Source organism: Pelophylax lessonae (assembly GCF_965119305.1).
Source record: "Pelophylax lessonae genome assembly, chromosome: 10".
Classification (NCBI taxonomy): domain Eukaryota; kingdom Metazoa; phylum Chordata; class Amphibia; order Anura; family Ranidae; genus Pelophylax; species Pelophylax lessonae.
In genome coordinates, this window is record NC_138777.1 from 71,486,315 (window position 1) to 71,558,403 (window position 72,089).

The 72,089-nt window shown below is 44.6% G+C and overlaps 2 protein-coding genes across 2 annotated transcripts; one reads left to right on the forward strand and one right to left on the reverse strand.

The window, feature by feature from the left end:
• The first annotated feature begins 13,179 nt into the window (after positions 1–13,179).
• Positions 13,180–36,584, forward strand: LOC309564880 (4-galactosyl-N-acetylglucosaminide 3-alpha-L-fucosyltransferase FUT6-like). Its single transcript, XM_082269566.1, has 2 exons — positions 13,180–13,282; positions 35,365–36,584. Exon 2 carries the CDS (start codon positions 35,372–35,374, stop codon positions 36,434–36,436), a length of 1,065 nt encoding a protein of 354 aa, XP_082125692.1. The 5' UTR covers positions 13,180–13,282; positions 35,365–35,371; the 3' UTR covers positions 36,437–36,584.
• Positions 36,585–59,526: 22,942 nt separating this feature from the next.
• LOC309565941 (small nuclear ribonucleoprotein F-like) lies at positions 59,527–59,790 on the reverse strand (the record flags this gene model as incomplete). Its single annotated transcript, XM_082270970.1, has 1 exon — positions 59,527–59,790. The coding sequence occupies one exon, from the start codon at positions 59,788–59,790 to the stop codon at positions 59,527–59,529; it is 264 nt and encodes an 87-aa protein (XP_082127096.1).
• Between the last annotated feature and the right edge of the window lie 12,299 nt (positions 59,791–72,089).

The following is a 72,089-nucleotide window of genomic DNA, read 5'->3' on the forward strand; positions in this document are numbered from 1 at the left end:
ATTTTGACTTTTTTACATAATGACTCTTTAGAAATTTTTGAGAGGCACATTTAAATCCCCTTCTTCCAGATATGCCTTTTTTCCCCTTCCTTGCTGTCTATCTCCCCTTTCCTACATGTCTTTGGCATATCTGGATCCACTGTTCCTAAAATCAATGTAGATCGCTGTGATTAAAGAAGATTCTTCCTATTCTTTCCCTGAAAGCAATCTCCAGCCTGCCCCTACAATAATCTCCTATCTCTCCCTCAGCAGCAGCAGGAACCTGTCCCTAGTATAGTTAGAGCAGAGTGACGTGCGGCGCTATGTGATTCCAGCTTATATAGACTCTGGGTCACATGCTGCACTGGCCAACCAGTCATGCCATTAGTAGGCATGGCTGTGATGGCTTCTAAGGGCACACTAGTTAAACACTTGCTGATTGGCTGCCTTGCATTAAAACCGCGCCAAAACATGAAATAACATTACCGAACAACGGACTGTATCCCGAACATACAGTGAAATGTTCGGGTCCATGTCCGGGTACCGAATACCCAAAAGTCTGGCACGATCCTGAACAATACAGTCCGTGTTCGCTCAACCCTAGTTATAATTCCGGTCAGATTTTGTTCCCCTCATCTGTGTCCCATTGTGGAGCTTTCCCTTTACTTCCTGTCTCATAACCAAACAGGAAGGGAACGGAAATCCCTGCATATAAAAAGGAATTCCTTGGGGACCCCCAGGTCACCAGAAAAAGTGTTCAAAACATTGGTGTGATCAGATGCATTGAGACCAGAAAAGTCCCAAAATATGTGTGTTCTCTTAGATGGGAATGCTACCCATTGCGTGTCTTTAATTTAAATCTAACTTGTTATTATGCAAATGTATCTTGATACTGAATTTCAAGTTCCTGTTTATGATGATCACTTTCTCCATGATTTGTTTTACTCCATTGTGTTGCCTGCCTGATAAAGAACAGACTTTGATCACATAATAAACACTGTTCAGCTATTTGTGTTTACTAAACACATTTTAATAGTGCTTACACTTTGGACTATATGTTTGAGTTGTTAGGTCATCCTTGGTGCATTGCACCAATCGTTGGAAGTGCTTTTTATTTCTACCAGTGGCTCTTATAAAAACTCACATGATTCTGCACCAGTGTTTTCCCTCTCAGATGGGGATACTACATGTATTTTCACAAAAGTGACTGGATCCTGGGACATTTTAGTATATATATGTAGCACCCTACAGGTAGGTGCTAGGTAAATATATAGTGGGCTTTGTCTACCTAACAGCATGGTCATGATTTCTTTTTGGTAGGGTGTCATGGTTTCCAGGTGTGTTTTCTGAAAGGGGAGTCTCCCCACTGGCTCTGTGAGAGGATTCTCATAGGGCAGTAGAGGAAACCCAATCAGGGATACATTCAGGCTTGTAACTACCCCAGAAGGCAGATTCTGCCGCGAAGGATTCTGGGAGTGGGATTAAGTTTGAGGGAGAGCATGACTCATTGTCTTTGGCGGGAAGCGGAGTCCCAGGAGGGAGAGTACGGCTGTTTCTCCTCCTGTCAGAGGAATCGTATGTCACGGGTGCTGCCTGAGAATCCAGAGGGTGCTAAGTTGAGCTGAGGGGGATCCGAGGTGCCAAGAACCAGCGGAGAGCAAGAGGGGTCCAGTCCCAGGAAAGCCTACGCAGGTCATGAGTACTGAGGATTGCCCCTGGGGGTCTGCCTAGAGTCAGTGGGGACCACTCCGGAGAAGGTTCTAGGATCCAAAGTGTCAGCTAGCTGTAAAGGGGGTACCTAGTCAGAGGACCCTGAAGTGATTGAGGGGGGTACCTAGGTTGAGGACCCTGAAGTGGTAAAGGGGGCGCCTGCAGTTTGGGCCCTGAAGAGTTAATACACAGTGTGAGTGCATCAGTTGAGAGTTGCAGCGATACAGGAATACACAGCAAGCTACCTCAAGCCAGGGCAAGACTGGAGAGAGTAGTCAGTGACTTTGCAGTGCAAGCAGTGTCAGATGTTCTATAGTCCTGGACCTGCTAGACTTAAGTCGGAGTTCCAGCACAGCTTTCAGAGATACAGTGTGTTCAAAGCGTCAGTAAGCGTTGGCTAGCGCCGGCTGGCGTCAAGACAGCGCTAACGGGGATTTTCACTACAAAAGTCCCAGAATTGTACATAGTCGAGCCAAAGGAGTATCCCATTCATTCCCTTCTCCCATCCCCTAAAACTACAATAAAACAACCAAACAAAGATGTCGGAGTTGTCAATGTGTCAGTTCTCACACCCAGGGCCTGGAAACCTATCTACCTATCTATCTACCTACCTACCTACCTATCTATCTATCTATCCACACAGCTTACACCTAGGCCGAAAAATTATTCCAGAATATGATCTCACTTGAATTACATGAAATTAAACTGGCAGAATATTACAAGAGTATATTTGACACCAGCTTTATTTGCACAAATTGAGAACTTTAAAGTGATTGTAAAGTCTTTTTTTTTTTGCTTTCTTTTAAAGTAACAAACATGTTATACTTACCTCTGTGCAGTAGTTTTGCACAGGGCAGCCCAGATCCTCCTCTTCTCGGGTCTCTGGCTGGAGCTCCTGGCCCCTTCATCCTGTTGCATGCCCCCAAAGCATACAGCTTGCTATGGGGGTATCCGAGCTGCAGTCCCAGACGGCTGAGACACTCGTGGACATCGCTGGATAGAGAGGGGGCTCAGGAAAGTATCAGGAGCTTGAGGGAGGCTGCTGCACACAGAAGGATTTTTATCTTAATGCCTAGAATACATTAAACACTTCTGGACCAGAAGAATTTCCCCCCTAATGACCAGGCCATTTTTTGTGATTCGGCACTGTGATATTTTTTAACTGACAATGGCACGGTCGTGGAATTCTGTACCTAAATGAAATTAGTGTCCCCCCCCCCCAAGTAAAGCTTTCTTTTGTTGGTATTTGATAACCTCTGTGATCTTTATTTTTTGTGCTATAAACAAAAAAAGAGCGATAATTCTGAAAAAACAAAAACCATATTTTTCACTTTCTGCTCTAAAGCATTTCCAATAATCATTTTAGGCCAATTTGTATTCTGATACATATTTTTGGTAAAAAAAATCCCAATAAGTGTACTGTATATTGATTGGTTTGCGCAAAAGTTATCGCATCTACAAACTAGTGGAAAGATTTGTCATTTTTATTTTTTTTACTAGTAATGGCGGCTATCAGCGATTTTTAGCGGGATTGCAGTGGACAGATCGGACCCCTAACTGACATTTCTGAAACTTTTGGGGGGGGGGGGGACCAGTGACATTACTACAATAATCATTGCTAAAAATATGCACTGTTAATGACACTGGCAGGAAAGGGATTAACACAGGGGCAATCAAAGGTAAAATGTGAGCCTAGGTAAATGTGAGGGGGATGGGTTTATGGAATCAACACAAAGACCCGTGTTCCTAATTAGGAGGAACACAGGAGTTCTGTATTATTCCTGAGAGAACAACCCTCTGCTGTGTTTACAACAGCAGACCGCCGTTCTCTCTCTATGGGAAGCGATCGTGGGTGCCCGGTGGCAATCGCGGCTGCCAGCCTCATGAATCAGCTTCCCCGCTGGTGAATGGGTACAGGTACGGCAATTTGCGGGAACTTGCCTACCTGTCACTTTATATCGACAGCGGCTGGTCGGCAAGTGGTTAAGAAAAAAAAAAAAAACCTGACTTTACAACCCCTATAAAGTACAACTAAAGGAAAAAAACCCCCTGCCAGTTTTTATAGCTGTCTGCGCCCTCATTAGGGAGATTCACCCCCTCAATTTTTCATGTTTAACATTATCATTGAAAGTGAAAGTAAAAGAATATTCCACATTTTGGGTTGTCCCCAGAAAAGAAGGGAAATCTTCCAATGGGGACCCTAGTTCTTGTAACCTGGGGGGCCCAAGGGATTCCCTTAATTTGCCTGGATTTCCTTTAACTTCTGGTTGTGGCTAGGGGACATGAAGTAAAGGGATATCTTCCCAATGGGACACATGGCAAAAAAAATAAATAAATAAATAAATCTGACAGGGATTATGACCCACCCTTACTTTATGCAAAATGAATAAAAAAGTTTTGCCTATAGTCCTACTTTAAGTCTAAATATATACCAATCATTAGATATAAATGTTCTAGTGTTCAAACAAAATCAATAATGGTGAAGAAAAAGATCCAAAGTATAATAGCACACACAGCTATCAGCTAACATAAAAACACAATTTTAAATAGTGTCGTGCTCCCCAATGCAGTTATCAGTGCAAACAAATATTATATGTATACTAATGCAATGCAAAAACAAAGATTGTATAAAATTACATAAGATTATGTGAAACACACTGTGCAGTCCAACAATAATTCAGTAAATAACAGGGGCGGCTGGTGCTCAAAATTTCTTTGGGGGGGCGCAAAAAGAAAAATGTAATAGGTATTGCTTTGCGGCAAAAAGCCCGGTAAAAAATTGCGTGACTTTGAGGTCATGGTACAGGCATGTCACAGGTGATGGTATAGGCATGCCACAGGTGATGGTACAGGCATGTCACAGGTGATGGTACAGGCATGTCACAGGTGAGGGTACAGGCATGCCACAGGTGAGGGTACAGGCATGCCACAGGTGAGGGTACAGGCATGCCACAGGTCATGGTACAGGCATGTCACAGGTCATGGTACACGCATGCCACAGGTCATGGTACAGGCATGCCACAGGTCATGGTACAGGCATGCCACAGGCATGATGGCACAGATGATGGTATAGGCATGTCACAGATGATGATATAGGCATGGCACAGGTCATGGTACAGGCCATGGTACAGGCATGTCACAGGTCATTTATAAGATAAAAGAAAATCAGCGCTCAACTCCTTGAAAAGATGAACCACTCAAAATAAATAGATAAAAATTGAAGAGAATAAATACTCCGTAATAAAAGTAGATCCAGGTGCTTATACACAAGAAACGCACAATTCAAGGAAGATAAAACACTAAATATAAGATGATTTGTATGCCGACAATAAAAAGACCAGTCAAAGACTAAATCATTCTGATATCCTCAAGAGTATCTAAAAAGGCCGATAATAAGAGTGTGGAATAAATGTGGGAGCGATAATAAATAAACAAGTCACCTAATTATCTGTATGTAAACAATAAGCAAAGATGCCAACTTAATGGTATGGTGATGTATCAAAAAGTGATAATAGGGTGACAAGAAGTCTTGTTTGTCATTCTGTGGGCTGAGAGTACTAAGAACAGTGCAGCTGACTGGATTTGCGTGTTCCTGTTGAATGGCTGAGGCTAAATTAGTTTCTCTTTTGGAGTGATTGATAGATGCACCGTGGGGTATTAAGGAGATCGTTGAAATAAGGAAAATATTGTGATATATCTGTGCTGGAATCAATCTAATATCTACCCCGAATAAATGGCATAAGGATTGGAGACATCTAATTTTACAGTTGTTGGAGAAGATTGAGAGGTCTGAGACGAGAAAAGATCCCATCTAAAACGCTCGTTTGAGTGTAAATGGAGGTGAGCGGCCATTTCACTTAATGTCGGATTGCTAGCTCACCTACTTACCCACTTGGCTATTATTGGAAATTTCATCTCACTCTTCTATTCACCTGAATCTCTATATTGGATAATTGAGCACCTAGCACTTTAATTACTGCATTTATCCGTTAAAGGACTTTATGGACTTTTGTGCACCTTACTAGAGATGATCGAACGGTTCGGGTCGACCATCGGTTCGGCCCGAACATTGGGTGTTCGAGGTTCGGCCGAATTTAGAACTTTTTGCCCAAAAAGTTCGGAATTCGGCAACCAGAACCGACCAAAATGCAATGGGACAGGAAATGGGCTTTAAAAGCCTGTGATTGGACCAGAAGCATTAGCAAAAGCCAATTGAGGGGGCAGGAGAATGCTAGGAATGTGATTGGAGTGACTAGGGGGTCCATAGTCCAATCAATAGTGAATACGCCCCCCAGTATATAAGATAGCCCCCGCCAAATTCCTAGCATTCTTATACGGGACATGGAAGAGAGTGGAATGCTGTTCTGTTACTTCTGCTACAAAGTGTTACAAAGTGTCATTTAGCATTTATTAGTGTGAGGAAAGGGATATCTAGTGTAGTTAGAGTGCTCTTTTACACTTTAGTTAGCTTTAATTTATTCAGTTTCTGTAGGGAAAGTGTTAAGTGTAAGGGGACCGTAGTGTAGTGTAGGGTTAACTGACACTGACTGCTATGGAAGGGTGACAAAACCCTTCCAAAGCAGGGTGACCGCTATAGAGAAATGATCATTTCTCTGAGTTGCTTCGGAACAGGAATATGGCTTTTCACCTGTCAGCATTCTTTATGCTGCAGGGGTTGCCAGTGCTTTTTTGAGGACATGTTTGGAGTCAGACATGACATCTGAACATGTGTATAGGGGGTATATATACACAACCATGTCTGTATATATACACACCTAGACATATATAGGTGTGATAGTAGCAGAAATATATGCTTGCGCTAATGAAATCATTTACACTAATATATTTCTGCTACTATCACACCTATATATGGCTAGGTGTGTATATACATATAAGTATGTGTGTATATATACCACTATACACAAGTTCAGATGTTTTGCCTGCCTCAAAAGAACCCCAAAAAATGCCCAAAAAAACGCTAGCGTCAAAAAAACAAAAAACGCCCAGGTGTGTTGTTGCAGGCATTTTTTGGGGGTTTTTGGAGGCAGGCAAAACATCTGAACTTGTGCACAGTACCACTATACACAAGTTCAGATGTTTTTCCTGACTGAAAAGAACCCAAAAAAATGCCTGCTATTAAACCGGCAAGGTGCTGTGAAAAGCGAAAAGCCATACTCCAGATCTATAATTGCACTAATACAAACGATCCTTTTTTTATGGTTCTGGACATGCTACAGAGCTGAAACTTCACAGGTACACCTTTTAGACACTGTGAACTTGTGCACAGTACCACTATACACAAGTTCAGATGTTTTTCCTGACTGCAAAGAACCCCAAAAAATGCCTGCTATTAAACCGGCAAGGTGCTGTGAAAAGCGAGAAGCCATACTCCAGATCTATAATTGCACTAATACAAACAATCTTTTTTTTTTAATGGTTCTGGACATGCTACAGAGCTGAAACTTCACAGGTACACTTTTTAGACCCCAGATACTAAATCCAAAGTCAAAATAAAAAAATCTCTCTTTTTTTTTTAATTTTTTCAATAATTGGCTTTTTTTATCAAAAATTACAATTTTTAAGAACTTGTTTTGTGTGATTTTGTATCTGGGGGGTCTAAAAGGTGTACCTGTGAAGTTTCAGCTCTGTAGCATGTCCAGAACCAGAAAAAAAAAAGGATTGTTTGTATTAGTGCAATCATAGATCTGGAGTATGGCTTCTCGCTTTTCACAGCACCTTACCGGTTTAATAGCAGGCATTTTTTTGGGTTCTTTGCAGTCAGGAAAAACATCTGAACTTGTGTATAGTGGTACTGTGCACAAGTTCAGATGTTTTGCCTGCCTCCAAAACCCCCCAAAAAATGCCTGCAACAACACACCTGGGCGTTTTTTTTTTTTTTGACGCTAGCGTTTTTTTTTGGGCATTTTTTGGGTTTTTTTTGAGGCAGGCAAAACATCTGAACTTGTGTATAGTGGTGTATATACACACATACTTATATGTATATACACACCTAGCCATATATAGGTGTGATAGTAGCAGAAATATATTAGTGTAAATGATTTCATTAGCGCAAGCATATATTTCTGCTACTATCACACCTATATATGTCTAGGTGTGTATATATATATAAGTATGTGTGTATATACACCACTATACACAAGTTCAGATGTTTTGCCTGCCTCAAAAGAACCCAAAAAAATGCCCAAAAAAACTCTTAGCGCCAAAAAAAAAACGCCCAGGTGTGTTGTTGCAGGCATTTTTGGGGGGTTTTTGGAGGCAGGCAAAACATCTGAACTTGTGCACAGTACCACTATACACAAGTTCAGATGTTTTTCCTGACTGCAAAGAACCCAAAAAAATGCCTGCTATTAAACCGGCAAGGTGCTGTGAAAAGCGAGAAGCCATACTCCAGATCTATAATTGCACTAATACAAACGATCTTTTTTTTCTGGTTCTGGACATGCTACAGAGCTGAAACTTCACAGGTACACCTTTTAGACCCCCCAAAGTCAAAATCAAAAAATCTTTTTTTTTTTTTTTTTTAATTTTTTTAATAATTGGCTTTTTTATCAAAAATGAAAATTTTTAAGAACTTTTTTTGTGTGATTAATAGTTAATGGGGCATGACCCAGAACCCTAGGCACTTTTTAGGGGCATTTATTGGGTTTTAGGGCTTAAAAATTGTGTTTTTTGATTACCGAAGTTCGGGTCCCATTGATTTCAATGGGGTTCTGAAATCCGGGCCAAACTTTCGGGAAGTTCGGATGTTCTGGCCGAACCGAACTTTTCAAAAGTTCGAACATCCCTACACCTTACTCAGCACAATAGCACTTTCCTCACTTTACATTAATTGTTTGTTAATTTCGTATAGAATTCACAATATTACATTGTAGATGGTCACTTGTCATTCACTATATTGGATTTATAGTTTTTTTATGCTTTTCATCACTACTATATATTAAGTTGAACTACTGTTACACATTTTGGAAAGATATTGTCACTTCTTGTCACCCTATTATCACTTTTTGATACATCACCATACCATTAAGTTGGCATCTTTGCTTATTTTTTACATACAGATAATTAGGTGACTTGTTTATTTATTATCGCTCCCACATTTATTCCACACTCTTATTATCAGGCTTTTTAGATACTCTTGAGGATATCAGAATGATTTAGTCTTTGACTGGTCTTTTTAACGTCGGCATACAAATCATCTTATATTTAGTGTTTTATCTTCCTTGAATTGTGCGTTTCTTGTGTATAAGCACCTGGATCTACTTTTATTATGGATTATTTATTCTCTTCAATTTTTATCTATTTATTTTGAGTGGTCCATCTTTTAAAGGAGTTGAGCGCTGATTTTCTTTTATCTTATAAATTACTGTGGTATGTGGTGACACTATTAAATCGGCTGCTCTATCCGTGGTGTTCCACTATTCTTTGTGTTTTTCTACCCTTCCCTCGCATCTGGTACGTCTTATACCCTATTTTAGCGCATAAGTTTACCTCTGTTATATGTCACAGGTCATGCCACAGGTCATGGTACAGGCATGTCACAGGTCATGGTACAGGCATGTCACAGGTCATGGTACAGGCATATCACAGGTCATGTCACAGGTCAAGTCACAGGTCATGTCACAGGTCATGTCAGAGGTCATGTCACAGGCCATGTCACAGGTCATGGTACAGGCCATGTCACAGGTCATGTCACAGGTCATGTCACATGCATGTCACAGGTCATGTCACAGGTCATGGTACAGGCATGTCACAGGTCAGGGTACAGGCATGTCACAGGTCATGGTACAGGCATGTCACAGGTCATGTCACGTCACAGGCATGTCACAGGTCATGTCACAGGTCATGGTACAGGCATGTCACAGGTCATGGTACAGGCATGTCACAGGTCATGTCACAGGTCATGGTACAGGCATGTCACAGGTCATGTCACAGGTCATGGTACAGGGATGTCACAGGTCATGGTACCGGCATGTCACAGGTCATGTCACAGGTCATGGTACAGGCATGTCACAGGTCATGGTACAGGCATGTCACAGGTCATGTCACAGGTCATGGTACCGGCATGTCACAGGTCATGTCACAGGTCATGGTACAGGCATGTCATAGGTGATGTCACAGGTCATGTCACAGGCATGTCACAGGTCATGGTACAGGCATGTCACAGGTCATGTCACAGGTCATGGTACAGGCATGTCACAGGTCATGTCACTTACCTGCTCTTGGGCTGGCTCACTCGACCGGGCCGACTGCTGTGCTGTGGGCTGCTGAAGATGGAGACACATCGCTCCTTGGTCCGGAGGGACAGATCCCCCACATGGTGCTCCACCCGCAGGTTCAGGCCATGAGGGGGCGACACGCCGACACTGGACACCCCGACTTCTCCGGCACTGCGGGCAGCTCCTCTTTTGCCGATCCCTGGAGGTGAAGAAGTGAAAGGATGTGATCCTCCTGCAGCAGAGCGCAGACTTCAGTTATTCTGTGCCAGCAGCTGCAGCGGGGCGGGCAGCCTCACGTTGTGAACGATTGGTCGGCTCGATCGGATCGTGCAGAGATAATCTGCGATCAGACTCAGAGATCTGATCGCAGATTATCTCTGCACGATCCGATCGAGCCGACCAATCATTCACAACGTGAGGCTGCCCGCCCTGCTGCAGCTGCTGGCACAGAATAACTGGAAGTCTGCGCTCTGCTGCAGGAGGATCACATCCTGTCACTTCTTCACCTCCAGGCTCCTCTGGTACTGCTCCAGGCGGCGGGCTCCCTCCCCAGCGACTGGCAACTCCTCGGTCCTCCAGGCTCCCGCCTTCATCCTTGCCAGAGTCCCCCAGGCAATGGCATCGGGTAGGTCAGCAAGTTCCGATCCGATCCATCCGATTCACTCAAGTGTCGCACGGCGGCTCTCTCTCCTGTGTCCTCTCTCCGGCGGGAACGGAAGGTGATCGTGATGCCGCCCCCATGCGTCACGTCACCAGGTCCATGTCCTCCTGTGATTGGTCCAGGCTGGAGTCTGGACAAATCACAGACCGGACATCAGTAAAGTGGGGAGTGTCGGGGCGCATTGCTCTGCGCCCCGATGACCCCCAGAAGAGCGCCAATCGGTGCCTCTGTTTGCAGCACATGGAGTCAAAAACCCAACCCCCCCCCATACCCAGTACTAAGTCCGGCGCCCCTAGTGGGCATAAATTTACAATTTTTTTTTATTTAATCTTTTTTTTCTTCTTTTTTGGGGGGGGGCGGCACCCCTGCACCCCCTATCGGCCGGCCGCCACTGGTCACACAGATATAAAGTCACACAGATATGAAGTCACACAGATATGAAAATCATGGAGTACGACTTATGATGCGACTTTGCAGTCACAAGTTGCAGGACAAGTCGCACACGTGTGAAAGGGGCCTTAATGAGTTTTAATGCACAAGAACACAATATATTACCCAAATGTTATAATTTTCACTCATAATTTTCCCCACTAAATCATATCGCTGAAAAAAAAACTAAGTATATATAAATAAGGTTACAAAATACAAGAGTATTGGTGCCAGTTTACGCAGTAATAGCCCCTAGTATTGGTGCCAGTTTACGCAGTAATAGCCCCTAGTATTGGTGCCAGTTTACGCAGTAATAAAACCTAGTATTGGTGCCAGTTTACACAGTAATAAAGCCTAGTACTGATGCCAGATTACTCAGTAATAACCCCTAGTATTGGTGCCACTTTACACAGTAATAACCTTTAGAATTGATGCCAGTTTACGCAGTATTAAAGCCTAGTATTAAAGCCATGCTCTTAGCGCAAAAGAGGTAGGGAAAAATAGTGAGACCTGCCAACCACAGTGATGAAAGTGTTAAGGCCAGCCTCGACAGTTGCAGCAATCTTAACACTTTTATCAACTATATGGGAGATCTTTAGGATTTCCCTGCGGGTCTCATGAAGCATTACAGTACAGCGCACCTCACCATCCAGAACTCCTTCCCTCTGCCACACTTCCTGGCGAAACCAAGGTGGAAGGCTGCTACAGCGCACCTCTCCATTTGGGACTCATGCCTCTACAGCAGGGATGCCCAACCTTTTGAGGAGCGCGAGCCACAATGAGTGGAGTGGGCAGATGACAGGTCCGTGTCAACTCAACATATGCAGAGCAGACACAGCCCGCTCTATTCTATGGGCCCTCCGATCCAATCTGCCACACAAGTCTGTTTACATCGGCCGCTCTATAGAGGTAAATAGAGGGTTCATTTAGGTCCACCTGAAATACAGACAGGCGGACTCAGTTGGACAGATCGTGTGAAAGGGGCCTAAGGCTGCTTTCACACAGATGCACTGTGGTTTACCTGCACCTTAACTGACCTCAATCTTCACTTCTTCCTCAGGATTCCTGCAGGTATTGCTTGCTGCAGCTGTCCCTCAGGCAGGTATGGCTGGTGGCTGCTGCTGGCTGTCATTCCAGGGCTGTTACTGCTGGGGGGGGGGGTACTGCTGGCTGGATACTGCTGGTACAGCAGTATAGAGTAGAGCCAATGCTTCCTGTATCACTCCTGTCACAGGCAAATTACATTTGGTATCACTCCGCATGTGACATCTAGGTGCATGGTGGGTCAGGAACCAGCAATTTGGACTTACTGACCTGCCCACCATCCCAGAGCAGGAGGTGGCACTGGGATCCTGTGGGGGCACATGGGAGGCTTAGTATAATGTTGGGGGGGGGGACCATGGCTCCCTCTGGGCCCCCCCTAGTGACACCACTGCACCTGATGCCAGTTTTCTGCACCTTACTTCTGAAGTTTTCATGCATAATTGAGTTGCTTAGCCTTGTGTCCATGATGAGGCATGACTTTTTGGCCACAGTTCTTCCATGAAGACCAATTCTGGCTATACTTCTCCAGACAGTAGATGTGGAAGGAATGTAAGCATGGTGTCTTTTATCTGCTGCATTAAGTTTCCTTGGCCGACCACTGCGTCTATGGTACTCAATGTTGCCCGTTTCCTTGTGCTTCTTCAAAAGAGCTTGAACAACACATCCTAAAACCCCAGTCTACTTTAAAATCTTTGTCTGCGAGAGGCCTTGTTGATGTAATATAACTGCCTTGTGTCTTTTTGCTGTGCGCAGACTTGTCATGCTGTATTACCCATGACATAAACCTGTCTTCCACAACCTCACCATAGTAGTAGAGGCCGGCTGTTCCTCACTCAGTTTTAAGCCTCCTAAACAGCTGTTTCTGGTTCAGTTGATGACTCTGTTTCAACCTACATACGAAATTGATGATCATCTGCTTGGTATAATTGATTAATCACACACCTGGCTCTAATCCTACAAAATATTTTAATCCGAATACTTGTTCTGGGACAGAAAGAACTAAATCAATTGGATCACCATGCACCTTGCATTTTTAGAGAGAGAATTCAGCATCAGCCTGGGTGGTTTTCTTAGAACAGGTTTACTCCTATGCAGTTGAGTTAATAGAATTGGTGTCTTTATCCAGGTGCAACCTTACTCCGCCCATCAAATACACTTGTCCTTCTCTTCCTTACAGCCAGTGCATATTATCTACACACGTCCTCAGGAGCATACACTGGAGGTAAGACTTTAGTTTTTTCACCAGTTTAAATTTGTAGAAAGTGTTTTGTTTAAAAAAAAAATCCTAGTTAAAGAATGAACATATATTTGTATTCCATTCCAAAAAATAAATTAAAATAAAGACAGCAAGCTAGTATCAGTAATTTTGGGATAAGTTCATGCTACAAACTGCATGCCAGGAATTTGCATTGTGTTTGTGATGTGTTTTTTTTTTAAAGAGATTATAGTTGAGTATGAGAAAAAAAAAAAATCTTGCTGATTGTGTTCATGTCTGGATCCATTTTCATAGTTTAAAATTGCTTGTAAGTGTAACCATTAAAAAAAATGATCAAACACTAATCACCCAAACCTCCTAATGTTAATTTGATTTATGTTTTAACATTTTACGGTTTAAAAGAGGGTATAAAGCTACAACACAGTACTACGTGTCTTTATATAATGGATTTATAAATCCAAAGCGGTTCTAATAAGGTAATGTAATATAAAGAATTACCTACTGCGTTTGCAGACATACCAGGTCATGCCATTACAACCTAAAATAATCTGAGATTGCTTACTACTAATATAAGAAGTAATAATTCGAATAGAGCATATATTATAAAGCAGAAAATTATATCAATCAATAGGTAAAAATGCAATGCAATTTTACTACAAATGTTACATACATTGTATCTAGAGAACCCTATTCAAAAAAAAAAATAAATAAATATAGCAGGGGTTCTAGCCTACCCCTTACTTATGTCTGGTGAAACCATTGACAGTAGGGGAAATATTTCTAAGGGAGCCCAAGAACAACATCCAACAGGGGCGATAACCCTTCCCTGTTCTATCCAAACTCTAAAAAAAAAAAAAAAAAGAGGGCATGACATACGTACATTTTTACAATTTCAGCTCACCCACCTGTAAAACCCCCTTAAGACCAGAGCAATTTATTACATTTCTACTATAGGTCTGTTCGGCAATAATTTTGTCATTGCCTAACAAAAGGAAGTAATGTATGTTTTGTAAGAAAATCAAGTTTTTTATTTCTTTTCATGATTATATGTATGTATGTATGTATGTATATGTGTGTGTGTGTGTGTGTGTATATATATATATATATATATATATATATATATATATATATAATCTCATTTTATTTATTTTTTTTGTATAGTGATATTAAACAGAAAAAAAAGGTTGAAATAAAGGTTTCAAAATTAGAAATAAAAAAAGCATTATTGGAAAAAAATAATAAAATTCAGACTGATTGGGTAAACTAAGGGTTAATCATTTCTATTCTACTAAAATGCGCTTATGATATTTGGAACGAGACTGCGTTACAGACATAATAAATGTTTTCCTGCTCTGAGTGCCAGTTCACATTTCTGCGATCACAGAGATCCCATGTAATTCGGGCGCACTGCTCCTAAAACTACTTGCGATCTCTGTGCGGTGCAAATTAAGCCATACAGTTTGTATGGCTGAATTCGCACCGCAATCGCACCCAACTCGCGCAGGACCCTTTTTTTTGGTCCGCAGCAGAATCGGATCGCATGGTGGTTCACACTAGTGCAATCTGATTCTGTGCGAACTTACAGATCGCACTGCAATATGCGATCTGATCTGGGGGTGTCGTTAACTTTTAATTGACACCCCTAGCGTATCGCATATGGCAGTGTGAACTGCCAGGGGTGCGGATGCGATGTGGGAACACGTTGTATATTCGCAGCATTCCCGCATCGCAGAAATGTGAACCGGGACTTAAACATCCTTGTATTCCTGAATTGTATTTTTAGCTATAGACCTTGCAGATCCTCATGGAAATATTAAGGTTTGCTAGAATGGTAATTGTATCAAAAAGATTGTTGTGTAGTGTTGAGCGAACACGGACTGTATTATTCGTGTTCGTACCGAATAATTGGATTTTTGTTACCCGAACACGAACATGGACACTTTACTGTATATTCGGGTAAAAATCCGTGTTCGGTCGTTTTATTTCCGGGTTTTGCATGCTTTGGCGCTCTTTTCATGGCGGGCTTTCAACAGCCAATCAACAATTGTTTAACTGGTGTGCCTTAAGCCATCCCAGCCATGCCTGCAAATGTCTCAGTAGCTGTGATTGGCCGTCTGAAGCATGTGACCAAGTCTTTATAAGTTCGAGGCAGCCGCAGCGGCGTCATTATGCTGCTTATATCAGGGACAGAGCACACATCAACGTGCTGGCTGCTGATTAGGGAAAGATAGGCAGGAAAAAACCATTTGTGTCCGGATAGAATTGAGGGACAGGTCGGAGTGTTTAGGCAGGGCGAGTTGTAGGCATTTTAGGGATAGAGTCTGCTGAATTATAGGGTCAGTGTCTTCTGCAAACTACAATCGATATTGCTGTGTGGGGGGTGGGGTCTGCACTCAATCCTGATCTACGATCTCTTCTCAATCCTGTTAGGGAGAGGCTGCTGCTGAATTTTAGGGTCAGAGTGTTCTACAAACTACAATCGATATTGCTGTGTGGGGTGGGGTCTGCACTTAGTTCTCCTGATCTACGATCTCTTCTCAATCCTGTTAGGGACAGAGTCTGCTGAATTTTAGGGAAACTGTGTTCTACAAACTACAATCGATATTGCTGTGTGGTGTGGGATAGGAGATAGGCAGGTGTCAGTGATCCACATCCATTTTTCTGTGTGTGGGCTGCAGTGAACACAATCTTTTTGGGGTGCAGTGAACACAATCCTTTTGGAGTGCAGTGAAGACAATCCTTGTGGGGTACAGTGAACACAATCTTTGTGGGGTGCAGTGAAGACAATCCTTTTGGAGTGCAGTGAACACTATCTTTGTGGGGTACAGTGAACACAATCTTTGTGGGGTGCAGTGAACAAAACCTTTGTGGGGTACAGTGAACACAATCTTTGTGGGGTGCAGTGAACACAATCTTTGTGGGGTACAGTGAACACAATCTTTGTGGGGTACAGTGAACACAATCTTTGTGGGGTGCAGTGAACAAAACCTTTGTGGGGTACAGTGAACACAACCTTTGTGGGGTGCAGTGAACAAAACCTTTGTGGGGTGCAGTGAACACAATCTTTGTGGGGTGCAGTGAACAAAACCTTTGTGGGGTGCAGTGAACAAAACCTTTGTGGGGTACAGTGAACACAACCTTTGTGAGGTGCAGTGAAGACAATCCTTGTGGGGTGCAGTGAAGACAATCCTTGTGGGGTGCAGTGAAGACAATCCTTGTGGGGTGCAGTGAAGACAATCCTTGTGGGGTGCAGTGAACAAAACCTTTGTGGGGTACAGTGAACACAATCTTTGTGGGGTGCAGTGAAGACAATCCTTTTGGAGTGCAGTGAACAAAATCTTTGTGGGGTACAGTGAACACAATCCTTGTGGGGTGCAGTGAAGACAATCCTTGTGGGGTGCAGTGAAGACAATCCTTGTGGGGTGCAGTGAAGACAATCCTTTTGGGGTGCAGTGAACAAAATCTTTGGGGGGTACAGTGAACACAATCTTTGTGGGGTGCAGTGAACAAAATCTTTGTGGGGTGCAGTGAACACAATCTTTGTGGGGTACAGTGAATACAATCTCATACTTCTGAAGCTTTGAGGGTGCTGCCTGTTCTATACTCCTCCTCCTCCTCCTCCTCCTCATCCATCCTTTTAGGTGTACAAACAATAGTAATTGGGGCCTAGTGTGCTTCTGTACGTGTGAAAAACATACACTTTTTTTTGATCATATTTCCTATTCCGCTATTCTATAAAAACCTTTGGGGCTCAATTAAATTGCGGAATAGTCTGTGTCGGTACGTGTGAGATCCACCTTTCCAAGTTTTTGGGGTTCATCTCATACTTCTGAAGCTTTGAGGGTGCTGCCTGTTCTATACTCCTCCTCCTCCTCCTCCTCCTCCTCCTCCTCCTCCTCCTCCTCATCCATCCTTTTAGGTGTACAAACAATAGTAATTGGGGCCTAGTGTGCTTCTGTACGTGTGAAAAACATACACTTTTTTTTTTTATCATATTTCCTATTCCGCTATTCAATAAAAACCTTTGGGGCTCAATTAAATTGTGGAATAGTCTGTGTCGGTACGTGTGAGATCCACCTTTCCAAGTTTTTGGGGTTCATCTCATACTTCTGAAGCTTTGAGGGTGCTGCCTGTTCTATACTCCTCCTCCTCCTCCTCCTCCTCATCCATCCTTTTAGGTGTACAAACAATAGTAATTGGGGCCTAGTGTGCTTCTGTACGTGTGAAAAACATACACTTTTTTTTGATCATATTTCCTATTCCGCTATTCAATAAAAACCTTTGGGGCTCAATTAAATTGCGGAATAGTCTGTGTCGGTACGTGTGAGATCCACCTTTCCAAGTTTTTGGGGTTCATCTCATACTTCTGAAGATTTGAGGGTGCTGCCTGTTCCATACTCCTCTTCCTCATCCTCCCTTTAGGGTAGGAAAAAATTTAATCGGGCCTAGTCTGTGTTTGTACGTGTGAGATACACAGTTTTTTATCCTATTCCGCTATTCAATACACACCCTTTTGGTGTAAAAAACATTAAATTGCGGCATAGTTTGCATATTTGACTGTGAGATACACCCGTGCGATACTGTTGTTCTTTTGTTCCGCAATTCAATAAAGACCTTTCTAGGGCAAGATCTTAAATTTCAGAAATATGAGGAGAGCGTCAAATAGGGGCCGTGGCCTGGGTCGTGGTGGTGCTGCTGCTAGAGCTCCTGTTGCAAGGAGAGGACGTGGTCGATCTGTGCCAGCTACACGCACAAGTGAAACACCTTCCTCAAGTGTGAGTAGGCGACAGAACCTGCATCAGTATTTGGTAGGGCATCATACGCCCCTAGAAGTGATGAGGCCAGAACAAGTGGAGGCGATAGTAGATTGGTTTGCTGCTGACAGTGCCTCCAGTTCCTTCACATTGTCTCCCACCCAGTCTACTGCAGAAAGGTCACAGTTGGCACCTGCAGCCGATGTCCAACCGTCTTTCACCTCACCCCCTTGCAAATCAGGCAAGCAGTCTGAGCCCCAAGCCATACAGCAGTCTCTTCTTCTTTTTGATGACTCTGTCAGCAGGGTTTCCCAGGGCCATGCACCTAGCCCTGCCCCAGAAGTGGAAGAGATTGAGTGCAGCGATGCCCAACCACTTATTTCTCAAGATGAGTACATGCAAGGATCATCGCAGCACGTCTCCGATGATGACGAAACGCAGGTGCTAACTGCTGCGGCGTTCAGCATTGTGGAGACCGACAAGGAGGGCAGGGGTGAAGACTGGGTGGAAGATGATGTGGAGGACGATGAGGTCCTCGACCCCACATGGAATGAACGTCATGCAGGTGACCTGAGTAGTTTGGAGGAAGAGGCGGTGGTCGCACAGAGCCACCAGCACAGCAGAAGAGGGAGCAGGGTGCAGAAGCGGAGCGGCCGTGCCCTAGACACTACGCCCGCTACTGCCCAACGCAGCAAGGGAACGAGCGCACCAAAGTCAGCTCAAAGGAGTTCTCTAGCGTGGAAGTTCTTTAGAAAATGTGCTGATGACAGGACACGAGTGGTTTGCACCCTGTGCAATCAGAGCTTGAAGCGAGGCATAAACCTTCTCAACCTGAGCACAACCTGCATGATCAGGCATCTAAGTGCAAAGCACGAGCTGCAGTGGAGTACACACCTTCAAAACCAAGAAACGTCTCTGGCTCATCCTGCTTCCTCTTCTGCTGCAGTCTCGGCCGCTCCAGCCACATCTGTAGTGATACCGGCACCTGCCACCCCGCAAAAAGACGATCTGTCAGCAACACCACCACCTGGGTCACCAACAACCATCTCCACAATGTCCCGTGGAAGCGTTCAGATTTCCATCTCCCAAACACTTGAGAGGAAGAGGAAGTACCCCCCCTACCCACCCGCGATCCCTGGCCCTGAATGCCAGCATTTCAAAATTATTGGCCTTTGAAATGCTGTCATTCCGTCTGGTGGAGACGCACAGTTTTAAAAACCTTATGTCGGTGGCTGTCCCACAGTACGTCGTGCCCAGCCGCCACTACTTTTCCAGGCAAGCCATCCCTTCCCTACACAACCAAGTGGGGGAAAAAATCAGGTGTGCACTGCGCAACGCCATCTGTGCCAAGGTCCACCTAACTACCGATACGTGGACCAGTAAGCACGGTCAGGGGCGTTATATCTCCCTAACGGCACACTGGGTAAATGCAGTGGCGGATGGGCCTGAGGCGGATAGCAATTTGGCGCATGTCCTTCCACCACCGAGGATTGCAGGGCGCTTCAGTTTGCCTCCTGTTCCTAACTCCTCCTACTCCGCTTCCTCATCCTCTACCGCCTCCTCATCCGGACAGCGTAACACCTTCACCACCAACTTCAGCACGGCCAGGGGTAAACGACAGCAGGCAGTTTTACAACTTGCCTGTTTGGGGGACAAACCACACACCGCGCAGGAGTTGTGGAGGAGCATGGAACAGCAAACAAATGAGTGGTTGCTGCCAGCGAGCCTCAAGCCCGGCCTGGTGGTGTGCGATAACGGGAGAAATCTCATAGCAGCTCTGGGCCTAGCCGGTTTGACGCACATCCCTTGCCTGGCGCATGTGCTGAATTTGGTGGTGCAGAGGTTCCTTAAAAACTACCCCGATATGTCAGAGCTGCTGCAGAAAGTGCGGGCCGTTTGTGCGCACTTTCGGCGTTCTCACCCTGCTGCTGCTCGCCTGGCAGCGCTGCAGCGTAACTTCGGCCTTCCCGCTCACCGCCTCATATGTGACGTGCCCACAAGGTGGAACTCCACCTTGCACATGCTGGAAAGACTGTGCGAGCAGCAGCAGGCCATAGTGGAGTTTCAGCTGCAGCACGCACGCGTGAGTAGCTCTGCGGAACAGCACCACTTCACCACCAATAACTGGGCCTCCATGCGAGACCTGTGTGCCTTGTTGCGCTGTTTTGAGTACTCCACCAACATGGCCAGTGGCAATGACGCCGTTCTCAGCTTAACTATCCCACTTCTATGCCTCCTTGAAAAAACAATTCGGGCGATGATGGAAGAGGATGTGGCACAGGATGAGGAGAAGGAGGAGGAGGATGAAGAGGTAACATTTCAAAGGCTTTCAGGGCAGTCATTCGCAAGGGGCTCCGAGGGTGGGTTCCTGCACACACAAACGCCAGGGACACAATTGTCCAGCAGGGGCACAGTTCTGGAGGATGAGGAGGATGAGGAGGAGGAGGAGCTGGAGGAGGAGATGGAACCATGTTCACAGCAGGGTGGCACCCAGGCCAGCTCATGGCCATCACTGGTGCGTGGCTGGGGGGATACAGAGGACACGGACGATACACCTCCCACAGAGGACAGCCTTTCGTCGCCTCTGGGCAGCCTGGCACACATGAGCGATTACATGCTGCAGTGTCTCCACAACGACCGCCGAGTTGCCCACATTCTAACTTGTGCTGATTACTGGGTGGCCACGCTGCTGGATCCCCGTTACAAGGACAACGTACCGTCCTTAATTCACTCACTGGAGCGCGATCGCAAGATGCGCGAGTACAAGCGCACGCTGGTAGACGCGATGCTGCTGGCATTCCCATCTGACAGCGGGGCCACAGTGGAAGCACAAGGCGGAAGAGGAGGAGGAGGTCGCCAACTCAACCAGGGCACCGCCAGCACCTCAGAAGGCAGGGTTAGCATGGCCGAAATGTGGAAAAGCTTTGTCAGCACGCCACAACAAACAGCAGCACCAGCAGCTCAGATGGAACGTCTTAGCAGGAGGCAGCATTTTACCAACATGGTGGAGCAGTATGTGTGCACACGCCTACATGTAGTGAATGAGGGGTCTGCCCCCTTCAACTTCTGGGTCTCCAAATTGGGCACATGGCCTGAGCTTGCCCTTTACGCCTTGGAGGTGCTGGCGTGCCCTGCAGCCAGTGTATTATCTGAACGGGTATTTAGCACGGCTGGGGGTGTTATAACAGACAAGCGCAGCCGCCTGTCCAGAGACAATGTGGACAAGCTCACGTTCATTAAAATGAACCAGGCATGGATCCCACGGGACTTTTCCGTACCTTGTGCAGAATAGCAATGGATACCGACCTTACCCACCCATTGTTCCATTTTTGCTCTTTCTCACTCTTTTGGGGTGTACCCTCATTTAAAATTTGTGAAAAGAAGCAGTGTTGGCTACCTCGTCCTCCTCCTCAGGGCCAGATTAACGTAGGGGCTATTGGAGCTTCAGCTCCATGCAGGCCCCTACCTTTTATATAGGCCCCGGGTTGGCCATATTCACTGTGACCGCTCTTCTGTCACTTGTAAACACAGAAGTCTGGCTTCTATGCTCGCTTCCCCAGGCAGCACCCTCAGAACCTCCCCACACAGCGCGAAGGCCGGACAAGGAGGGACAGTTGCCGATGCATGGATGTGTTTATGGGCTTCAGAGACAGCATCCCATGTTGAATTAGGCATGCATGGCTGCACCCTTCCTCCTCTGGGTGCATGGCAAGGCACGGCCCTTAAGGCCCTTCAAAATCCTCAGCACCAAGACCATGATGCTCTTAATCCGGCCCTGGTCCTCCTCCACCGCCGCTTCCACCTACACCGCCCATAGGTGTGCGCAGCCTATTGCATTAGGGTGTGCACCCCAAAGTTGAAATACACATGCATGTGTTTGCCTACATGTACATGGCCCCGATACATTACTCTCCCTGCTGGCAAAGAGAAATAGAGCAGAGCAGGTGCGAGGGAGATCTTTCCCATCTCCTCACTGGCAAACAGAGCGATAATGCTATGTGCCCTAGGTGATTAGGGTGTGCCCAGGTACACCAGGCACACCCTGTGCGCACGCCTATGACACCGCCACATCCACCACCACCTTAACCTCCCTCCTACTCCTTATGGGCCTCGTCCTTCAGAGATGAAGAACATTGTTTTATTTTTCTGTTCTTTTTTTTGTTGTTTTAAGTTATTTCCCTATCCACATTTGTTTGCAGAGCACTTGCCATGCTCTTAACTACGTTTTGCTGCCATTTGCAGCACTCTAGCCCTTTCCATTGGTATTTTAGAGCCATTTTAGTGCCTTAAAGTTCGGGTCCCCATTGACTTCAATGGGGTTCGGTGTCCGGGAAAAGTTCGGTAAAAGTCCGGGACACGGACCCGGACTTTTTTTTAAAGTTCGGCCGAACCCGTCGAACACGGACATCTAGGTGTCCGCTCAACCCTATTGTTGTGTAAAGTTAGGTGCCCTTGATGTTTATGATGTTGTATTCTTGCGTAAGTGAACTCACTCACTCATATTTACAGTATCTCACAAAAGTGAGTACACCCCTCACATTTTTGTAAATATTTTATTATATCTTTAAATGTGACAACACTGAAGAAATGACACTTTGCTACAATGTATATTAGTGAGTATACAGCTTGTATAAGGCAAAATTTCACACGAGCAGTTAGATTTCAGCTTTTAGCTGCAGATAGAGGAACTTATTTACCGCAGCTAAATTCAGACAATGCATCCCTATGGCCCCCGGGGCATTCACACACTGCATTTAGCAACGTTTTCAAAACATATGGTTTTGTGCATTTAAGAAAAACAAAGTTGACAGCGTTCAGGAGCGATGTACCGCAACTATCTGTTTATAAACGCAGTTAAAGCGGGAGTATACCTTTAAAAAAAAAAAAAAAACCCTGCAAGACAAAGGCATAATGAGCTAGTATGCATCGCATACTAGCTCATTATGAAAAATGTACCTTAGAACGAAGCCCCGACACGGACCCCTGGACACCGCTGTGGGAGCTGACATGATCCCTCAGCGTCTCTTCCAAGTTCCCGGCAAGGAACGCTGAAGGTGCCCCTTATTATAGGCTTACCTGCAGTTAAAGGTCGGAAAAAGCGGTATACTACTGCTTTAATGGCAATACAAAGAAAGAATAAGTAAACAGTTACTAAACAAAAGGCAAGAATTTACTACCGCAGCTAAACGCAGCCGCATGTAAACGCAGTGTACAAATGTGAGCAATCTTTGTGCCAGGAGCGTTGGAATTTCAAAACAACAAAACATGCTTTAACAACGGCAGAACAACCGCCCGTGTAAAAGGGGTCTAACAGTGTAAATTTGCTTTCCCTTCAAAATAACTCAACACACAGCCATTCATGTCTAAACCGCTGGCAACAAAAGTGAGTACACCCCTAAGTGGAAATGTCCAAATTGGGCACAAGTGTCAATATTTTGTGTGGTCACCATTCTTTTCCAGCACTGCCTTAACCCTCTTGGGCATGGGAGTTCACCAGAGCTTCACAGGTTGCCATTGGAGCCCTCTTCCACTCCTCCATGATGACATCACGGAGCTGGTGGATGTTAGAAATCTTGCACTCCTCCACCTTCCATTTGAGGATGCCCTACAGATGCTTAATAGGGTTTAGGTCTGGAGACATGCTTGGCCAGTCCATCACCTTTACCCTCAGCTTCTTTAGCAAGGCAGTGGTCATCTTGGAGGTGTGTTTGGGGTCATTATCATGTTGGAATACTGCCCTGCTCCCAAGTCTCCGAAGGGAGAGGATCATGCTCTGCTTCAGTACTGTAGCACTCCAGTGCCGGCAGCAATTATGTAGCCAAGCGACCATGACACTCCTACCACCATGCTTGACTGTAGGCAAGACACACTCGTCTTTGTACTCCTTAGCTGGTTGCCGCCACACACACTTGACAGTATCTAAACCAAATAAGTTTATCTTGGTCTCATCAGACCTCAGGACATGGTTACAGTAATCCATGTCCTTATGCCCCATACACACGTGCAGATTATCTGCAGACTTTTGTCTGCAGACTTACCAAAACCATATAATATGAGGTCAAACCTAAACACTTTCAATTTGTATGCAACCGGCAGGCCCTTGCACTACATAGAAAAGGTAAGTCTGCAGACAAAAGTCTGCAGATAATCTGCACGTGTGTACGGGGCATAAGTCTGCTTGTCTTCAGCAAACTGTTTGCGGGCTTTCTTGTGCATCATCTTTAGAAGAGACTTCCTTCTGGGACAACAGCCATGCAGACCAATTTAATGCAGCGTATGGTCTGAGCACTGACAGGCTGAGACCCCACCCCTTCAACCTCTGCAGCAATCAGCACTCATACAACTATTTCCCAAAGACAACCTCTGGATATGACGCTGAGCCCGTGCACTCAACTCCTTTGGTCGACCATGGTGAGGCCTGTTCTGAGTGGAACCTGTCCTGTTAAACCGCTGTATGGTCTTGGCTGCAGCTCAGTTTCATGGTCTTGGCAATCTTCTTAACACCTAGGCCATCTTTATGTAGAGCAACATTTCTTCTTTTTTTCAGATCCTCAGACAGTTCTTTGCCATGAGGTGCCATGTTGAACTTCTAGTGACCAGTATGAGAGAGTGAGAGCGATAACACCAAATTTAACACACCTGCTCCCTATTCAAACCTGGGACTTTGTAACACGAATGAGTCACATGACACCAGGGAGGGAAAATGGCTAATTGGGCCCAATGTGGACATTTTCACGTAGGGGTGTACTCACGTTTGTTAGCAGTTTAGACATCAATGGCTGTGTGTTGTTGTTTTGAGGGGACAGCAAATTTACATTGTTATACAAGCTGTACACTCACTACTTTACATTGTAGCAAAGTGTCATTTCTTCAGTGTTGTCACAAGAAAATATACAATAAAATATTAACAAAAATGAGGGGTGTACTCACTTTTTTGAGATACTGTATATATTAGCAGAGGTCCTAGAGAATAAAATTGTGTTTTTGCAATTTTTTTTGTCACACCGTATTTGTGCAGCAGTTTTTCTTCTAATGCTATTTTTTTTTTTATACAATAAATACACTTTAATGAAATTTAATGCAAACAAAAAAAAAATACAGAACCCAATTAATAAAAAATAGTGTTACGTCAAGTAAATAGATCCCAAATATGTAACTCTTTAAACGTGCTCATGGAATTGCAACACGCTATGGGCATTTAGATCTTCATAGATGCTTCAAATGCCTTTTTTTCATGCTTTTTGCAGAAATGCAGGAATTTTTTTTTTTTTTTTTTTAACATGAGTTCCTATGGAACACGTTCACATCAATGCATTTTTGTGCCACTGCATGTTTGGAAAGGGTCAGGGACTTTTTTTTTTTTGGTTCAATAGACTTAAATAGAGAAGCTGCAGAAAAGCATGTAGTGCGTTTTTTTTACCACGATTTTGCTGCAATTTGTGTTTGGCATTTTTAAATCTGCCAAACACCAAGTTTTCACCCCCCCCCCCCCCCAAAAAAAAAGCATAAAAATGCAAATTGTGGCAAAATCGCGACTTAAAACCGTGGAAAGCACAGCAAAAGCACTACAGAAATGCTCAAAAACAACATGCATAGGTGTGAATCAAGCCTTAGAGCTATAGAGGAGGTCTGGTGCTATAATTGGTGGTCTTGCTCTAATGTTCACACCATTACCTCACATGTGTGGAGTGTTCGCTGTTTACGAGGGGTCTTCAAAAAGTTTCAGCATATGTTTCGCAGCCATCTTCACCACAGCATGACAACTTCTATACTAAAGTGCAAGGTCAGCCAGACACGACCGATTCACAGTTTCCAATGAAAATATAAAAGTGCTAAAAAACCTTTTGAAGACCCCTTGTATATACGTGCGGGACCAACATGTGCATTTACCTTTGCAAGCATGGGGGGGGGGGGGGCAGGGCATATATATATTTTTATATATATATATATATATATATATATATAATATATATTTTTTTTTTTTTTTTTTGCCACAAGGAATGTAAATGTGTCTTGTGACAGGTACTCCTTATGGCGAGATCTGGGGTCTTTTAAACCCCAGATGTCTCCTCTGCCCTTAAAAGCATCTGATCACACCAAGGTCAGATGCTTTTACTCCTTAAAAATGGCAGTGTTTACATCAGGGAAACCGGAAGTGAGGAAAATGCTCATCGCTTCTGGTTTCTTATACTATAAAACTGATCTGGGACCTTCTGGTCCTCAACAAACTCTAGGGTAAGCCTGTGGAACCAGCTTCATTCCGGGCTAGCCAGTGGAATGGTAGAGGTACTGGTCTAAGAGGGTAAAAGCCATCCTGCAGCTAATTCGACACTAGGATGACTTTTACATAAAAGCTTATCCCCTCCTGAAAACAACAATACTGCGATGGGGCCTGTAGCTCCAGGCATCATCCCGATATGACCATTTGAAGTTAATAACGTACATGTATGTGATTTGGTGGCAAGTGGTTAATCCACTTTATGACTTCCCTGTATCCTCCCTCCCCTTTTCATCACAATGCTAATGATTTTTAAATAAAACTATTCTGTTTTCATTATTTATCTTTGTAGAGATTTTATCACTGGGTCTTTGTGCTTCTCCATATGTATCAGAGGCAGATCATGGCTTGCTGGTAGGGTATTGTACACAGCTCCGCTGTAAGAGGGAGAAATTAGACAGGATTTATTTAAAAAAAAAAAAAAAACATTGAGTGTGTTATTTGAGGAACGATCAGTGGACCCTGATCTGTGCTACAGTCTCTCATCTGAACCAGGGCCGGACTGGGAATAAAATTCAGCCCTGTAAATAATTTCATATCAGCCCCATAGCATTATTATATTAGCCCAACAGCATAACGTCATTATTTTCTTGTTCATAAAAGGGAAAACCATGCATTTTAAAGCACATTTTGAAAAGTGTATTATATATAGAAAAGACAGATATGAAAGCATATAGGGCTATGTATGGATGTATGTATATATATCAGTCCGGGAGGTGGTCATAGGCTGTGCGGACATGGTACAGGAGAAGCAGTGCTGCGGGCATGGTGCAGGAGAATCTCTTGTACCATGCCCACAGCACTTCATCTCCTGAGAAGATGCAGTGGCTGCGGAGGGGTCTCACTTACCCTTTGGTGAGGTGCCTTACATTTAAAAATGGCGCCATCACGTCACTGTGCATTCGCCGTCTGCCTGGGAATAGCCAACCGTGTAGGGCTTTCCCGAGCGGCGGCGGCGCATGTTCAGTGTACATGTCGGGCTGGCCGCAGCAGGTGCCATTGACTTTCAGCCAGCCCTAGGGCAGGGGGACATGCCGGCCTACCAGAAAATTTCCCAGTATCTTGGTAGGCCAGGGTGGCCCTGAGCTGAACACACTGAGACAAATGGAAAGTGGAACAATGGCGACTTTGGAACAGCAGCCCAGTCTTCCAGATGCAACACAGCAGCCATGTGGTTTCTCGGCAGCAGCTCATACGGGGGATCTTAGCACAGTAGCATGTGGTCCAGCACCTCTCTGTCGCCCAGGAGCTTTCACTCATCATGTGGTGCCCAACAGTCCCCTACTATTTGCGCCTACGTTTTCTCCACACTACCCCACCAACTCTCCTTGCAAATCCTGGCTAAACTGTCCCACCATATGGGTTGTGGGCAGGGGACTTAAACTGGCAGAGTGGTAGCCAATAGGAAGTATTTTTGGTCCTGGCGGTTCTCCTTTCCCTGTTTCTAGGGGTGGGTTCAACAGCAGCCAATCAGATTCCTAGGCTGCACTCTTTTCCTGTATAGTCAATCGCAGCATGGGAGAGAGTAAAAAAAAAAATCGAAGCCTGTGCAGCAGAGGTGGAGTGTGAGACATGTATTTGGGGCCTGATAGGGTGGCCACCCAGTAGTGGTCCCTCTCATTCATGTCCTGAATCCTGGGGTCCACATGCGTGAGCATGAAAGACCCAATTTGCCACAAATTTCTTGCAGCAGAGCACAATAAGGGCAATACTTTCCTTAAAGTGATTGTAAAGTCTTGTTTAAAAAAAAAAAAACATGGTAAACTTACCTGCTCTGTGCAGTTGGTTTTTCAGAGTGGCCCGGATTCTCCTCTTCTAGGGTCCCTCTTCTGTGCTCCTGGCCCCTCCCTCCTGTTGAGTGCCCCCACAGCAAGCAGTCCATTCAGATATGGAGGCGTGACCCGGCCCCACCCCTCTCTCGCCTGATTGGCTGACTGACAGCAGCGGGTGCCAATCACACCACACTGCTGTCACAGCCAATGAGGAAGGGGAGCAGCTGAGAAACTCCTGCAACATCACTTTAGGATGGGCTTAGGTAAGAGGGGGGCTGCTGCACACAGAAGGTTTTTTTTATCTTAAAGCAGTGTTCCAGCCTCCAGCCTCCCCCTCCAAAAATAAAAAGCTGCTGACTTTTAATATTAGGACACTTACCTGTCCTGGAGTCCAGCGATGTCGGCGCCGCAGCCAATGTTTCCATCGGCTGTCGGGTGCTGCTGCCGCCATTGCCGGTGAGGGAACTCGGCAGTGAAGTCTTATGGCTTCACGGGTGGGTCCCTAATGCGCATGCGCATTCTGATTGGCTCAGTGGCAGGGGAAGGAGGAGGGGGCCAAACTTCGAAGGGACGGTGCCGTCTCCCGGAAGTGGGGAAGGGTACCTGTCAAAAAACAGGCACCCGTCCCTCCCCCCTGAAAGGTGCCAGGGGGGGGGGGGGAAGCAAATGAGCACAAGTTCCACTTTTGGGTGGAACTCCACTTTAATGCATAGAATGCATTAGGATAAAAAAAACTTCTGCCTTTACAACTGCTTTAAAGGATATCTTAACCTTCAAAATGTTGCATGTTACACCCATTTTTAGGGTATACCATGTTCCAGCTGGTTCCCCACTTATCCCCTTCCCCATGTGACAGCAGGCAAGAGTTCTTATCCCTGCACCCAATGTCACATTTTAAAAATGGCACGGCTGTACTGGGTTCCACTCACAGCCACATATTTCATTTCACAGGGACCTGTGAATAAGAAAACTACAAGTCCTGCCTGCTGTTGTAGAGGGGCTTGTAGTTCTCAATGGACTGTGCTAAAAAGGGCCCATGTAGTCCATTCACTTTTCCGCCAGCTTTGCAACTAAAAACCTGTTGGGAGGTCTGGGCACAAAGCTGGAGGGAGTGTGCAGGAGCCTGATATTGCACCTGTGAGTTGCTGATCATAGGTGCAATGCATTTCAGGATCCTGTAGAAAAAGTAATAAATGTACTTTTTTCCCTGCAAAAATGTGCACTGTAACAGATCCCCAATAATTGGACCAAGTATTTCTGTCTTAGGTCTCCAGGATCTCAAGTGATGCAGTGACCTGGCCCCTCAACCCCCCCCCCCCCCCCCCCAAACATCAACCGAAGCTTGATAAAGGGTAAAACAAATGACACTTTATTCACCAACTCACTTCCAATATATATCCAGTTTTAGGAGCTTGATTACATCATGTAAATGTATTGTATAAAGAACATAATTAACATACCTGGCCATCTGGAAAGACAATAGGTGAATGAGACTGCAACATTATAATAATTAATTCAACAAACAACAAGCCCAAACCTAGCCGAATGCACATTCCTAGAAGTATGAACACATTTCACCAAGTCATTAGCATCTCTTTAGTCTCTCACTGTGTGGAGACGTCTTCTGCTGCAACAGGCATCTTTAGGCCTGTAACATTGATCCCAGTCGGAGTCTGTATCTTGGGGTGACATGGATTTGAGTCCAAAGCAAAACTACTCCCATTGTCCCCAAGCATATACCCCCACAAAGAGGTGCACTCCCCTACAAGCCAGGGCCCATAGTCCGTGGGCAGGAGTCTGGCCTCCACACACCTCCTGTAGCCCCTGGCGAACGTCCCAGCAAATGGGCGTTTGTCACATATCTCCCTCCTCCTGGGGAGACTAACCAGACCCCAGACCTTAGACTGGTTTGGGTCTTTGTTAGTTTGGTGTCTTTTACCAGGCTGTGCCATGCTACAGAGGGCCTCCTGCCCTACGTCCCAATTAAAATATCCGGGGTCTTCCTGGGCAAGGCACCAGCTATAATCCACTCCAGAGGCATTCCATGGTTGCTGGAGGGGAAAAATCAGGGTGGCATTGGCCCCCATACTAGGGGGTTGGGGATCTGGGCCGATTGCCCAGCATCTCTGTAATCCAGGGGGGGAGGCCACGGCCCCATCCACCCCTTCCATGCCAAAAGCTGCATGGACTGGTGGGCAGATGCCAGTGGGGTTCTGCCCGGCTGCCAGCTCTTCCGCTGGGTAGGCACTCAGCTGCTGGGACGAGGGACTGACAATCACCTCTCCTGATAACGCTGGCTGGTCCTGGGTAGTGTACACGACCATCTCCACCCCCAGTGCTGTTGGCTGCTGCTGGGACGAGGGACCTACAATCGCCTCTCCCGGTACCGCTGGCTGGTCCTGGGTAGTGGGCACGACCATCTCCACCCCCAGTGCTGTGGGCTGCTGCTGGACCAAGTCTAGGAGGTGTTGGTAGTCCTGTTCCAACCCCCACTCAATGATAACGAGGATGATGACTGCTAGTCTCAGCTCCAACAACTGGGCTGGTAGCATCCTTCTCCGGTAATAAAAAATTGCCCAGAACCGCAACATCGCAGGACTGCCAAAATCATCATTCTCCTCCATGGCCTTCCACAACAGGCCTGGGCCATCATAGCTCCCCCCCCCCTCTCTGGTTGAATGCCTTCTGCCAACCAAGGGTCTCGTTGGACTGCGTACCACCATAGTGCCCTGTACGAGTCGCCCAGCATAATTTCTCTCTGGACCAGGCACTCAAGGTGCCTTTCCCACTGCGTCAAGGGTTGTTCTCCCAGGATAAACATCCGTTGGCTCACTTGTTCCTGCCAGCGTTGCGCTGTACTTGGAAGATTCTCTTTCCGCCAAAGCTGTGCTACCTCCAGGGACTCCTGCCAGAGTTCTTGCTTTACATATTTTCTCCAGTTCCCCTTGTCCTTGGCTGACATATGGCCCTGTTCCTTTGCCAGTATGTCTTGTAGTCTCCGCTGGAACTCCCCCTCATATGGGGACACTGCCCGGGGGCTAGCTTGCTCCATCTTAGACCAAGATGCTTCTGGGCTCCTCACTGCATTCCTGTTTTGGGGTCTATTCAGAGAAGAATGCCACCAGTGTAACAGATCCCCAATACTTGGACCAAGTATTTCTGTCTTAGGTCTCCAGAATCTCAAGTGATGCAGTGACCTGGCCCCTCAATTCCCCCCCCAAACATCAACCGAAGCTTGATGAAGGGTAAAACAAATGACACTTTATTCACCAACTCACTTCCAATATACAGTGCCTTGCGAAAGCATTCCGCACCCTTGGACTTTGTGACCTTTTGCCACATTTCAGGCTTCAAACCTAAAGATATAAAACTGTAATTTTTTGTGAAGAATCAACAACAAGTGGGACTCAATCATGAAGTGGAACTAAATTTATTGGATATTTCAAACTTTGTTAACAAATAAAAAAACTGAAAAATTGGGCGTGCAAAATTATTCAGCCCCTTTACTTTCAGTGCAGTGCAGTAAACTCTCTCCAGAAGTTCATTGAGGATCTCTGAATGATCCAATGTTGACCTAAATGACTAATGATGATAAATAGAATCTACCTGTGTGTAATCAAGTCTCCGTATAAATGCACCTGCACTGTGATAGTCTCAGAGGTCCATGTAAAGCGCAGAGAACATCATGAAGAACAAGGAACACACCAGGCAGGTCTGAGATACTGTTGTGGAGAAGTTTAAAGCTGGATTTGGATACAAAAGGATTTCCCAAGTTTTAAACATCCCAAGGAGCACTGTGCAAGCGATAATATTGAAATGGAAGGAGTATCAGACTACTGCAAATCTACGAAGACCTGGCCATCCCTCTAAACTTTCAGCTCAGACAAGGAGAAGACTGATCAGAGATGCAAAGTAAATTAAAAAGAAACCACTGCGCTAATCCTAACAAATAATGTATAAGCAGCAACTTCAAGTGTGACTAGCAGAGTCTGTATCTTGGGGTGACATGGATTTGAGTCCAAAGCAAAACTACTCCCATTGTCCCCCAGCATATACCCCCACACAGAGGTGCACTCCCCTACAAGCCAGGGCCCATAGTCCGTGGGCAGGAGTCTGGCCTCCATACACCTCCAGTAGCCCCTGGCGAACGTCCCAGCAAATGGGTGTTCATCACATGAACATTTTATTATTCTTTTCTAAAAGAGAAACTTTGCTTTTTTTTTTTTTTTTTTGTGAAAAAATAGCATTTAAAAGCCAATACAGGTTTTATTTATTTAATTTTTTCCTCTAAATTTCCTAATGTTTCCTCTAGCTACCTGTGTGTGGCACTCAATACAATGCATGTACAGTTGTTGTACAAAGCAGAAATGTGTACATGGAGGGAACTCCTGCAGGACTCCATAGGTCCCAGCAGCACAAGGGGAAACACAGAGATTAGAGTGTGGCAGGAAAGTTCAGAAAGTAAATGTAGAGGAATTTCTTATCCCTCCACATACTACTCCTGGGGTTTAGGAGGGGTGAAATACCTCCCTTGAAGCCTGCACCATTTCCTTTTTTTTTTTTTTTTTTTTTTTCCACCACCAGCGCCCCAAACCTTTTCCCTCCTTCTCAGATTCCTTCTCTTAACCACAGGGATTGAGGCATTAGACAAAGAATCCTTTTGGCCCTAGTCCTCTTCTGCTGTGCCTCCAGTGCCCAGTCTATGAGGCTATAGAGCAGTGATGGCGAACCTTGGCACTCCAGATGTTTTGGAACTACATTTCACATGATGACTAAGTACAGTGCATGAGCATTATGGGAAATGTAGTTCCAAAACATCTGGGGTGCCAAGGTTCGTCATCAATGCTATAGAGTGCGTGCTTCCGTAGGAATATGAGAGGGATTGTATCACTAATCACTGCCTCATTTCAGCTCACCATTTTGGTCATCTTCTTGAAAGGTGCCAAAATGCTGAATGCTTCCCAGAGCTTGTCTTTGTACCACAATCACACAGGTTAATTGATGGCACACTGTTGCTGGTGCAGCCTCTGCAGTATGACCAATGTTGAATTCCAGCACTGGGGGTTGTTGCAGATGAGGCAGTTGGCAGAAATCTTATGTTTGCACTGCATTTCTGTAATGTTGGGGCCCTTTAACTTTGGCAAGCGGAATTTAAGATGACTCAAGGGGGTAAAGTTCAGCAGCAGTCAAATGTAGAGATAGGTTCAGTAGGTGGGAAGGCTCCCTTAGTACAGCAAGGCAAAAAAAGGCAAGTCCAGATGGCAGTTGGCGGTGTAAATACAAAGGTATTATGCAGCAAGAAAGGGGTACATAAAGAGCAAATCAAGGCCTGTGTTCTGTGATACTAGCAGTTTTTGGGCTTTTATCTCTGACATTAATGGCTTCTGCTTAATGGAAGGGGCCGCAATTGTGATGGACCTGTTGTGGCAAAGTGTCAATAGAGAGTAATGGCTCCTTTTCCAGGTTTAGGTTGAAGAAAGGGTTAACAGTTGTAGCTGTTATGTGGGTCTTCTGCGGCAATCCTGGTCTGTAAGCAAGTAGACTATATAGTCGGGGCCCCCTTAATTAGGTGTGCAGCAACATCAGCTGAAGAGGACTTGACAGCGATTCTAGTTGGGGTTTGTCCACACTCCCAAATTAGTTCTGGCATGGCCCTGTCTGGTGCATTTCAGCCTGGCATGGTTCAGCACAGCACAGATTGGCACAGCTCACACACTTATTCCTGGTTGGTGCGTCTCTCCCCCAACTGCCCAACTACTTCCCAGGCTTTTACTTATATATCACCCCCCCCCCCCCTGTTTGTGAGCCTTGTAGTTGCAGCCCCCAGATTGGCTGTAGGTAGGATTCTCCTCATGGCTAGGCTCCCAGGCTGCCCCTGGCAACTGTATTCTGATTACAGTTGTGCAATAACTAGTTGGCATCTTGCCATCTTGTGAACAAATAAAGTTATGCAACTCAGTATCAATGCCCAATGTTACACATACAAAAGCTGTATAAAGTGAGATAGTATGATGTCATGTACGATATACTGATAAATAGGTTTGGGTTTTTTTTTTTTTTTGAAGAACAATCAAGGAAATAGTTTCCTGTTTGATTTCAGCTTAATAAAGTCATACACTTTAAACTTTTGCATCATCATAAACTTTACACACCATCAACATAAATTGAGCAGCTTTTAACAGCTTTTATCAGCTTTTAACATTACATTGTAGGGGACCAGCATAATGATTCTTCCCAGCTTTATTTTTTTTTATTTATTTATTTTTTAAAGTACAATATCAATTGTTTGTATTGTCCAAAACCAACCAAAAAGGTTTTAGATCGGCATTGGTAGGTTACCTCATCCACTTAACTCTTGGGGGGATGATTTACTAAAACTGGAGAGTGCAAAATCTGGTGCAGTTGTGCATGGTAGCCAGTCAGCTTAATCAGTTATGCTTTGACAATGGAAGCTAATTGGTTTCTTTGCAGAGCTACACCAGATTTTGCACTCTCCATTATTAGTAAATCAACCCCTTGGAGTTTCTCGTGGCGATTTTTCTCTAAAGCTGTGTTCACACTGATGTGACGCGGGAACCACTGCAATTCCTGTTCCTGCATTGCATCTGAATCACAGGCAGTTCACACTGCTGTCTGCGAACCGCTGCGGGTGTCAATGTAAAGGTAATGACACCCCAAATAGTTTCACAGAACGTAGTGTGAACTGTGAAATCAGATGGAATCGGATCGCATGGGTCTGAACACCCATAGGATCCGATTCCAGTGCGGACCAAAAAAGGGTCCTGCACCATTTTGCTGCGAATGCAATGCAGTTTCAGCCATATAAAACTGTATGGCTGAATTTGCATCGCATGTGATGTGCACAGCAATGCGGTGCAAATCACATGCAATGTCTGTCATCACATAAGTGTGAACCCAGCCTAAAATTGTCTGTGTCTGTTCCTGCCCTTCCCACAAGACCCCAAAATGAGTGGCTCTCTGTTATATCTGCATTACTCTGTTTATTCTACATTGAAGAAAATCTAACTATTGGAGGGAGATAAGCATTATCTCATGCTTTTGTAATGACAGCTGAAGTTGAGCATATCTGTAAAACCTAGTGGGCGTATAAAGACAGTGAAGTTCCGCTTGTCAGCTAAAAACAATCTGAAATATCAGTTTTAGCTGACTCTTTCCTATAATCTGATTTTTTTTTTTTCCTTTTCGAATGTGTTTGGTACTCAGATTTGTTTATATTGAACACTAATTTTGTCTTTGGTTAATTTTTTTTTTTTTTTTTTTCAGGTATGAAATGAAGCCAGCACAGCAGTCATCATTGCGTTATCATTATTTTACTATATTTCTAATCCAAACTTTAGTTGCCTTTATGTTATTCAGTTATAATCATATTAGTAATAATCATATCAGAAATAAGGTTTCTATCATGCCCAACTGCACAGATTCTGCAGCTCCCTCAAAGCCTGAATTGACATTCACGGTCTTGTTATGGACATGGCCTTTTGGTTACCAGTTCCCTTTAGAAGAGTGTCCAAAACCCTTTGGTACGAAGTGCCTGCTTACAGCCAACCGTAGCTTTTATAACACTGCAAATGCAGTTGTTTTTCATCACAGGGATGTATGTGGATCCAGAAATCAGATGCCACAGATGCCAAGGCCTGATGAACAATATTGGGTGTGGTTTACTTTGGAATCTCCAAGTCACAATCCAAACCTAAACTTCATGGACAAACTCATCAACCTCACTATGACCTACCGCAGTGACTCTGATATCTTTACTCCTTATGGATGGTTAGAGCGGAATGAAGCTGCTGACAACTATACAATTCCAAAAAAGTCTCATTTGGTGGCTTGGCTTGTCAGTAACTGGAACCCTAATTCTAGACGAGTCAGGTTTTATAATGACTTAAAGAATTATATACTAATAGATGTTTATGGTCGACAACATCTCCCTTTAGCCACGGAGCAAACAATTTCAGTTATCTCTAAATATAAATTCTACTTATCCTTTGAAAACTCAATACATACAGACTATATAACAGAAAAACTCTGGAGAAATGCTTTTCATTCGGGGAGTGTCCCAGTAGTTCTTGGCCCACCCCGAGAAAACTATGAGAGATTTGTTCCATCTGATTCATTCATTCATGTAGACGACTTCCCCAGTGCAAAAGAGCTGGCTTCCTACCTGCTTGAACTGGACAAAAATGATCAGAAATACCAGGCATACTTCAAATGGAGATCAAAACTGAAGCCAACGACAAATGTTTCTTGGATTGTGCATTACTGTAAAGCATGTGTAAAACTACAAACTGCCCCGCCATATAAAGCCATATCAAGTCTTTCCAAATGGTTCACATGACAAATGGAAGATATGGTTTCTGGGGAAAAAAAATGTTCTTGACTGAAAAATGGACCCACATATGAACTCCAAAAAAATATAATAAGGAAGCATAAATGGTAAAGTATAAAGCACAAAGAACAGTGGATTATAGCAACAAGTCAAAAATCATGTTTTAGCTGATTTAAATACTTGCAAACAAAAAGGAAACCATAAATTGGTTGTTCAGGTGGCAGGGGCTTAAAAGAGTACCAAATCGATATACATAAAATATATATTCTTCATAAAGTGCTAAAAACATGTATATTAGGCCATCTGATCCATATTGCATCTCTAAAATTAATATATGTATGTGTGTTTTAAAGATGCGATATAGTTTAGATCAAATGGCATGATGGACACATTTTTAGCACTTTATGAATAAAGAATATACAGTGCCTTGAAAAAAGTATTCATACCCCTTGACATTTTCCACATTTTGTCATATTACAACTAAAAAATGTATTGTATTTGGATTTTATGTGGCACATAATTATGAAGTGGAGGGAAAATGATAAATGGTTTTCAAAATTTTTTACAAATAAAATATCTGAAAAGTGTGACGTGCATTTGTATTCAGCCCCCCTGAGTCAATACTTTGTAGAACAAACTTTCGCTGCAATTACAGCTGCAAGTCTTTTTGGGAGTGTCTTTACCAGCTTTTGCACATCTAGAGAATGACATTTCTGGCCATTCTTCTTTGCAAAATAGCTTAAGCTTTGTCAGATTGGATGTAGAGTGTCTGTAAAAAGCAATTTTCAAGTCTTACCACAGATTCCCAATCGGATTTATGGATTTATTGAGTTAACTGTTACAATAATAAAAATTTTGTATAATTTTAACAAAAAAAAATTATATATATATATATATATATATATATATATATATATATATATATATATATATATATATATATATATAATCCCCATATTAAAATGATTATTGCACAATTCCTAAATATTCCCTAGTGCATTCAGAGTTCCAATTGATGGCATCAAACCGGAAATTCAAGTGATAGACACCAACGCGTTTTGAAACTTAATTTCTTCTTCAGGGGTGCATAAACATATTTAGAAAAAGATGTTATATTGTGTGTAAAGGTAACTAGGCATTTATGTGAATAGTCAAAAGTGCCGATGGGACAAGTATCATTGTAAATTATTCTCCAGACAGGGGAAGAGCAGAGGCCGGCGTCTGACCAGTGATTCACTGGGATCGGGCCCAGTCACAGCAAGCGCATATTGTGTTATAACAATGTAAATGCCTGTGAGGTGCAAGCAGTTTTACAGCATCACTGGTTTCACTGTTATTAAAATCTTAGGGTATGTCTCTTGAAGTGGAATAAAGATTATACCATCTGTTTCATTTGATTCATATATTTGAATGTAACCGATTTAAAGTAGGGTAGAGAATTCAAAAAATGATCTAATAAATAGGAACAGGAAGCAATCTTCTTAGGCGTAGAGCCCCCACTGTCTCAGGTCTAGGAAATAGTGTGTGTAGACTGCTGCAAGGTCAGATGGTAACTGAGCAGCACAGCACAGTCAGTTATGCCTCGTACACACGCACCGATTTTTGGTCGACCGATCGGCCGTCTTTTGTCCAGTGTTGGTTGAAATGTGCTCTAGACTGCACACAAATTTTTTTGGCCAACAACAACCAACTTCAGAAGTGATGTCATGTGCTGGTTTTTCTTCTCTGAGCATGCCCAGTCTTGCTCTTCTGATTTTTGTCTGCCGAAATCTGTACTGACTGACGAACAATCGGCCGTTCTGTTGACGGCCAACAAAAATTTTTATAGCATGCACACCAGATTTTGTTCGGCCGAAAATTCGCAGTTGGTTGTCGGAAGCATCATACTAACAAGCCGACAATCGGCCGATCGAACGTTGGCCGAAAATTCATGGCCAACAATCGGTGCGTGTGTACGAGGCATTACTTTTTCTATTTTTAGCTCAATTGGATTTAGTTCTGGACTTTGACTGGGCCATGCTAACACATGGATATGCTTTTTGATCTAAAACATTTCATTGTAGCTCTGGCTCTATGTTTAGAGTCGTCCTGCTGGAAAGTGAACCTCCGCCCCAGTCTCATCTTTTTTGCAGGCTCTAACAGGTTTTCTTCTAATGCCCCGTACACACGTACCGATTGTCGGCCGTAAATATTCAGCCGACGACCGATCGGCCGATTGTAGGCTTGTTAGTATGATGCTGCCGACAGCACATTTTCGGCCGAACAGAATCTGTCGTGCAAGCGTTAAAATTTTTGTTGGCCAACACCAGAACGGCCGATTGTTCGCCAGTCAGTACAGATTTCGGCCGACAGACAGCAGATTTGCAAGACTGGGCATGCTCAGAAAAGAAAAAAGACAAGGAAAGTTAACCATCACATGACATCACTTCTGCAGTCGGCTGTTGTTGGCCGACAAAATTCGTGTGCAGTCTTTTGCAGTTTTCAACAGACACGACAGCCTTGGACAAAAGACGGCCGATTGTTCGGCCGACGATCGGTACGTGTGTACGAGGCTTAAGATTGCCCTGTATTTGGCTCAAACCATCTTCCCGTCAACTGTGACCAACTTCCCTGTCCCTGGTGAAGAAAAGCATCCATCCAACATGATCCTGCCCCCCACATGTTTCATTGTGGGTGTGGTGTGTTCAGGGTGATGTGCAGTGTTAGTTTTTCACTACACAGTGTTTGTTTTTGCTTTTAAGCCAAAAAGTTCAATTTTGGCCTCATCTGAGCAGAGCACCTTCTTCTACTTGTTTGCTGTGTCTCCCACGTGGCTTCTCGCAAAGGGGAGTTTTTACGAGGAGGTACAGTAGGTAAAACCTTGGCCAGAAGGGTGGTTGTGGATGTTGTATACGTGGATAGTGATGGACGAACATCGGCTGAGGAAGTAAGAAGTAAGTGTCGGCCATGAAAGGCCCCAAAAATTAGCCCACATGGGTTTACCTGACAGCTAAGAACGTTGTATTCTGTGGCTGGAGGTGCATTGACAGAAAAAATAATTGTCGGCAATGAAAGGCCCCAAAAATTAGGCATTCAATGGACATGAAATGCCTTTTATGCCGCTGTATTTATTGAAGACAAGGACCAGGAATTGTTATAGGTGGATGGCAGTCTGGCGGATATTTGTGGCCTGTCATGAGGAATTTTAATGAAACATGGTCTACTGGTCACATGTGTTTAATTCCTCAGAGATGCCTCATTCATTTTTATAAATGTGAGGTAGTCTACAGTGTCATGAGCTAGGCAAGTGCTCTTATCGGTCACGATCCCCCCTGATGTGCTGAACGTCCTTTCGGACAGGACATTGGATGGGGGGCAAGTCAACATTTCCATTGCAAACTGTGCAAGCTCTGGCCAGAGGTCAAGCCTGCCCACCCAGTAGTCCAAGGGTTCATCACTCCTCAGAGCGTCCACATCGGCCGTTAACCCGATGTAGTTGGACACTTGTCAGTCTAGGCATTCCCTGATGCTGGATCCGGAGTACAGCTGTCGATGGGTCGGCTGAAAGAAGGATCTCATATCTGAAGTGACCAAGACCTCTTCAAACCGCCCTCTTCTTGCAGGTGCTGTTGGATTGCTACCTGCAACTGTCTCTCCGTGAGTGGAAAATCCTCTGCCAGCGCACGCAAAAGCAGAATGCAGCAAGGCCTGGAAGTGCTGCATTTTCACCGCCCTGTGATTGTGGTAACATTTCTGCCATTTTTTGTTTGTACCGGGGGGTCTAAGTACGTTGCCATCTAGTACTGGTCCTTGACCTTTATGCTTTTTATACAGGGGTCCCCCTTAAAAAACTGGAGCATGAAGGCCCCCATTTGCACTAAACTGGAAGCGGTGTAGTGGCCTGCTTCCAGATCATCATCCAGCATAATGTCGTCCTTGTTCTCCTCTCCCCAACCACGGATGACACCAGGGATCCCAGAAAGGTTTAAAGCATGCTCTTCTTGCTCCTCCTCATCCCCCCCAGCACCATCCTCCTCTGACTCATCTTCAGACTCCTGCTGTTGACTTGTCTCAGATGGAGTAGCACCCACTGGGAATTCATCCAACATTGCGACTTCCTCATCTTCCTGCTCCTGCTCCTCGATGGCTTTATCAATGACACAACGCAATGCACGCTCCATAAAGAAGGTGTAAGGTACGATGTCACTGATGACGCCCTGGCCGTGCCTGACCAGTTTGGTGATCTCATCGAATGGCCGCAGAAGTCTGCATGCATCCCGCATGAGCAGCTTTTGGCGAGGTGAAAAAAACCCAAGCTCCCCAGAACCTGTCCTGCCACAGAGTTTTTGTACAGGTAGTCATTAACTGCACGTTTCTGCTGGAGCAGCCTATCAAGCATATGCAACGTTGAGTTCCATCGCGTCGGGCAGTCACAAATAAGATGCCTGTGTAACGCTCCTGCGTTTTATGTATGATGTGGATTTTCAGCTGCAGAAATATTCCACTTCAGTAGTCATGTAGAGAAACGCTGAGACACCAATCCCAACTCTCAATGACTCATCATGTGTGGATGATCTCAATTCAGCAAGTAAATACACACACTCAATAAGATGTTTCCTAGAGTGACTTATGTATATAGTAACACAGTGATGATAGGCTGAAGAGACAGGTTGGGTAGAGATGGTAGATGACAGACACTTGAAAGGAAATGTTCTTGAAAGTAAGATAGTAGCAGATGGGATGCAGATAGGTTTAGCAATCATGTATGGTAGCAGATGACAGAGTAGCAGGTGGACATACAAGAGAGATCAACCCAGTGCAAGAACAGGTGGTAGTAGGCTAGAACAGGTGGTAGTAGGCTCAAGAGCTAGCAATCTTAGATAATGCAGATGTAGTAATAGTCCTTAGTATGCAGAGCTAGATAGTGTAAGCTTTAGTATGAAAGTTATAGAGGTTTCCCCTGTGGGGTACTTATCACTAATAGCAATGTAGTAGAGGAGAGGTTCGGCAAGAGCGGATGATCCGGTAGCGGGATACAGGGATCAGCGCAGCGTGGTTCCGACAGCGAGGTATGCTTGCAAGCATGAGAGCTTCAAGACAGGTTAGCATCAAGGCACAAAGCAGTTTGAACGAACACATGTGAGTGAGAGCCGGCGATCTAAATAGCCATCCAGTCCGGCGCTCAGTGATGACAGCATCAGTCTTAAAGGTGTATGCGCACCTTACCAAAAGAGAATGGTGGGGCGCATACACTTATGAAAGAGTAATTAGGGTACCCAAAGGTACCAGAACATTACAGTACCCCCCCCCCTTAAGGCCGGCTCCTGAAGGCCTCTGGAGCTGGTTTGTCTGGGTACTTCGCATGAAAATTGCGGATTAATCTAGAGGCATGTATGTCAGAGGTGTTTAGCCAGGTGTCGTCTTGGGGCCCATAGTTCTTCCATCGAACCAAGTACTGAAGTCTTCCTCTGTGGATACGAGAATCCAGAATCTCTTTTATCTCGTATTCTTCTCCACCTTCAACTTGTACAGGAGGAGGAGGTGGGATAGTAGGCCTTATTCCTTGGTCAGGAACATGGGGCTTCAGTAGCGACACATGGAAAATGGGATGTATTTTGAGGTCTATTGGCAATGTAAGCTGTACTGCAGCTTTTCCAATAAGTTTCTTGATTGGGAAAGGTCCCAAGAACAGAGGTCCAAGCTTTTTGCTAGGGATTTTCAGTCTTAAATTTTTTGTTGAGAGCCAAACGAGGTCCCCGATAGCGTACTGAGGAGAAGGTCTTCTGCGAAGATCATAGTACTTCTTTTGTTGACTATGAGCGTGTGCAATGGTAGTATTAAGCAAACCCAGAGAGTCCTTTATTTGGGTAAGATAGTCTGAAGCTACTGGGTTATTTGAAGGAAGGATGCGTGGTGGAAGAATAGAGGGATGAAACCCATAGTTCAAGTAGAACGGACTCTGCTTGGTCGTACTGTGGGTTGCGTTGTTGTAGGCAAATTCTGCCAGAGGGAGAAGATCCACCCAATCATCCTGTTGGTAAGAAGTGTAACAACGTAAATATTGCTCGATGCATTGGTTGTCTCTTTTAGTCTGTCCGTTGGTCTGCGGATGGTAAGGAGAAGTGAGCTTCCGCTCGATCCGTAGTATGTGACATAGTTCTTGCCAGAACTTGGAAATAAATTGTGATCCACGGTCAGACAGAAGAGTTTTTGGGATACCATGTAACTTAAAGACATGTTTCATCAGGAGTTCTGCCGTTTGTTTGGACGAAGGTAGTCTGCGAATAGCAATGAAATGTGCCATTTTTGTCAGATGGTCCACTGACACTAAGATGGTATTAAATCCTTTGGAAGGAGGCAATTCCACTATAAAGTCCAAGGACACAACTTCCCATGGAGTTTGGGGTATTGGTAGACTGCATAGTAGACCGGATGGTCTCGTAGTGTCAATTTTGGACCTGGCACACACATTGCATGAAGAGACGAATTTTTGTATAAATGTTTTCATGTCAGGCCACCAGAATTGCCTGGTAATCAGATTAAGAGTCTTTGTCATACCCATATGTCCTGCCATAGGCACATCATGCGATAATTTCAAGATCTTGGTGCGTATGGTAGGTGGTATGTAAAGTTTGTCGTTGTAGTAGAGGAAGCCTTCTGCATCAGTATTTAGTTGTGGTGGGGGTGAATCCAAACTTATACCATGCAAAACCTCTTCCTTCAAGGAACGGACAACTCCAATAATGCGTTTGTGAGGTATTATAGGAACGGAAGGGATTTCAAAGTAGTTTTCTTCAGTTAGTCGTGATAGTGCATCCGCCTTTTTGTTCTTATCTGCAGGTGTGTAGGTCACTAGGAAGTTAAACCTTAAAAAGAATAGTGACCATCGTACCTGTCGGTGCGAGAGAGTTTTGTTAGTCTGAAGATATTGGAGATATTTATGGTCCGTGTATATAAGTATTGGTAATTGGGTGCCTTCGAGTAGATGTCGCCAATTCTCCAGAGCCAATTTTATAGCAAGCAGTTCCTTTTCACCCACGGGGTAATTTATCTCGGGACTGCTTAGGGATTTAGAAAAAAAGGCGACTGGATGAAGTGGTGAAGTGTGAGTTGGTCGTTGGGAGAGTATTGCTCCTACTGCCATGTTTGACGCATCTACTTCCAGAATGTATTGGAGGGATGGGTCTGGATGGCGTAGTATGGGAGCAGAAGTAAACCTTGTCTTTAACAGGTGAAAAGCTTTATTTGCTTCATCTGACCATTTGAATGGTTTTTTAATGCTAGTGAGCTGTGTGAGGGGTCTCACAATGGCAGAGAAGTTTCTAATGAACTTCCTGTAGAAATTTGAAAATCCAAGGAATCGCTGTAGCGCCTTGCGTGTGGTTGGTGTAGGCCAATCCTGAATGCAGGATATCTTACTCATGTCCATCTCGATTCCTGTTTTGGATATGATGTAGCCTAGAAAGAGTACCTCTTCTTTATGAAACAAGCATTTTTTCAGTTTCACATAAAGGTTGTGTGCAAGCAATCTCGATAATACTAGTCTTACATGTCTTATGTGTTCAGACAGGGATCGTGAATATATAAGTATATCGTCCAGATATACCACAACACAGACATCTAGTAAGTCTCTGAAAATATCGTTTATAAATCGTTGAAAAACTGCAGGGGCGTTGCATAGCCCGAATGGCATTACAAGATATTCGAACAATCCGTATCTGGTTCTGAATGCAGTCTTCCACTCGTGTCCATCACGGATTCGAATGAGATTGTATGCTCCTTTCAGGTCCAATTTTGAAAAATAGGTAGCTCCACGCACCTGCTCAATGAGCTCAGGGATAAGCGGTAGAGGATAGCGATCTTTTATTGTAATAGCATTCAATTGCCTATAGTCAATGATAGGCCTGAGACTTGAGTCCTTATTGCGGACAAAAAAGAGTCCTGCTGCTGTGGAAGAAGTGGAAGGTCTAATAAAACCCTTTTCCAAATTCTCATCCAAATAGTCTTTGAGATGGGAAAGTTCATCCTGTGAAAGAGGATAAACATGACCGAACGGCAATTTGCTATTTGGGAGTAGATCAATGCTACAATCATAGTCTCGATGGGGAGGTAGTGCTTGAGCATTTTTCTCAAGAAAAACCTCAGAGAGATCCTGATAACATAGTGGTGCAATCTCATCTGTCACCACAGACAGGATCTTCCCGAAAGACGGGAGGTTACACGTACCCTCGCAATAGCAAGAGAGGAAGGTCAGGGTCCGTTCCTTCCAATCTATGGTTGGTTGATGTGTGTGCAACCAGGGAAGTCCCAAAACAATAGGAAAGTGGGGTGAAGGTATTAGATCGAAGGTAGTGGTCTCCATATGAGACCCGTTAGTAGTGACTAGGAGTGCCTGTGTCTGATCAGTGATCGGACCAGAGGATAAAGGAACACCGTTAATAAGACTCACTGAAACAGGTTTAAGTTTAGAAATAATAGGAACTTTATTTAAAGCAGCAAAACGTATGTCAATATAATTTCCACAAGATCCTGTGTCAATCATGGCCTTAGTAGTAATCCTGTTCTGGTCCCACTGTAATGTTAAGCAAACAGAAAGATAAGGGTTAGTGATTGAAGTTGTCAATCCCCCTAGGAGGGCATGTGAACACTCACCCTTCTTTTTGTAGACTAGGGGACAGATGTTTATCTTGTGATCCGGGGATGCACAGTACAAGCAGAGATTACCAGATCATCTTCTGGCTCTTTCCATAATTGATAGAGGTGGGCGTATGGTTCCTACCTTCATAGGAACGGGGTCAACGGCCGAAATCCGAGAAGAAATGGATAATGACATTCCCATTTTCTCAGCCTTTCTTTCTCGTAGTCTTCTATCTATGGTGATACTGAGTTGTATCAAAGCATCCAGGGTTTTTGGCAGATCCGCTCGGGCGAGCTCGTCTTTAACGGCCTCTGATAGGCCAAGCCTAAATTGGGTTTTCAGAGATGCATCATTCCATTCTGAATCAAGGGTCCATCTCTTGAATTCTGCGACAAAGTCTTCTACAGGTCTCCCACCTTGTTTCACGGATCTTAATTGAAGATCGGCAGTACTCTGCCTATTGGGATCATCATATAGGCTAGTGAGTTCTGCTAGGAACAAGGCATAGGAGTTGAGAAGCTGATCGCTTTTCTCAAAAAGAGAGTCTGCCCAGGCCCGAGGATCACCTGTTAGGTAAGAAATAATAGTACAAACCTTAATGTGATCAGTAAGGTAGGTATGGGGTTTTAGCAAGAAAAGTAACTCACATGCGTTTTTAAATTCGCGAATTTTTTTGCGATCGCCTGTAAATACCAAAGGAGGATTTATTTTGGGTTCAGGGGACTGAGCAGTGGTAAGTTGTGTCAGTCTAATTACCTGCTGCGACAGAGCCTGATTGTCTTCTTTTAATTCAGCAAGTGCGTGTATTAACGCAGTTACTTGCTGTTTTAATTGTGTCATCTGAGTGGTTATTTCTGCTGAATCCATTTGTGGTTCGTTCAATCTGTAACGCTCCTGCGTTTTATGTATGATGTGGATTTTCAGCTGCAGAAATATTCCACTTCAGTAGTCATGTAGAGAAACGCTGAGACACCAATCCCAACTCTCAATGACTCATCATGTGTGGATGATCTCAATTCAGCAAGTAAATACACACACTCAATAAGATGTTTCCTAGAGTGACTTATGTATATAGTAACACAGTGATGATAGGCTGAAGAGACAGGTTGGGTAGAGATGGTAGATGACAGACACTTGAAAGGAAATGTTCTTGAAAGTAAGATAGTAGCAGATGGGATGCAGATAGGTTTAGCAACCATGTATGGTAGCAGATGACAGAGTAGCAGGTGGACATACAAGAGAGATCAACCCAGTGCAAGAACAGGTGGTAGTAGGCTCAAGAGCTAGCAATCTTAGATAATGCAGATGTAGTAATAGTCCTTAGTATGCAGAGCTAGATAGTGTAAGCTTTAGTATGAAAGTTATAGAGGTTTCCCCTGTGGGGTACTTATCACTAATAGCAATGTAGTAGAGGAGAGGTTCGGCAAGAGCGGATGATCCGGTAGCGGGATACAGGGATCAGCGCAGCGTGGTTCCGACAGGGAGGTATGCTTGCAAGCATGAGAGCTTCAAGACAGGTTAGCATCAAGGCACAAAGCAGTTTGAACGAACACATGTGAGTGAGAGCCGGCGATCTAAATAGCCATCCAGTCCGGCGCTCAGTGATGACAGCATCAGTCTTAAAGGTGTATGCGCACCTTACCAAAAGAGAATGGTGGGGCGCATACACTTATGAAAGAGTAATTAGGGTACCCAAAGGTACCAGAACATTACAGCCTGACGGGCAGGTTGTGTCGCCGCTGAATGTCAGCAAGGCGAGCCATGGCTGTGTAAGGTCTTCTGAAATGGCCCGAGATCTTCCTGGCCTGCCGCAAGATGTCCTGGACCCCAGGGTATTTGGCAACGAATCGCTGCACGACCAAGTTCAGGACGTGTGCCATGCATGGCATGTGTGTAATTTTGCCCTGTTTCAGCGCGCTCATTAGATTGGCACCGTTGTCGCACACCACTTTACCAACTGTCAAATTCAGCGGTGTCAGCCACTGATCTGCATGTGAACGCAAAGCTGAAAGCAGTGCAGGACCAGTGTGGCTCTTGGCTTCCAGGCACAACAGACACAGCACAGCATGGCAATGTCTCACCTGGCATGTGGAATAGGTTCTGGGGATCTTGGGCGGTGCAGTGGAAGAGGAGGAGTCAGCCGAGGAGGAGAGGGAGGAGGAGAAGAGGCAGGCCTGCATGCAATCCGTGACGGTACAACCAAATCTACACGGGTGCCATGGGTTACATGCTTGACAGCCATCAGAAGGTTCACCTAGTGGGCAGTAAAAGTGATATACCTGTGTTTGCTAGACCATGTGTCGGTGTGCCAGAGATATATTCACTTGCCACTGAACATGGCCATACAGCTCTGGAATACCCTTCTGCGAGAAAAATATTTCCTGCCTGGGACCTTCCATTGTGGTGTTCCAATGGCCAAACATTTACGAAAGGCCTCCAAATCCACAAGTTTATATGGCAGTAGTTGGCGGGCTATCAGTTCCGACAAGCCAGCAGTCAAACGTTGGGCAAGAGGGTTATCCGGCGTCATCATTTTTTTATGCTCCAACATTTGGGCCACAGAAGCCTGCCTTTTTCCAGAACAACGTGACGACGGCATCATGGAAGGTGGAGTGGAGGAGAAGGAGAAGTGGCTGGATGGTGAGAGCCTGGAGTGTGGCTTTGTGGGTTCTGATGGTGTTGCTCCCACTGGGCTCGGTGATGGGAGTTCAGGTACTTTCTTAAGCGGTTGTCCCTAGGTGAGTGTTGGACTTACCGCAACTTATGCATTGACTGCAAAGGCTGCAGATGGCAACACTGTTGTCAGCAATGGACACATTAAAAAAAGCCCACACTGCAGAGCCATGTGCCGGCGTCCTGGGAGCGTCAGATGTGACTGTACATGGTTGATGGCTCGCTCCTGATACATTTGCAGTCTGCTTTGTACCTCTTGTGCAATGCAAGTTCTGCCTGCCTCTCCTCTCTATCTGCCGGTCCATCTTTCCCTCTGAACTCCCCTCCTCTTCCTCTCTTGTGGGCACCCACGTGACGTCCATAGACACGTCATCATCCACGTCACCTTCCCCACCACTAACAATCGAGATCTCGGAGTAGGCAGCAACAGCGGGGACCAACCTCCTCCCTGATCTGGGTACTGTCATCAGACTGCTGAGTGGCGGCTGTTGCTACCTCCTCTTCCTGATCCGATGCCAACAATGTCTGCGCATCGCAAATGTCTTGTGATGGATCTGAAAATAATTCCAATCACTCAAACGGAGGGTATGTGGTGGTGGTGGTGTCTTTGGGGGTGCACACAGCAGAGAGTGAAGAGGGTGCAGATAGAGAAGATGAGCAGGGTGCAGAAGAGGAAGGCTGAGTGAGCCACTCAACCAAGTCTGGTGCGTCCTTTGATGTAATCGAACACGCCTTCTGAAACTTCACATTTTGGCTCCGGCCTACTGCTCCTGCCCTACCCTTACCACCCCTGCGTAAGTGTCTGCCTCTTCCTCTGCCTGTCATGTTTTTAAATTACCCTGTGACATAAGTCTCTAGAGAATTGCAGTATATCTGGAAAAAGGTATATAGCACCCCGCTTCAATCTGTGGTATTGGGGGGCCACAGGTTTATCACACCAGTTCTACAAATAATTGGCCAGTAACTGTTGTCACTGTGTGTGGCACAGTTAACACAGCAAAAGAGGCCAAATTTTTGCAGGACTAAAATACAGGATAATGTTAAATAACACCCCACTTCAATATGTGGTATTGGGGGGCCACTGGTTTATCACACCAGTTGTTCAAAAAATTGGCCAGGGATTTTGGCACTGTGTGAAGCAGACTTAACACAGCAAAAGAGGCAATATTGTTGCAGGACATAAATACACTTGTAAAAGTATACTCAGATAACACCCCGCTTCAATCTGTGGTGTTGGGGGGCCACAGGTTTATTAAACCAGTTCTACAAATAATTGGCCAGTAACTGTTGTCACTGTGTGTAGCAGAGTTAACACAGCAAAAGAGGCCACATTTTTGCAGGACTAAAATACACTTTTAGAAAAGTATACTGTTAAATAGCACCCCACTTCAATATGTGGTATTGGAGGGCCACTGGTCTATCACACCAGTTGTTCAAGAAATTGGCCAGTGAGTTTGGCACTGTGTGTAGCAGAGTTAACACAGCAAAAGAGGCAATACTGTTGCAGGACACAAATACACTTGTAAAAGTATACTCAGATAACACCCCACTTCAATATGTGGTATTGGGGGTCACTGGTCTATCACACTAGTTATTATACATTAAATGTGCTTTTGTCACTGTTTGTTGTATTGCTGCAGCAACGCTCAGTCACCACCCCAGTCACAATGCTGCACAGTGCAAAATACAAATCCACTATAATATGCTTTCTATATTACAAAGTACCGGTATATTATACCGTGGATTACACCCCTATATAGTGAACTGCACACCAATACCAAAAAAATTCCAGCCCTTTAAATGACTTTTGTGGACATTAACAGAGCGATCTGTGTCACTGCTGATCTGTCTCTAGAGCACACTGAATACCTGTCCCTAAACTGAACAGAAACTGTACACCTATACCAAATAAATACCAGCCCTTTAAATGACTTTTGTGGACATAAATAGAGCGATTTGTGTCACTGCAGATCTCTAACTGTCCCTAAAGCACAGACTGGATACCTGTCCCTAAACTCAAAAGGGACTGTAGTAGACCTATACCGAAATACCAGCCCTGAAAAGGACTTTTGTGGATCTTAACAGAGCTATTTATGTCTGGCACATTCTCCCTCATGAACACAGCAGACCTTTCCCTACGCTAACAAAAAGCAGAATGTGAAATGGCGGCCTGCTCTGGTCTATTTATAAGGTAGGGGGCATGTCCATGTGCTGAAATGTTACAATTGGCTGTCCTGTTCCACCTGACGGCTGTGTCATGGGTCAAAGTTGGCCCCAATGTAAACTAATATGGCCGCCGTGAACAATGCCATGTGTTCGCAAAATTGGCGGGTAGCGAACAAGCAAAATTCGCTGTGAACCAACCGCTGGGCAAACCGTAAGGCCATCTCTATACTTGGATTTTGCAAAAGCATTTGACACAGTTCCCCACTCACGGATAATGTGTAAGGTAAAGTCTACAGGCTTGGAAAGATCAGTTTGTAAATGGATAGAAAGTTGGCTAAAAGATAGAATTCAGAGAGTAGTGGTTAATGATTCTTACTCGGAATGGTCTAAGATTATCAGTGGTGTACCCCAAGGTTCAATGTTAGAACCCTTACTTTTTAATATCTTTTTAAATGATATAGGGTCTGGGGTTAAAAGTATCATTTCAGTCAGGTATCTGTGTGTTCTGGTAGATCCTAAGCTTAATAATAGCGTGCAATGCCAAGCTGCGGTTTCCAAAGAAAGCAAAGTCCCTTTTAATAACAGAGGCATGGACTCCAGGGAGGCTGATATCATTTTGCGCCTGTAAAAATCATTAGTAGGACCTCATCTGGAATATGCACCAGTTCTCAAAAAGGATATCGGGGAACTGGAGAAAGTGCAGAGAAGGGCAACCAAACTGAGGCATGGAGGAGCTCAGCTATGAGGAAAGATTAGAGGAACTGAATTTATTCTCTCTTGAGAAGAGGAGATTAAGGGGGGGGGGTATGATCAACCTGTATAAATACATAAGGGGTCCATATATTAAACTTGGTGTTGAGTTATTCACTTTAAGGTCAACACAGAGGACAAGGGGGCACTCTTTACATCTAGAGAAAAACAGATTTTGTCTCCCCCCACCAGAGGGGGTTCTGGCTAGCTCCCTAGATTGCTTTAAAAAAGGCCTGGATTATTTCCTAGGTGTACATAATATAAATGGGTTCTAATATTTATAAGTAAAGTTAATCCAGCGAATATCCGATTTTCTCTCAGGGGATCAGGAAGGATTTTTTTTTCCCTGCTATAGCAAATTGGATCATGCTTTGCTGGGGTTTTTCGCCTTCCTATGGATCAACTGCGGGTATAGGACTGTGTATATGGGATTGTATGGTTGGGTTTTCTTTACTGTTTTTGTTGTTTTTTTTTGATTGAGCCAGATGGACTTGAGTCTTTTTTCAACCTGACTATGTAACTATGACTTCCTATGGTTTTCTTTTAACAATGGCTTTCTTCTTGCCCCTTTTTTTTAAAGGCCAGATTTGTGGAGCACATGACTAATGGTTGTCCTGGGGACAGATTCTCCCACCTGATTTGGCCTGCCCAGGAAAGGAGACCACTCCAGTGAAGTCAGAGGATCAAGGGGTCAGCTCACACAGAGTGTCAGAGTAAAGGGGGTGCTGTCTAGAACCCTGAAGAGTAGGGACAAAGGGGGTTACAGTTCCTCTGATTCTTCTTCACTATAGTGGCAAGGTGAAGCAGCGGCCTTGCCGCATCCAGTGTTAATCAAAAAACCCAGCAAATTGTGCATAGTTATTCAGTTGGAGTATCCCACTCATCCCTTCTCCTATTCCAGTTCTCAAATAAATCAACAAAAAACAAAACCCCTGGACTGTTTTCTGACTGAACCAAGCACTTAGAATATGCTAAATTGGCAAGTTGTTGCTATAGGTAACCCAGGGGAACCCGTAACCAACAGCTCCCACAGGATTAGTGTTACAAATAGATAACCTCCAGCACTGACCCAAGCCTGCTAGACCATCTCCAAGCCTTACTACACAATAAAGGACACAACAAGGTTTTGGAGTAAAATGGCTGGCCAATGCAGACTTTTATTAACAAAATAAATAACTTCAGATAAAATAACATAGCATTTCTTAGAACAGAAACTGAGAAATGAAGCTTGGTGGTCTTTGAGGGCAACGACTCACAACCTATCCACTGCGAAAACCTTTACTGAAACGTAGGCCCCCAGCCACAACACACCGGATCAGAGAAAATCCTCATTATCCACAGTGGCCTCTATTTACATATTCTGAGTTAACCCCTCCTTAACCAGAATGTCCCCGAGAACCCTATACCACCGATGGGTCCCGACCATTCCATTATCCAGAATTCTCTCCTCCTCCAGAGATCCACCACTGCCACAGCACCTAAGTGTAATGCCTTACCCTTGCGTGCCCCTCCACACACCCAACGCTCACTGAATTACCTACTGCCAGGGACCACAGATCAATGCCTACAGCACTGAGGTGTACCCCATCACCCAAAAGTACTGCCAGGTATCAACCTCCAGCTCCAGGTGCCAGATAACCAAGCCTCCATTGCGAGTAATCAAATATACCAACCTCATTGTTGACGTTAATACACTGGCCTTGTTACTCTTTTCCACCAACCTGGCAAAACTCCAGGACGTCCTTTCCACCATGTCTGACCACACAATCAGCATACCAGGAAATGCAGTGCATAGCCGCAAGAAATCAAATTTCACATCACGAAAAACTCACGCATTGACCTGGTTCCCATGTCATTCCCACCTACTTGCAGTAACAAAATGTCAGGGGATCTATCAAAGTGAGCAAAGTGATGCACCTCTGGCACCACCCTACTCCACATGATACCAGGCACCCCGATCGAACAGACCTGAGCCACCTGCCTTGGGACACCTAGCTGCCTACCATTAGGCCGGACAACTGCTCACTTGGCCCCCAGAAAACGTAGGAATGACCCATAATCCAAATGAGGCAGACTTTGCCACCTGCAAATGAAGAAAAACAAACAAAGCATGTAATATGCATAAGCCCCAGGCCCACTACTCAAACATAAGCCCTAGGCCCTCTACACAAGAGACAAAACATATACCCCCCCAACTAAGCATTAATCCAGCAATAAATGGGGGCGGACATAGTGCTTAAACCTGTTAGAATCCCGCAGACCAATGCGCTTGACTGCCACCTCATCTAAACCCGACTGGGCAGCCTCCGTGGCCGCCCTGATGCAAAATGAGTGTGAGGCATAGCACTGAGGGTCATAACTCGCTGCCAAAAGACACTTCCAGAACACAGAAATGAACTGAAAATGAGACAAAGCGGAACCATCTAAGTGCATGAGGAATGAATCCCCCAGGTCAGGGCGCACAGGAAGGAACAGATGAGCGAATCCGGAATACAAAGAACAACAATTCGCATGCCTTTTCCACCCTGGTTGGTTTTAGACCATCGTATCCATAAGTTAACCGAGTCCTGAGTACAGGACACATCAATGAACAGATAAAATAAAGCCTGTCTTTGAATGTGGGATTGCAAATTGGTAAGATTGCATTTGAAAGTGCAGTCAAAATTGATTTCAGGAAGCCTCTATAATGTTTTTGATTTCCACTGAATTTATCAGGCAAAGGCAGGGAGTTAGGATCATTGTTTGTAGCTGTTTGCTGTTGTTGCTGCACAAGTTGTGATTCAATTCGATTTCTTCCCCTTGTAACTCTTGTACTTGTGCTTGTAAGCCTTGATTCGTCTGGGCATGGTTTGTAACAGCCTTAGTTAGCAAGAACCAATAATCTAGCAAACAAGAAATGCAGAGACATGGCTTTAATCAGGAAGTTCATGGGAGGAGCAAAGAGTTCAGGTTCAACAGAAATCAAGGCACAAGGCAGGGTTGTCCAATGCATCAGGTAGAGTGCTGTGCAGCAACTCAGGTAGCTGAGTGAGAAGAGTCATTACCAGACACAGCAGAAGTCCCAGGTTCAAGTCAAGGCCCTGACATTCGCTGACATAACATTTTGCTCCAGCTGTGGACATTTCATCACGATGGGAGGACAGCCGTCTAGCGCCCAATATGCTTGTGTTGTGTGGTCATTTCTCCTAATGCCTCGTACACACGCATCGATTATTGGCCGTGAATTTTCGGCCAACGGCCAACGTTCGGCTTGTTAGTATGATGCTTGCTACAAATTACATGACAGATTCATTTGTCACCGGTGCCTCAAGCAGTCTTTCCTATGCAAAGACTAATATATAAACTGGTTTGGCTTGTTTTACAAAGATGCTCTGTAGCATGCTTTTATTATGGATCTAATTGCAGAATTGCAACATATTTAGGAGCCTCAATTATTTGGAACACACTACCATTACCCTGTAGGAATTTGAGGCAGCAACCAAACATAAAACATCTTTCAAAGAATATCATTTTATTTGTACATGGCTAACTTAAGTAATTAATAGGGGATATCCTAAAATATATGTAGTATGATATATTCCCCCATACAATATACATCAATCCTTATAAAATATTATTCATCATGGGTTTAAATATTATTCATCATGGATCCACATAAACAATGAATGAACATGAACCATTAAAAGAACAGACACTACCTTTTTGGACCGATGGGTTTACATACATACATTACATGATTTTTGTAAGGTGCGCTTGATATATGCTGAAATGATCACTATGTGAGTTATAAGGAAACTCTAAGTGGAAAAAAATGGGTGGGTGTCTACAAAAATGTACACAAATTATGAAACAACAAAACTGTAACATAAATATTATTATGAAACACTCTCTGTGCAAAAGAAGAAAAGTGATAAATGAAAAGTCCCAATAAAGTCCAAAAACATGTGCAGGCAAATTTTCTTGATGTTTGAGATGCAAACAAACCAAGGTGCTGATTATGAATACTCGGATCCCCCACAGCACCACGTGTGGATGAGGAAGAGTTACCCTTACCGACTGGCAACTTAGCATGCACTTATGAAGATGTTATAGACCCATTTGGCACAGCAAAGAATCTTCCCACTGACCAATCCTTCACCTCGTGTAAAAGTATATGTGGACTCTTACTGGATGTCTGATGATCACAAATCAGATTAAGGATTTTGCAATAGGTATCTGGATTCCTCCGCTGTCCAAAATAAGCGTTCTTTAGATGGTCCTGCCCTGCTCCTTTACAATAGGAATATGCACTTCCTCCTAGGTCACTTCCAATGGGTGTCCGCAGAATTGCTCCCCATATACCCTGTTTCCCTGAAAATAAGCCCTACCCTGAAAATAAGACCTAGCGTTAATTTTGGGGGTGGCTGCAATATAAACCCTAGTTAAAGTCATTCTAAAAACATTTAATCCATTTTGTAAAAAGATTATATAAATGTGCAGTGTGTCTCCTTTTGTAACTTTATTGTGAAAAATAGATTATTTACAGCGCGCTGGGCGCTCATATGACCTGGGGTAGATCTCCTCTCCTCGCGGTTTACGTCAGTGGCCCCTCACTCTGCAGTGCTGAAAGCGGGGAAGAAGAGCTCCGGTGGGTCATGTGAGCACCCAGTGGCACTGTAAATAAGGTATTTTCTACTATAAAATTACAAAAAGAGACACACTGCACAGTGCACACTCTACAATCTTTTTACAAAACGGATTATATAATTTTGTAATTCCTTTAATCAAGGTTTATTTTTGGGATTACTGAATGTCCTAATGCTGACTCCTGAGAAGACAGGGGACGCAGGGACTTTTTAAAAAACATTTTATTGTTTTATTCCAGGTTTTTTTAGAACAAAGAGAGGGGTAAATGACACAATACAAGCACTGTGCTGTCTATCATGCCTTAAAGAATCAGGATTTTTTTTTTGTTAGGGTTACAACCGCGTTAAGATCGTCATGATGACATGACTGTTTTTGAATAAATGTAAATTATTGTACATGCCGTAAATCCGTAAATAAATAAGACATCCCCTGAAAATAAGCCCTAGTGCGTTTTTTGTAGCCAAAATTAATATAAGCCCGGTCTTATTTTCGGGGAAACACGGACGGGTAACAAAAATGAAGTCAGGCAATAGTGCATTATCCTCTACGGTGGATTTTTATTAAAGGTAAAACACTTACATTGGGTAGAAAAAAAGAAACGAACAGATGAATTGGACTTTTTTTTTTTTACTCAAATCCCAGTGGACGCCTTCGTAAGGGGAAACGCGTCGGATGGAGAAGCCGCGCTGTCACTCCTCGCGGTCCGCGCTACAGAGCAGCCGTGAACATCTGATTCATCTGTTTGTCTTCTTTTTTTCTACCCAATGTAAGTGTTTTACCTTTAATAAAAAACCCACCTTAGAGGATAATGCACTATTGCCTGCCTTCATTTTTGTTATATGGGGAGCAATTCTGCGGACACCCATTGGAAGTGACCCTAGGAGGAAGTGCATATTCCTATTGTTAAGGAGCCAGGGGAGGACTATCTAAAGAACACTTATTTTGGACAGCCGGGGAATCCAGATACCTATTGCAAAATCCTTAATCTGATTTGTGATCATCAGACATCCGGTAAGAGTCCTCACATACTTTTACACAAGGTGAAGGATTGGTCAGTGGGAAGATTCTTTGCTATGCCAAATGGGTCTATAACATCTTCATAAGTGCATGCTAAGTTGCCAGTCGGTAAGGGTACCTCTTCCTCATCCACACGTGGTGCTGTGGGGGATCCGAGTATTCATAATCTGCACCTTGGTTTATTTGCACCTCAAACATCAAGAAAATTTGTTGCACAAATTTTTGGACTTTATTGGGACTTTTCATTTATCACTTTTCTTCTTTTGCACAGAGAGTGTTTCATTAATAATATTTATGTTACATTTTTGCTGTTTCATAATTTGTGTACATTTTTGTAGACACTCACCCATTTTTTTCCACTTAGAGTTTCCTTATAACTCACATAGTGATCATTTCAGCATATATCAAGCGCACCTTACACCCTTCTTTTCATCCAGGTTGGAGTTTCGGTTGCAGCTGATAGCCCCATCACTTGTTTGCGCACCTTTTTCTTTTTTCATTACATGATTTTTGCCTTTTTAGGTTTTCTGACAATGGGGATGGTGGCCCTTTTTATTTTTCCCTCATTAGCATCTTGGATCTGCATTACTCCTTGAGGGTTCTTTGTTGAGTATTCTGGTCCGCTTTGACACTTAGTGGCCAGAGGGAGTGTCTGTTCTTTTAATGATTCCCGTCATGTTTACTCATTAAAAATGTGGATTGTAAGTACATACAAAAATCGTTTTGAAATTGTTATTGTGTCCACAGTTTTGCTATGATGTATAATCCAGCGATAACCGGCCATCAGTGGCGTAGCATGGGGGAGGGGGGGCAGAGGGAACGGCTGCCCCAGGCGCCCGCCATCCACAAAGTTACTCTGTCCACTCTTATTTATCCATACAATGTCCTGTGTGGTGGCCCGCACGCTTTCCCCTACTTGGATTGTGCTTCGTGACCGCCGCTGTGATGGAGGAGCGGCGGACTGGCTAAAATTGTCACCTGCGGCCACAGGAGTGTGGGTGAAGATCACAGTCAGTGCATGAGCAGCCCTGCTTGATTCCAGAGTCTCGACTTGCTGTCTGGCCGCCTCTACACTGGCAAGTTGTGTCTCTCCTCCGCTCCGGATAGCCACCTCCGGTCATCATTGTGGCAGTGTCTGGCAGAGGCCACATAATAGCAGATGGGGCTCAGGAGAGAGAAAGAGGTGAGTGAGTCTGTGAGTGACGTGTTGCCGGCCTGCCAGGCCCAGGGAAGTGGACATGATCGGGGGAGGGAAGGATAGGTAGGTGAGTGTAGGTGTTGGTGTCAGGTAGGTGTCAGTGTAGGGGTCAGTGCAGGTGTCAGGTAGGTCTGTGTAGTTGTCAGGTAGGTCAGCATAGATGTCAGTATAGTAATCAGATAGGTTAGTGTAGGAATCAGGTAGGTTAGTGTAGAAATCAGGTAGGTCAGTGTAGGAATAAGGTAGGTCTGTGTAGTGGTCAGGTAGGTCAGTGTAAATGTCAGCATAATAATCAGGTAGGTCAGTGTAGGAATCAGGTAGGTCTGTGTAGGTGTCAGTGTAGTGGTCAGGCAGGTATGTGTAGTGGTCAGGTAGGTCTGTGTAGTGGTCATGTAGGTCTGTGTAGTGGTCAGGTAGGTCAGTGCTACTGTACTGGTGAAAGGGACTGCTACAAGTCCATGGGTTAGGGGGCGCAAATTACTTACCTTGCCCCGGGCGCTGACAACCCATGGTACGCCACTGCCCCCTAAAAAGATATGGGATACGTTTTTAACCCATGATCAATATTATTATATAAGGATTGATGTATATTGTATAGTGAATATATCATACTGGAACCAAATATTTTAGGATATCCCATGTTAATTACTTTTAACCATGTACAAATAAAATAAAATTATTTTAAAAGAGAAGTATGGTGTTCTTTTTTCTTTAACTTATACTTACCTAAGTGGATGCAGCATAGGTCCGATGCTGCATTTGTCCCCCCGACGCCTCTGCACTACTAAGAACCGAGCGATCAAACATCGCCAGTCGCTCAGTTCTGACAGCTCCCTGAGCAGAGAGCTGCTGACTGTTAGCTCTCTGCTCTGCCCCTCACATGCTTACTGGAGCGCTGGGCTGTGGAGGGACGGGGTGCGGCTCACTGAGAGGCTAATCCGGGTCTCCGTCCAGGCACTTGGCGGATCCCGACTTCCATTGTCGTGATGACACAGTGCCTGGACCAATTTCTTTGACGTCAGCAGAGAGCTGCACTCCTGTGATCCATAGGTGATGTACAGCCAAACGAGCTTTGGCTGTACATTTTCTTTAAAGATGATTAATATTTGGTTGCTGCATCAATGTCCCAAGGGGTAATGGTAGCGTGTTGTGTTATCTGTTCAGGGATGTGGCAGCTCCATGCTCTTCCAGGGTTTCCTTGTCCAGTTTTTGTCACTGATCAAGGTGGGACATTTGCATATTTCCCTTATTTAAACTCCAAGGGGCATTCACTGGTCTATCATGATTAAAAGCATATTGCTTGTAATTGATGGTTCATTTTCAGTTTAAAATTGTGTTTTGCAAGACTATGGGTGGATTTCAGGGTCAAAAAACCTAATGTTCACTTATCTGACGAATTGTGAACATAAGGAACAGGTAGAAAAAGAACAAAAGAACTCTCCTCCCTGTTCTTGAAACTTGGCAAAACCAAGAAAACACCCCCCCCCCCCCCCCCCAGTTTGGATAACACCAGAAACATTGAACATCGCACATACTATTAAAGTCTATGGGACCCAAACTTGAAAAATCTAAAGTGCCCATTTTGAAGGCTTATGTGTAAGTTAATGGCCATAAAAAGGGTATTGGGGCCCAGGTACTGCTCTGGGGGACATATATCAATGCAAGCATTTTTTTTTTTTAAAAAGATAATTTTTAGAGGAACAATGATTTTCATGATTCTTAAAGTGAAATAATAAAAATGAAAAATTCCTTTAAATATAGTGCCTGGGGGGTCCTCTTAGTCTGCCTGTAAAGTTGAGCATCTGTACTATGAAGAGAACCTGCTGAAGCAAAACTGACATATATAAAGAAAAAGAAAATGACATTGATTTTCCCTGCAAGCTTTCTTTATTTTGTAAACAACAGCTTAGGGAGCCAGTCTGTATGATGAGGCCACAATTTAGTGCACTCAAAAAAAGATTAGAGATTTTTTGATAAATTCTGGTTTTAATTTTTAACAAAACATACAAAAAACAATGTCCAACAATAATCTCAAAAGAGAAGTTTCAAAATCTATTTTGAAAATTTATTTGGAAATTGCTTTATTCTCTCATCTCGCCATCTTCTTCCACCATAATTACAGCTTATTATAACTTCTCCGAGATGTCCAGACAATGCCCCATCAATATACTCTTCTGTATTGGTGAGCTGCATGTTCATGTAGCCATCCACAGAGACCAGGTATCCCTTGTATTCCATAACCCAATTGAGTTTCACTATTACTGGCTTACCAGTAAGGCCATTAAAGAATGGCTTTGGGTTTAGTGGCAAACTCATTCTGCCGCCTAAGCCGCCTCTGATCTATAGACCAGTGAAAGGAAGAAATCCTTTCCACGTGGAATGCCCTGAGAACACACTGCCGAAGAGAGCAGGAAATGGCTAAAGGTACTCTTGATAAAAGCAAGAATTGGCATTTCTGTAAAAAATTTAAATGATATGCACCTGCCAAACAGGTGCGGAAAAAAATGGGCTTTGGGTGTTGGTGGTGCCTTCACACTGTAACCCTATAGAGGTACTTTTGATAAAAGCAAGAATTGCCTTACTGTAAAAAATTCAAATGATATGCACCAAACAGGTGCAGAAAAATTGGTCCTTGGGTATTATTTGTGTAGTGAAATTGTGTATTGTGTATGAAACCTATACCAAAAAATTACTTTAGGATAAAATCAACACCCACAAAGCTATGCAGCCTATACAGTCTTGCAGATATTTCAGATCCAAAAACATTTATTCAGTGACATTGGCATCAGGGGCTTGATAGCTGCTGCTAATGCAGGACAGATTCATTTTGAGAAATGTCAGTCGGTCAACAGAGTCTGTGGACAGACATGCTCTTTTATCTGTCACGAATAGAGTTGAGCGAACACCTGGATGTTCGGGTTCGTCAGGTTCGACCGAACTTGAAAAAAAAGTCCGGGTTCGTGACCCGGACTTAACCCGAACTTTTTCCTGATCCCGAACCCTATTGAAGTCAATGGAGACCCGAACTTTTGAGCACTAAAATGCCTCTAAAACAAACATGGAAAGGGCTAGAGGGCTGCAAATGGCAGTAAAATCATCTTAGGAGCATGGCAAGTGCTCTGCAAACAAATGTGGAAAGGGAAATAACTTATAAGAACATAAAAAACAGAAAAATAAAAAATAATCATCTTGAATGATGTAGGAGGAGGACGAGGCCCATATGGAGTAGGAGGTTGAGGTGGCGGTGGATATGGCGGTGTAGGTGGAAGCGGCGGCAGTGGAGGAGGAGGACGAGGTAGCCAATGCTGGTTTTGGTTTTTAATTAAAAAACAATTTAAATTCGGGTACACCCCAAAAGAATAAGAAAGATCAAATCCAGCAATGGCTGGGTAAGGCCGGTATACATGTCTATTCTGCACAAGGTATGGACAAGTCCTGTGGGATCCATGCCTGGTTCATTTTAATGAACGTGAGCTTGTCCACATTGGTTTTGGACAGGCGGCTGCGCTTGTCTGTGATAACGCCCCCAGCCGTGCTAAATACACGTTCAGATAATACACTGGCCAGCACCTCCAAGGCGTAAAGGGCAAGCTCAGGCCATGTGCCCAATCTGGAGACCCAGAAGTTGAAGGGGGCAGACCTGTCATTCAGTACGTGTATAGTACGAGTCTGGCCTTGGTAAAGGTATGTGTCCCTGGTTGTGGGCCGGGCTCTCCAAAAGCTGTCTAAGTTCTGAGGCTTCTGGTAGGGACGGGGCTGCACTGGTCTTGCCAGGGACCGGGATTCTGAAAAGCCTGTGGTGTATGTGCCCCTGGAGTGGCAGTCCAAGGGTGCCATAATTCACGGTGGATGGCAACACTATGAGTATGGCACCAAGGACACTGCACTTCCTACACACATTTTTCACACCTGCCTCTAGGGCCGGGCCTTTTGGTCAGGAGTCAGGACCAGAGGAATTTTTTGTTCCTGGCCGAAGGGCCTGCCATAGTATTGCAAAGTGGCACTAACCTTGCATTTATGCACTATCCCTTTCCCCACTTTTATGTGTTGTGTGTCTCACGTTTTGTGTTTTTTATTGTGGCAGTACACTTTATTTTGCACAGCGTGATTAGTAGGGTGTAGGTCCTTGGGCCTGTCCCTGAAAGTCTTGGGAGGGGGTGGATATGGCCTTCTGGGTTGGTTTGCCCTCTCTCATGGGGTCTCTCTTCGGGAGAGCCCTACCTAGTAGTGGTCTGTTTCAGCAGACCTCCTAAAGAACAGGGCTGCCTGGTTTTGGCCGGGTTAGCCAGTGTAAGTACCCCAGTCCCTGTCAGGAGCCTTGCGCCCTGGGGGATCAGGGTCAAGGACCATGTGTGCACCCTGTGCACTTTTTTGGTGTGCACTTTTTATGCACCCACCGGCTGATAGTCTGAGTGTGTTCACACACAGGGGCTTAAAAAAAAAAAAACTGCTGGTGGTCCTGGTTGTTGTGGCGTGCCGACAAAGCTTTTCCACATTTCATACAGGTGGTGGCGGTGCCCTGGCTACGTTGGTGACCCCCTCCTCCTTCTCTGCCTTGTGCTGTCACTGTTCCCCCCCGGGGTCAGGTGGGAATGCCACCAGCTTCGCTTCTCGAGTCTTGACCTTTTGCCTAAGATCAAGTGTAGTATCTGTTGTTATCAGTTATCTGGGTGCCACCCTGCTGTGAACATGGTTCCTTCTCCTCCATCTCATCCTCATCCTCCACCTCGTCATCCTCCAGAACTGTGCCCTTGCTGGACAATTGTGTGCCTGGTGTTTGTGGGTGCAGGAACCCACCCTCGGAGATCAAGTGTAGTATCTGTTGTTATCAGTTATCTGGGTGCCACCCTGCTGTGAACATGGTTCCTCCTCCTCCATCTCCTCCTCATCCTCCACCTCGTCACCCTCCAGAACTGTGCCCTTACTTGACAAATGTGTACCTGGCGTTAATGTATGAATGAAAAACTGAAAAATAATTTTTTTACCCTAAATACTGTAAAATAATTATTTTCCCCTCACATTGGTGCTTTTTTAAGAGCAGGTTAGAAAAGCAATCTCTGTCTGACATACAGTCTTTAAAGTTAAATATGAAGGACAAAATGTTTTTTCTTTTTTAAATGCAGATTAAGCACACACATATGCACTGAGGTTGCATGAAATGTGCAGCACCACACGCCTAACAGCCAGGTTGAATACTGTTGTTCTATTCCGCTATTGAATAACAAAAAAAAAAAAAAAAAACCCATTTGAATGAAAAACTGAAAAATAATTTTTTTTACCCTAAATACTGTAAAAAAATTATTTTCCCCTCACATTGGTGCTTTTTGAAGAGCAGGTTAGAAAAGCAATGTCTGTCTGACATACAGTCTTTAATGTCTCTTCAATGCAGATTAAGCACACACATATGCACTAAGGTTGCATGAAATGTGCAGCACCGCACGCCTAACAGACTGATAAAATGTTCTTGTTTCTCCCTTCTCCTCCTCACTTGGCTCAGGTCAGGGCATAAAGATCGTTCCACTGCACCCCCACACAATACAATCAATGTAAATCGCTGTCTGATTAAAGCAGATTGTTCCTATCTATGCTTTCCCTAAAAGCAATCTCTCCAGCCTGGCCCTACAGTAAACTCCTCTCTCCCTCTTGGCAAAAACATCGTTCACTGCACCCCACAAAATTAAATCAATGTAGATCGCTGTATGATAAAGCAGATTGTTCTTCCTATGCTTTCCCTACAAGCAATCTCTCCAGCCTTGCCCTATAGTAAAGTCTTATCTCTCCCTCAGCAGCAGCAGTCAGGAACCTCTCCCTACAGTAGTATTAGCAGAGTGACTCGCAGCGCTGTGTGACTCTAGCTTATATAGAGTCTGGGTCACATGCTGCACTGGCCTATCACAGCCATGCCATTAGTAGACATGGCTGTGATGGCTTCTAGGGCACACTAGTTAAACGCTTGCTGATTGGCTGCCTTGCACCTGTTGAAAGTTATCTCTTGGAACGTCAGGGGTTTAAACTCTCCTCACAAGCGGTCCCTGGTTTTCTCCTTCCTCAAACAATATAAATCTCATATTATATGTCTCCAAGAAACCCATCTTATCGCCCCTAAACATTTAGCCCTGAAAAGAGCTTGGATTGCCCATTCCTACCATGCCTTTCATACTTCCTACTCCAGGGGGGTCTCGGTCCTTGTTGCCAAGTCCCTCCCAGCGGAGGTGCTTCGCGTAAGGATGGACCCAGAGGTCAGATTTGTTCTGTTGTCCCTGCAGATTGGCCGTAATGTCCTTAATTTAATTAACCTATATATCCCTCCTCCGTTCTCAGCAGAAATTCTTAACAAAGTTACTTCCTTTACTCTGGACTCTCCATTGGGTCATGTCCTCTATGTGGGGTCTTCAATGCAGTGATTGACCCTGCCATGGACCGCTTGCAGGGGGAAGGGCGTATCTTCCAGTCCCTGCTGGACTGAATTCAAGTATATGGTTTGGTGGACGTGTGGCGCTGGATACACCCTGACACTAGACAATATATGTGTCACTCTGATTCTTTTAAAAATATGTCTCGTATTGATATGATTTTTGCTCCCCCTCACACCCTTCCGCTCGTCACTGGGGCATCCATCCTTCCCTGTGGGATTTCGGATCATGCCCCGGTGATGGTGGAACTCTCTATTCTGCCAGCTTCCAGCCCTCCACTGTGGCGTCTCAATGCTCATTGGCTGACTGACCCTACAGTTCTAGGCGCTTGCACTAAAGGGGTCTCGGAGTATTGGGAAACGAACTTGCTCACTGCAGACTCCTTGATGGTGTGGGAGGCATTCAAGCCCTCTGCCCGAGATACCTTTATGTCTATTACGGGCATACTCCATAAGAATGATAAAATTTGCACTGAGGAGCTTGAGACTGTCTTGGTAAAGGCTGAGGGAGCTTATACTGCTCAACCTTCTCTACACACACATGCTCAAAGGCTTCAAGCCTGCAGAAGTAATGAACTCCGCTTACTGCACCTTACCCAAAAACGTATGCTGTATACTTCTCAAAAACTGTTTGAACATGGTAATAAAGCAGGCCGGCTGCTGGCCTATTTGGCTCGCCCAGAGTATTCTCCCACTTCTGTCCCGAGGATTCGTGTTTCCCCGACAGAGGTGGTAGATGCTCCTTCGGCCATTCTGGACGCATTTGTCTCCTTGTTCACTGACCTTTATACCTCCACTGCCCAATATGACGATGCCTCCCTGTCTCTCTACCTCACTGACATTACCCTCCCTTCTCTGACGGCTCAAGATACCGAGGACCTCGAAGCCCCACTCAGGATAGAAGAGATATAGTTTGCAATTGGACAGATGCCCAAACACAAACCCCTGGACCTGACGGGTTCCCCCCTGAATGGTATCATTCGTTTAAACACCTTCTTAGCCCCCACCTCCTGCGCACCTTTGAGGCTGCTCTGGCGGCTGGGGTGCTTCCCCCATCAATGTGAGAGGCCTTAATTATTCTCCTCCTTAAACCCTGTAAGGATCCCCTACATTGCGATTCTTATAGACCCATTTCATTGATCAATGTAGATGTGAAGATACTTGCCAAAGTGCTGGCCAACCGAGTGAATAAGATCATCCCTTCATTGGTGCAGGATGACCAGGGAGGTTTTATCCCGGGCCGTTCTACCCGTATGAATATCCGCAGGTTGTTCCATAACTTACAGTACCCACATCCTAATTCCTCGACTCGTGTTATTGTTTCCTTAGATACCTGTAAAGCATTTGACAGTGTAGAGTGGCCCTATCTATTTATGGTTTTGCAGAAATGCGGGTTTGGTCCTCGCATGATTGCCTGGATTAAACTTCTCTATACCGATCCTGTCGCTAGAGTTAGGGTGAATGCTACGATCTCCCCGAAGTTCTCGATCTCCAGGGGCACGAGGCAGGGGTGTCCTTTATCCCCACTTTTGTTTGCCTTGGCCATTGAACCCCTGGCTGTTCGTATCTGCACAGCTCCGAATATCAGGGGTCTGGCTATCGGCTCTATTGAGGAGAGGATATCCCTTTATGCTGACCATACGCTTGTCTACCTGGCGGATCCCTCTGACTCCTTGCGAGCCCTTCTCAGGGAGATGGAGAGCTTCGGGGACTTTTCGGGCTTTCGCATCAATTGGTCCAAATCCACTATTTTCCCTTTGGACCCTGCGGCTGAATTGGCGATTTACCCGGATTCCAGGCTCCAGGTGTCCCGCTCCTTTCGTTACCTCGGGGTTATTGTCCAGTTGCCACTACATTCCTATGTGTCCAATAATCTCTGCCCTCTCATTGAGCTCCACCAACAACGTATCTCTCAGTGGATGGACCTTCCTTTGAATTTGGTAGGGCGAGTTAATATGATCAAAATGATTTTCCTCCAGAAACTTCTGTATGTTTTGGCTAACGCCCAGTGCAAAGTCCCTAAATCCCTTTTCAGCCGGATAGACTCACTTCTGTTAACGTTCCTGTGGCATAAAAAGCCCCCTAGGATAGCTTTAGACACCCTAAAATTACCCATGCACCTGGCTGGCTTGGCTTTCCCCAATTTCTATTGCTACTACCTTGCGTCTCAGCTGGTGGTGGTCCATGATTGGTTGCATCCCTCCTCACATAACGCCTGCTCTACTACTGAAGCTGCCATCGTCACCTCGCTTGAATGTCTTCATAATATAGTATATCGTAGACAAGTCCCCCCCGGTTCCAGGTGCCCTTATGCTTCAGACCACCTTATCCCTTTTTAAAACTGTGATACAGAGGATTCCTGTGGATGCCTGGACCTCATCCCCTAATAACCCGCTCTGGTGCAATCCTGAACTCCCTGAATTGATGTCCCACCCATGTTGCCAGTTTTGGATAGCTAGGGGTATTAAGTATCTCAACCACTTATATGCTGCCCAGGGGTTCAAGTCCTTCCGGCAGCTCTGGGGAGAATTTGGACTACCTGCTTCGGCCTGGTTCTTTTATATCCAAGTCAGACATGCTTTGCAGGCTCAGTTCACTCTGCTTTCAGCTCCTTTGAGCATGTCTGCTTTGGAGAAACTGCTTAGAGACCCTGGCACTATGAAGCTAATTTCACAATACTACTCTTTTTTGATGACAGATTCCAATCCTAGAATTGCAAAGGCACGTTGGGTTAATATGAGTATTGACTTTAGAGAGGATGACTGGACTGAATTCTCTATTACTTATCATAAGTCTGCTATAGCCTCCAATGACAGCCTGATTCAGCTAAAGGTGTTTTATCAGAGTTATTTTACCCCTGGCCGTCTGCATAAATTAGGCATGCGTCCCACCCCTGATTGTTTTCGGGGCTGTGGTCTGCCGGCCGACTTTCTTCACTGTTTTTGGTCCTGTCCAGTGGTGGCTAAATTTTGGGCTGAAACTAATACATTCCTAATACATTCCTGTCCTCGGTTCTTGGTCTCCCTAAGGTCCTTCATCCGAAGAATTGCCTGTTGGGCGTGTTCAGGGACCTGCTGGTTGCCGGACACGTCAAACACCTACTCCGCACTGTATTTTTATGCTAAAAAGGCGATACTTCTAAGCTGGAAGGGTTCCGCGGGGCCTACTGTTGCTGCCTGGCTTCAATTAGTTAACAATTGTCTTCCCCTTTATAAACTTACTTTTGAGTTACTTGGTCGTCCACACTTACCGTATTTATCGGCGTATAACACGCACTTTAATTTAGGAGGGAAATTTTAGGAAAAAAGCTTAAATTTGAAATAAACAGCATTGAACTCAGAAAAATATTTTTTTAATCAAATGCAGTCTTACCAGTGGCCGTGAATGCAGCCTCATCAGCGCAGTGTTCATGCAGCCTCATCAGCGCAGGGTTCATGCAGCCTCATTAGCGCAGGGTTCATGCAGCCTCATCAGCGCAGGGTTCATGCAGCCTCATCAGCGCGGTGTTCATGCAGCCTCATCAGTGCAGGGTTCATGCAGCCTCGCCAGCGTAGGGTTCATGCAGCCTCGCCAGCGCAGGGTTCATGCAGCCTCCTCAGCGCAGGGTTCATGCAGCCTCATCAGCGCAGTGTTCATGCAGCCTCATCAGCGCAGGGTTCATGCAGCCTCATCAGTGCAGGGTTCATGCAGCCTCGCCAGCGCAGTGTTCATGCAGCCTCGCCAGCGCAGTGTTCATGCAGCCTCGCCAGCGCAGTGTTCATGCAGCCTCGCCAGCACAGTGGTATTTAAAAAAAAAACAGGCTGAGAGGCAGAGGGGGGGGGGGGGTTTGGACCGGACCAAGGAGAAGCAAGGAAGAGCGACCGCTGTATTCAGAGGTCCCGGCGCCTATGATAGACATCACAGGTCCCGCATCCCGGCATTGGACCACTGTGCTGTCTATCATAGGAGGCGGAACTTCCTATGACAGCAACCGCTCGTCCTTCCTTCTACTTGGCCCGGGCCCGCCCCCCTCCTCTGCCCTGTCATCGCTGCCTAGACTGTTTTTTTTAAATACATCGGCGTATAACACGCACTGGTGTTTTGCCCTCCATTTTTAGGAGGCAAAAGTGAGTGTTATATGCTGATAAATACGGTATTAGATTAAATATGGCATGGCTGGATATCCAGTCCACTTACTCTACCTCCTCCAAATTTAGTGGAGAAAGATTCCATCTCTGCTACTCCATAAAGGGACCGCTGCTGACGTTCCATGTATAGTGTGTACTTCTTCTAGTATTGACCTGTAAATGTTGTTATGTTATACTGCAGCTTCGCCTTCTCCTATATCACATGTTTCGGGGGGGTTGACCGGGGAGCACCAGTGTTTATGGTAATGCTTGATTGTGTTGTATTTGTTTCCCTTCTTTGCTAAGAAGGTCTTGTGTTTGTTGGTTTTCTTTATCTTTGTATGTTTTGTTCGTAAACTCAATAAAAATATATTAAAAAAAAAAAAAAAAAAAAAAAAAAAAAACTCTCCCTTACCTTAGTGTATTTACTTTGCCAAAGGTGGTCTGTTCCTGGCATTCCCCCCTAACATCAGAGTCTGAAGGATTTCCCTTACAGTGCATGGGGGAACTTTGCGGACCCTGGTGTAAAAGTGAACTCTGTGGACTCTGTTTTAAGGGAGAACTTTGTGGACTCTGGTGTTTAGGGGAGGTCTATGAACTTTTATGTGATGGGGGGCAGCACTGGTGACTGAACTCCTCTACTGCACATACTACCCACAACCATACACTCAGCACTCCTTTCCTGCACATACTACTCACTGCCATACACTCCGCACTCCTCTCCTGATCATACTACCCACCCCCATACACTCTGCACTCCTCTCCTGCACATACTACTCACTGCCATACACTCCGCACACCTCTCCTGCACATAATACTCACTGCCTTACACTCCACATTCCTTTCTTGCACATAAAAACTACCACCATACACTCCGCACTCCCCTCCCTGCACATACTACCCACCTCCATACACTCCGCACTCCCCTCCTGCACATACTATCCACCGCTATTCACTCTGCATTCCTCTACCTGCACATACTACCCACTAAAATACACTACATACCGTACATTCCTTATTTAATATTACCACATTCTGCACTATGCAAGTCATCTCAGACTATATTAAGTCACATATAATCCAAAAACATCCTGCGCTAAAGTGATGTATATAAATAAAGAAGTAATGATAAAAAACGAAAGCAGCAATACACTGATCTATAGAAAAAATCAAATACAACAATAACACAATGTGTAGCACTAACATCAACAGTGATTAATCAAATTGACAATAATTGTGAATATAATCAAAATATTCATACAAATGGAAAATCATATCGGTGAAATGTCCAAAAAAATATATAAGGTGAAAAAATATTGTGAAAATAAAGTTCATTGGATATAAAATCGTGTAGCAAGAAAATAGTGGACACCTTATATTTTTTTTTGGACATTTCACTGATATGATTTTCCATTTGTATGAATATTTTGATTATATTTACAATTATTGTCAATTATATTAAGGCACACCCTTTTTAAGCCACGCCCCCAATATTTCGTGCAATTTATATACCGCCCACATTTCGTGCTGCATTTTTATTTTTATTATTTATTACGATGCATAGGGCCCACTTTTTATCTTGCACACGAGACCGCTGATTTCATGATACGCCCCTGATACAAATACATCATACAAAGGGCATCAAAGGCCCTGGCTGGGTGTGTAGACACAAGCGCTATTGACCTTCTGTAATAGGAGGTAGACATGGGTTGAACACCCCCCTGTTCGATTCGCACCCGAACGGCGAACCCTATTAAAATCTATGGGAGCCAAACAAGAAAAATCAAAAGTTCCCATTTTGAAGGCTTACTATATACGCAAGTAATTAGTCAGAAAAGGGTTATGGGAGTCTGGGTACTGCCCTGGGGAACATGTATCAATAAATGTTTTTTTTAAAAAGCATTTTTTTTTCCAGGAGCAGTGATTTTAATTATGCTTAAAGTGCAACAATAAAAATTAAATATTCCTTTAAAAATAGTGCGGGGGGGGGGGGTCCCCTTAATGTGCCTGTAAAATGGGGAATCTGTAGCATGCATAAAACATGCTGCAGAAAAAATGAAAAGAAAAAAAACACAAGTCAAACCCCATTTAAAATGACTCATGGTTGCAATTGCTGGCACCCGGCTATTAAAAAATTAAAGAAAAATTGCGTGGGGTCCCCCCCCAGTCCATACCAGACTCAGGGACAGGTATGGATTTGGGAGGGAACCCTACACCAGAATTTTAAAGAAAAAACGGCGTGGCCCCCCCCCCCCCAAAATCCATACCAGACACAGACCCTTATCCGGGCCTGAATCATACCAGGGCACATGCCCTCAACATGGGGGGGTGGGTGTTTTGGTGTTGATGGGGACAAGGGCCTCATCCCCACAACTGTGGCCAGTGGTTGAGGGGGTCTGCAGACAGGGGGCTTATCAGTATCTGGAAACTGCCTTTAACAAAGGGACCCCCAGATCATGACCCCCCCATGTGAATGAGTATGGGGTGCATAGTACCCCTACCTATTCACCAAAAAAAGTGTAAAAAAGTAATGAACACAAGAGACAAGTTTTTGACAATTCCTTTATGAAAAAATAAATAATGTCCCTCGATGTAAATCCATCGTTAATCACGCCACAGGCCAACCCAAAAAAATAAAAATGAAAAAAGCTCCTGCGTCCTGGGAGGCCTATTGCAGAATGCCTGCTTTGCGCTTTGACAAATCTTATATAGGTAAGGGGGAGGGGGCACCTGGCTACGTCACCTGATGGCACCCCCCTCTTCTAACGTCATGGATTGAAGCATGGTGGGCATGTGACGTCAGAAGGGGGCGGTGCCACCAGATGACGTGGCCAAGTGGCCCCACTCCTTACCTACGTATATGTATAAGAAATGTCAAAACACAGAACAGGCATTTCGCCAGGAGGCCTCCCAGGAGGTGGGGGTGTTTTTTTTTTTTTTTTTTTTTCGGTGGGCGGCATGATTGATAATGGATTTACATCGAGGGACACTATTTTTTTTATTTTTTAACAGAGGAATTGTCAAAAACTTGTCTCTTGTGTTTATTACTTTTTGACATTTTTTTTGGTAAATGGGTAGGGGTAATATGTACCTGATAATCATTCAAATGGGGGAGGCGGGATCTGGGGGCCACCTTGTTAAAGTAGGCTTCTAGATTCCGATAAGCCCCCTGACCGCAGAACCCTAAAACCACCGGCCATGGTTGTGGGGATGAAGCCCTTGTCCCCATCAACATGTGGACAAGGTGGTTGGGGGGGCCAAAGCCCCCATCTCCCAAAGCACCTAACCCCCATGTTGAAGGCATGTGGCCTGGTATGGTTCAGGAGGGGGGGTGCTTGCTTATCCCTCCTGCTTTTGGGGGGAACCCCACGCCATTTTTTTTCTTTTTATTGTTCAGCTGTCAGCAGGGCTACCCATTGACAGCTGATGACTCATCGGTTGTTAAGGATGCCGCAGCTGGCTTTCTGGCCCACTCCTTAACAACCAGCTTACACTCTGTGCAGCGCTCATTGCATTTTAGGGGGTTCTTCGGAGCAAACAGCCTGCAAATTCGGGTGTTCTGCGTACGGCCGAACAGGCAAATCTTCGGCCTTAACTAATGCTTGGGCTGAACCATTCGTCCATCCCTATCAGGAGGTCTATGTGAACTGGTAAGCGAGCATTCTGTCTGAATAGGTGGTGTTGCTTCAGATGATTTCACATTCCAGGGGATGGATGGTGGCGATTTTGAAGATGCACCAAGAAGAATATTCTCATCTCTGAAATTTTTTCACCATTCTGGACTTTATTTACTAAATGTCGCTTATTGTTTGTGACTAAAACAGAGTTGTATGGGTAAACGACAACAAACACAAGGGCGCACTAGTGCATTATCTCTTAGACAGGTTTATTAAAATAATAGATTAAAAATACTCACAAACGAGTTTCTTGATAAAAAGCACATCAAATAGATATAAAATCCTCAGCAACAAGATCGGGATTGAATCGTCCCCTGAACCTGTGCAGGCTTATGCGTTTCGAGGCAGCGCCTCTTCTTCAGAGCCTCTGATCCAGCAAGGGGCTGCAAGGCTGAAGTATTATCAAGTTGCCGTGTCAT

Excerpts from the sequence above, each read along its gene's own strand:
- LOC309564880 (XM_082269566.1), top strand. The coding sequence starts at position 35,372 with ATGAAGCCAGCACAGCAGTCATCATTGCGTTATCATTATTTTACTATA.